Source organism: Phaseolus vulgaris, chromosome 11, assembly GCF_051622355.1.
Source record: "Phaseolus vulgaris cultivar YP4 chromosome 11, ASM5162235v1, whole genome shotgun sequence".
Taxonomy (NCBI): Eukaryota; Viridiplantae; Streptophyta; class Magnoliopsida; order Fabales; family Fabaceae; genus Phaseolus; species Phaseolus vulgaris.
In genome coordinates this window covers 38,223,997-38,296,085 of record NC_143508.1, presented here as the reverse complement: position 1 = coordinate 38,296,085, position 72,089 = coordinate 38,223,997, and the positions used below count along the sequence as shown (strand labels likewise).

Below are 72,089 nucleotides of genomic sequence, written 5' to 3'. Positions count from 1 at the left end.
AGTCGTGTGCGAAAGGAAAGATAAAGCCCAAGATCGCGCTGAACCTAAGCTAGCTAACAGTTAGTCGCGCGCATAAAGATAAGTGAAGCTCAAAGAAAATACAAGGGAAGAAACTTATGCAAGAGAAGAAGCATTGAGAGTTTGTATTTACAGTCAAGTCTTATACAAATTTTTGGGTAATAAGAAAAATTGTGCAGAAGTTAAATTTACAGAGAAGAGAAAAGACTAAGGGGCAGGAGGGATAAGCTTTCCATCCACCACTTCATGATAGATGCTGAACTGCGAGAGGTCCAGGTCCGGGAGAACGCATCTGATTTGCTCGAGTGCTAGCTCGAATCCATCAGTAAGGGCATCAGCACCCACATTCATCAAATCAGCATTCTCCACCTCCAGTTTTTGCTTTGAGGCCTCCGCAACATCTCTCTCAGTGGTAACGGCAGCAAGGGAGGAGGCAGCTTCAGACAGTTTGCCCACCATCTCCTCAAGTCTTTTCTCCCCAGCAGCAGCTGCTTCTTTGGTGGACTCGAGCTCCCCCACTAATTGATAATTCAGTTGGTGTAGGGAGGAGGTCTCGGCCCGCAGCTCCACCACCGTGCAGTCCAAAGAGCTAACAGCTTGCCCCATCAAGATCTCCGTCTTGATGGTCTCTTGGACCTGCGCTAGGTACTCTCTCCTAGCTTTCTCCACCATGCCTCGCATCAACTCTACAGATTCTTGGGCAGCTTCGAAGTCACTTCGCAGTGACTCCTTGTCGTGCTCAAGATCCTTCACCCTCTTCTCCAGGGCTAGTTGCTTGCGATGCTGGGTGGAAAATTCCAGAGAGAGCACTACCTGCTTGGCCAGGTGCATGTCCACCTCATCACCATTCCATTCGACGAGCTCCCGGTTGCTTATAAGCTGTCGAACCAGGGTGATGACCCTGCTGAAGTTCTCGTGGCTGGCCCCAGAGGCGCTTGGGCGCGAGCTGGACCCACCACATTCAGCAGTGGCGGTAGAGATTGGCAGCAGTGGTGGTGGTGCACCCCCAGTTTGGGCAGAAACACCCCCAGCAGGAGGAGCAGATGGACTAGGTGTTTGGCCTACTGGGGGGGAAGATGGCAGTTGAGAGGCTGGAGGCAACTGCTAGCCTGGAGAAGGAAGACTGGTGGGCTCTGAGGCAGGTTGAGCACAGGAAGGTGGGGGAGACCCTTCCTCTACTTCCACCACCTCGATCTCCCCAGGCTGGAGAGACGAAGCCCCCTCAGCTGCTGGTTTTTTCCTCTAACGGTGTACAAGAGGAGAGCCAGAGCTCTCCTCTTCAGTTGAGGCAGCAGTGGCAGCAGCAACAAGCGAAGTGGAAGCCTTCACCAGCCTTTTCCTTTTCTTTCCTTGCTCGGGGCCTTCAGCTGGCGCGACCGAGAGTGGAGGGGCGGCAATGGGCTCATTTGTAGAAGAGGAGGAGCCAGTGCCTTTGGTTCCCCTACGCTTGGCAAGCTCTAGCAAAGCCAGCCTCCTGTCCTTTCCTGACATTGAGTCTACATAGACGAGAAAAGGAAGGGTCAGTTGGCCAAGTTATGCAAGTAAGCAAGAAAACACATAAAAACATGCATGAGAATAGACAAGTATCATAAGAGGTGCAAGAAGAGCTACCTATATATTTTTTCAGAGCCACCACATCAAATTCATCCTTGATGAGGCGAGCGGAGTTGTACTTGGCCCCCAGGAGCAGCCCGCACAGCTCGCGCTCGTAGGGGGCCATAGCTTCGAGGTCCCTGGATTTCTTGAATTCAACTCCAGGAACCCAGTAGAGGGGGTACCCCTCGAGCAGATTTGGACTTTGAGGGGTAGCAGATATCGTGTATAATCTGCCCTTCCAGTCTTTGAAGGATTGCTGGTACAGGCCCAGGAGCACCCGTCCAGCAACCCCATTCAGGCTAACCCAGGACCTGTCCCCAGGGTTCTTCGCTTCGAAGAAGTAGAGGAACACGTCCACGGAGGCGTTATGCCCGAAATAACTGCAGAGGATCTGAAATGCCCAGATGAAGGCCCAGGCATTTGGATGGAGTTGGCAAGGCGCGACGTTTAACTCCATCATCAGCTCCTTTTCGAAGAAGGTGAAAGGGAGGCGCAGCTTCAACCTCTTGAAGATCGCGGAGTAGATGAAGACGAAGGGCACCCCATTGGTGGCCCTGTCATCCGCGCAGATAGGCATTCCTCGAGGAGGAATGCGGATTTGGATATTGAAGTCATTCTCCCTGTCGATGGAGCAGGAAGGCTCGTCGGGATTGTGGCTTAGCAGGGACGTGAGATGACCCTTGGGCAGCAGGGTGGAGGTTTCAGCGAGCAATGCCAGGGGAGCCCATTCGTAGACCCTGGCGTTGTTATGGAAGGAGGTAGCAACAGGCGGTGGTGGAGCTGGCGCACTCGCAGAAGGCTGTGCACCAGAGGAGGGGGCAATAAGGCGCGCAGTTTGTTTCAAGCGAGCCATCGCGAGATAGCTGCAAATGGAAGAAAAACGGAAAAGTCAGAATGAATGGAAGAAAAGGGAAAGGAGAAGGAGATGCCCAGGTGAAAAGAGGAAGAAGAAGAAGCAGAAACCAGAGTGAGAGCGTAAAAAAAAAAAAAAAAACCCTAGCGCGGGTTCGAGAGAGGGAAATAGAGAAGATGAATGCATGATAACCAGAATGATAAACGCAATCAGTAAAGATGACCAAAAAGGGGCCAGGGAGAAGAAAAACCATACCTTTGGATGATCGCAAGAGATTTGGCAGCAGAGAATTTGAGGAAAGAAAGGTGCGCAGAGGAAAATTTCGCAGAGAGTCTGGGAGTCGAATGAAGAAGATGGAGGAATAGTGAAAGAGCGCGCCAATTTGAATAAGAGAAGCGCTAGCGATGCACAACGCTAGCCGTCGATGGGGCCACGTGTCGCGAGATTAAGAGAGGAAGTCCAAACGTTAAAGAAGCAGCACATGAGGTGGCACGTGAGGCGGCCCCACTTGCCACGTGGACTGAGGGCACGACCACTTAGTCTCTTCGCTGAGAACGAGTTCTCGACTCGAGACTGGGGGCTTGTGATCCGATCGGTCATCGGTAGTCGATGACGTCAGCAGCAGAGAACCACGTGGACCACTCGCAGGGTGACACGTGGACCAGATGGCAGAGAGGTCAGGGAGACGATCGCCAAGAGCGGTGATCGGTGGTCAGTAACCAAGTGACCACCGACAGATCAGGCGGCAGAGAGGTCGGGGGATAGATCATCCATAATGGTGATCGGTGGTCAGTAGCCAAGTGGCCACCAACAAACCAGTTCTCAGACTAACGCCTGAAGGCAGAACGCGAGAAGCAAATAAACACTGATCAGTCATCAGGTGTATTGTCATCGGGGTCTCGTGTTACACGCAGTTAAACTGGGACTGAGGTTCCCAGTGAGAGCGTTACGCATGGATCTCGCTTGAGCATACCTCAGGGAATCCTGCACGAGAGTGGCCTGAGGGAACTAGTAAACCAGTCAGTGATTGGTGATTCCCTCAACCCATTACGTGTGTGGCATCGTGAAGGGTAAGTCGCCTACGCAGAGAGCAACGTTTGGTGAGTGTGCCTAGACCAGCCACACCCGACGTTCACCTAAGAGTATGCGATTTGCCCAGATAAGAGAAACATCATAAGTTACTCCGCAAGGGCGTAACTTAGGCACACAAAGAGAAGCGCTAGAGCCCTTCCAGTAAATGACACGTGTGTGGTTAGATGTGAGTTGCAGGCCTTCACGCGTCACCATCTGAGAAGGGTGCGGTCCAGAAAAAAGTGCACTCCGTACCGCTAAAGGTACAGACAGAGAGCAAGAGTTTTTCACACACACTACTAGTTTTCTGATCTTTGGTGGTTCTGTGGACTAACTTGATCGTCGGAGTGCAAACGGCCGCTAGAGGCGCCGTCTGTGTGTTTTGCAGGTCACATTTGGAAAAGCAAGAGGAGGTTCTGAGGGTGATTCTGCAGAAGACGCAGTCGCGTAAACGGGGCAGAGAGTGCTACGAAGCGATTCCTCCATGTTCGAGTTGCCGGCAGGATCACTAACATTTCTGTAATCTATCGACGGAACTCAATGTTCCACCTCTAGTTGCCACCAACCTCTTAATCATTTTGAAGACTTCGTTAAAACTCCCCTGAGTTTCAACACATCAATCACTGACCCGTTCTCTATTCCTACTGGCTCCAACTTACAGGAACTGGCGAATCCTAGAATAGCTTGAAAACAAACATACTCCGTACTCAACAAGAAATTTTCTGGAGATGTTTCAACAACTAGAATACTGGTTCCCCTAACCCACTGTCGTCTAGGAACCTCAGCTGAAGCACGGCCCGTGCTCCCACTGCCATAAGTACCTCTGACCGGTCTACCTGAACCTTTCCATGCTCTTTCATCCTGAATCTGACCTGTGGCTTTGGGTTTCTCTCTTGTAAAGACAACCCTCTTCTGCCTATGAGATTCTGTGAACCGGACTTTGTTTATCTTCTGAACTGGGATGGTCACTCTCTCAGACGGTAATCCGACCATATACAACGAACATCTCTTTCTTCCGCAGGCCATGACAAGATTTCCCTTGATGACCTTCCACTGCTGATTTCCGAACTTCAATTCATGTCCCTGTTCGTCCAACTACCTAACAGAAATCAAACTTTTCGTCAAACTTGGAACAACTCTGACATCCTTCAAAGTCCAAAAACCAACTGATGTCTTCAACACTATGTCACCCATTCTCGTAACATCAAGAGTTTGTTGTTTGCTAGTCTTGCCTTTCTAGTCTCCAATAACTAAATTCTGCAATGCTTCACTATTGTGGGTAACATGAAATGAAGCACCAGAATCCATGACTAGGAATGCACACAACTATCCATGCAACAGACTAAAAGGTCCTCATTCGCGAAGTCTTTTGCAATGTTGACTTGTTTATCATTTAGGCATTGATTCCTGAAATGCCCCACCTCCTTGCAGTTCCAACATGTTACACTTGAGCAATTCCGAGTCTTTGACTGACTCCTTCTTTTGTTCTTGCTCCCACTATCTCTGATATTTTTCTTACCTCTGATGACATATAACAATTCACTAGATAATTCCCCATAACTCCTTCTTCAGACATCTTCGCCAAGAATGAGATCACGAAACTTCTCAAAAGTGAATCCATCGGATCCCGCTAAACTGGTTATTGTTGTAACCGTTTCGGACCAATTGTTAGGCAAAGACAATAGCAATAGTAAAGCTTGAACTTCATCATCGAACTTAATGCCCACTGACGTAAATTGTGTGTTTGACTTTATTGAAAACTGAAAAGTTTGGTACAATGTTTAAATGATATTACATGTTTCTTTGTTTGATAAATTTATTATAATTATTATTATTACTTATATTATTTATTATTCTAAATTATATAATAGTAAATTTTCATATATAATATGCATGTTATTTCTAATTATTTTAAATCCTTATATTTTTATCAAACTAAATTTATATAATAAATATATTATATTTTAAAATGAATTCCGATCGTTGCACGGGTAATCCTAACTCCATATCAATGTGAAGCAAGTCATTTGATGATATTTTTTTCGCTCTTTTTATAAAAATAAAATAAAATTATATGCAATCTAACTTATATTAATATTATCTTAAATGATTTGTATCTTCTGTTTACGGCTTATATATACAATTGGAAGTTTAAATTTGTTAACCTTCATAGTCACCTCTATGTTCAAAAGTGAAAAATATTGATACGAAATAGGACAAATAAATCAACAAATATTGGATCGAAATGGAAGAACTTTTGTATGATAAACATGTTCAAAGAGTGCAACAAAATTGTCTTTGAAGAACAGCTCAATGAACCGAATAACGATATTCGAGTTATTGTCCTTTCTTGAAAAATGATTTTTTTTATAAGTGTTATTTCTGTCACACTTTGTTGAGAACTAGATAATTTCAACCTCTTATACATTTATTATTTATTCATGATTGATGTTATTTTTTTTTTATATTCACACTTGCTTTATATTTATATACTTATATGCATTTTGTTTTACTTTTTTTTGCAATGCATACTATTCTTGTTAATTAAATTTAAAAAACAAATTTATCTGTTGTAAATAAATTTAAGTTCAATTTAACTAATTATCTTTATTTATAGAAATTAATAGTTAATACATTTGTAGCAAATATTTCAAATGGTTAATTTTAAAAAAAAATATTCTTAAACTTAATAAATAAGTATTAACGTGAGCTTCAAATTTTCCGAACGAGTTAAAACAATAAATAAATATATATATATATAAAGAAAATTTGTAACTATTAATCCAATTCAGCTTCACATAGGTCATTTTGTATATTTGAATTTACAGTTATTTGGAATCCCAAATTTAATAAATTGTTTAAAGGTAACAGCCATAGCTTTAAACCATTGATTTAATTAATTCTTGAACCATTGTTTAAAGGTCTCAGTGAGGGAGGTGTACTTAAGATCTCACATCAATTAGATATAAGAACAATTCATAGTATATAAGTGGCTACAAACATTACTTCATAAACGAGTTTTATAAGATTGACTTAGACTTAAAGTTCACTTCTTAATAAAATTTTTGCCTAAATTATATTCATTTTCTCTCTTGTATCTCTTGTATGAGCTTTCTCTTTGCTAGATTGAAGTGAACCTAGGCTAAGAGAACCATGAAGTAGTTCTTTATCTCTCCAAGTTTCTATGTGAGACTACTAGCACCGATTCACTTCTTTACTTCTTCCATTAATTTACATAATTTGCTGCCTCCAAACCAAGCAACCTTAGGTTCAATTTGCTTGGAATTGTATGGATGCAACTCGCCTTCCATCAAGATATATACTATTTCCAAAAGTTATTAATTGAAAGAAGTCTTCTTTTTGACAAATATTTATTCTTAGACCAACTTGTCGAACAATTTGAAAGTGATATTCAATCAACATGTAATTAATAAAAGACCAAAGTTGATCAACAATAATTGATAAAAGACCAAAGCTTATAGCTTATAGGGAAATCTTTTTAACTAATAAAGATTCAATATGATCTTTCATTATCCCTCCTGCATTTGTATAGTTATCTTCATCTTTGTAAAGCACGTCGATCACACGTGCAAAGTTGACTGCACGCATAAGAAAATTCATTGGTACTTGAGTAGGAGCAAAGCATGCATCATTTATGTCCTTCCAAGCATTCTCTACTAACTTTTGTAGTTCTTCAATGGCACATTTCCTTGACACTTTATGTTGCTTCATATAGCAATAAATGCTTGAAACAACATGTTCTCTCTGTTGTTCAAACTTCATAAACAAAAATAGCAAAAATAAAAATGAATCCAAACAAAATCAATATTTGACGGAACTTATTGATGGTCTACCTCTTTCAACTTTTTAAAAGTTTTTTCAATTGCTAACTCTTTATATAAGATAAATAAGATGTTTATTGTTAAAACTAAATTATAATTCTAATATTACTTGACATATTTTGTAAAATTAGGTGCATTTATCAGTAGTTCCATAGAAAACTGTCACAATCTCTTTTTAGTTAAATTGATAGAAATTAATTAATGTCTAACATACCTCATCTCCAACAATGTCATCCATGATTCTAGCTATAGTTGTAGAAGCTACAATAATTGTTGGTCCATTTGTTGCCCACATAAGGACCTCTTCTGTTGTATCTTCCATGCCTAGGAAAGATAAGGTCATCAAGAAAGGGTAAGCAATTGAGATTCCTCTTACTTCCATGTATTCCTCCATTGTTGGAATGTGGTTGGTATGACACCATCTTGCCTCAGCCATGAGAGCCTGGACTAGTCTTTTCATCTAGCATTAAAAAGTACAAATATATAATCTTGAGAAACTATTCCACAATCTGATACAACCCAATTAGATAAGGAGATAACCAAGGACACAACAAACACTTCACAATTAAGTCAGTCATCTCAGCATCCAAGACAAGGTCGCACCAAACTTCAGAAGGACCTCAACAAAAGAAGAACTGGACATAAGCCAGAGCATCAGATGTTTTTTTCTTTTGTTCTTTTTAAAAGACAAGTTTATGGGCTCACTTTGGGGGTCCAAATAGAAGAATAAGCTAGAGTAGGGTTCACTTATCCAATTTATGCTAATTACACCCCCAATTTATGCTAAGTGAACCCTACTCTAGCTTACTATTCTATTTGGACCCTTAAAGTGAACCCAATTTATTTACATAAACTTGTCTTTTAAAAAGACCAAAAGAAAAAACATCTGATGCTCTGGCCTATGTCCTGTTCTTCTTCTACAAAGGTCCTTCTGAAGTTTCGTGGGGCCTTGTCTTGGATGCTTAGATGACTAACTTAATTGTGAAGTGTTTATTGTGTCGTTGGTTATCTCCTTGTCTAATTGGGTTGTATCACAATCACTAGTGCAAAAAGAGAGTTTTACGACGTGTACAAACAGTGATTTAAACAAAAGCGTCATCTACAAAAATGTGGTGAAAATTTTGAAAACAAGATCAACATATAGACTACGGTTCTAATTATAACTAACGTCTATTTAAAACAACGCATATAGACAACGGTTTGGTGGCCAACCGTTGCCTACAATGGCCACTATAAACTAGGGTTATTTAGGCAACTGTCACCTATATTTGTGCTTGTCATATAGACTAGGATTATTAGGTCATAAATGTCGTCTATATGTTTTTTTATTTCCCACTTCAAGCTTTTTTGTCTTCGTGCTTTCTTCTCCCCTACTTCCACTATTGTCTTCTCTATGACCTCTCTTTGTTGTCATTGCTCTTATTCCTTGTAATGTGCCTTCTTTATTGTTTTTATGTTGTTTTTCCTACTTTTGTGCTTTCTTGATGAGTTTTTCTCTATTTTCAATGTTGAACGAGTGGGTTCGCAAGTTTGAAATTGTTGCTCGTGTTCTCCTTGTCGTCGTTATTGTGTGTCTCCATTGAAACTCTTTAGCTCCTCCATAATCTCCTTTCCTTTACCAACCTTTGTCCACCATCTAGAGTTTCCATAACCCGAAGTTGTTCTCTCTAAAAATTCTCGACATCAAACTTGGGCAAAAAAGTAAGAACAAAATTGAACAATTGTAGGTTTAAATACACTATAGGTGACAGTTCTGTACATAAACATCACCTATAATGGTCTAATAAACTACGATTGTGTGGTCGTCGATTATAGACGACATGTGCATAGACTATGATTCTAAAACTGTCGTATCATGTGTATATTTTCGCAACTGCACATAGTAGTAATAAATCCAAATTTCTTGTTAGATCATTAAATAGGATTGGTGATGATTTTAGATGAAAAATTAGTTTTTCGACCTCTAATATTGTAAATAAAATAATATTTATTTTTTATACTCCATACAATTTAAATTAGCTGAAAAAAAAGATATCCAGTTTATATTCTTTTATGCAAATATAGATATAAAATAAAAATAGGAAAGGAAATTTGATTTAACTTAGTATAAGTTGAATAAAGAATAAGAAAAAATTAATAAAACTATATTACCTCTTTCTTGGCATACTTCATTAAATATACTTTTTCTTGCTTTTTCATCTCTAAATCAATTTCTTCATAAACATCCAAAACTGCCTTATAACATATTTGCATGTATTTTGGGAGATCAACCAAGCAACCAATATTCCACCTGCTAATCTTGAGAAAGTTATCTTTTATATATGGGAAGAATTATGCTAAATATTATACTACTATCACTACAAGAAAATCATTAAATAGAAACAAATTTTAGAGACGGATTAGTTACTGTTTAACTAAATTAGAGATCAATTTATAAACTAAAAAAGTTATCTAAAGTAATTTCTATTATTAATAAAAAGTTATAAAATATTTTCTAAATTGGTATCTAACCATTAACTACTAAGGTTTTAGCTACTAACTACGTTATATTCTAAATTAGTCTCTATTAGTGTTATAGTAAATAATTTAGAATATAAAATATTAGTAGCTAAAACCTAGGTAGTTAATTTAGATACCAATTTAGAAATTATTTTATAATTTTTTATTAAAAATAGAAACCCTTTTAGATCCCAGTAATTTTTTATTCTTTAAAATAATATCTAATTTAGTCAATACAGTGACTAATTATTTTTTATCATTAAACTTAATTGCTATTTAATAATTTTCTTGTAATATATATGTAATTTTGATGTGCCTAACCTCTCAATTGCACTGGTGAAAAGCTCAAGTTCTTCAATGGTTCCATAAGCATCATAAAGGTCATCAATGATGGAAGCTAGAGCTGTTACTTTTGTTAGTATCCATCTAGAATATTGTGGCTCAAAGTAGACCCCCAAAATCCAAAAACAACATTCTACGATCCTATCTCATGTAAAAGGTAAATTGGTTGAGACATTTAAATCCTTAATCCACCATCTGCATCACACAAAAAAACACCAAGATTCCAAAGACAAGAGAAAATATCTTAAATATTCATTGATTTATGCGACGAAAGGTAAATATGTGTGAGGAAGATATTACTTGGTTAGACTGCTGACTTCTTTCAAATGTAGCTCCTGCAGCATATTAAAATCTAATTTTGCAAATGTTAACAATTTTTCATCATGAGATGGATCTTCTTCGTAGTAAGACATATAATATGTTGCCTCCAACCTAGGCAAACCTCTGCGGAGTGATTGTTTTAAGCTATGTTGTACTCGTGCCGCATGAGAACAACTTATTTGGGTGGTTATAAACTCTGTTAACTGCTCGAAACTAAACTTATGTGCTTCTTCAAGCATATATTCTCCATGACATCTTAGTTCTGTTGCTTCATACAAGCTTAACATTCCTTGAATATCATCAGGTAAACTTTTCTTAAACTTTCCAGTTTGGTCTTGGAATTTGCAAAATATACCTGTTTAATTTATAAACATGTGTTAATTTCAAGGTATATATTCAATTATATAACTATTATAAGGGATACTACCACACAATTGACTTACACAAATTAAAATCAAACTATTTGCATAAGTTGGTTTGAGTCACCCTATAAACCCAACCTTGAAAGTGAAAATTGTTTTGACAAATAATAAGTGCTGTATAATTTAAAAGAAGTTAAAGCTTATTTAGGTCAAATTATAGTTATTAGAGGTTAGAAAATTTTGATAACTGAAAAATCTGCACAAGCCGATGTATTTTTGTATTTTGCTTTTTTCTTAAAAAAAATCTATACCAAACAAAAATTGTAATCATAATAATAATAATAAAAATATATTTATTGATATTAATAGTATTAACAAAAAGTGATGAAATGTAAAACATACCATACTCCGTGATCCATAATATTCATAAGTCATATTTATAAAAATGTATTTTCATTTCTATAGTTGAGAAGATACCACATTTTTATTGGTTTAGACAACGGTTATTCTAATGTAGTTTATTAATTTTTAAAGACAACACCTTAAATAGTAACTTAAATATAAATAGTTTATAAGTTGTGGTCTTTGATAGTGCATATGTACACACTTACAAAAGGTGTTGTCTATGTTTAGAAAACACTTATATATATACTGGTGGACAAGTTTAGTATTGCCAAAAAAAAATGTTACAATTTAAAAAATGTGGATTAAAATAACCACGTTTTAAAAATAATTTCCTATATTAAAACAAGTTTAATTAAAACAAATTAAATGTTATATTTTTATAATATTAGGTCCCACATGACAAGAAAATCTGGAATTACATACCAATTATTACATACGGATAAAAATTATGTAAAGTGAACGTTACATACGAATATTTACATACAGATTCTAATCCGTATGTAAGATATTTAAAAGTTTAATTAAAAAACCAGAAATTGTTACATACAGATATAAACCGTATGTAAGATATTTAAAAATTTAATTACAAAAAACTATTACATGCAGATGTAATTAGTATGTAATTTATTTTAAATTTAATTAAAAAATAATAAAAAATGATACATACGGATTATATTTATATGTAAAATGTATTAAAAATTTAATTAAAAAAACTGTTAAATTCGTATGTAACTTATTTAAAATTTAAATAAAAAATAATAAGTACTAATATTAATAATATTTTGTATTTTTATGAACATTACATACAGATTAATCCATATATAATTACATACGGATCTATAATTCTAACATTTACTTACCACAGTTTTACTTCCAGATTTTTTTATAATGATATTTTTTTAAACGTAGTTTATTTTTATTTTTAAAAGTTACATCACAAAAATGTAACGTAAACATGATCATATATATATATATATTAAGATTATTATATTTTTCGCTTTTAAATCACATTTATACAAGGTGACCAATTGCAGACTAAAGTAATAATAAATGATTTATACAAGGTCACCAAGTGCTGACTAAAGTAATAATAAATGACATAGTAAGTCTATTTTTGTCTTTATGTGACATATTTAACTTCATTCTTATTTTAGGTAAGAAACTCATTATTTTATTTCACTAGTTTATCTTCTCTAAACCACGATTTTTCAATAGTTATATTTGTAGCCAAAATTATTATAGTTTACAAGTTTTTCTATTTTTGTTTTTCTTTATTTAAAGAACTGCAGACATGCATCCTACCTCATGATCTATTTTAAACTAACTTGAACTTGATTAACTCATTTTTTATTCATCTACGCAAGAAAAGCTCAAGATTTGACTCGAACAAAGTATTTAAATTTGTTTAGACTTGTTTGTATATAGTTGACACGACTACACTTTTGGGAAGAAACAAAGACATCCCTGATGTGATGATGCAATAGAATAGCCCAAAGAGCAAACTCAAACAATAATTTTAATAGCATCACAAAAGTTATTGTTTTTGAAAAAGAAATTGGTTAAAATAGATGAACACATACTTGAAGAAATGCGGTATCCATGTTGTCTGAGCAACCTAAAGAGTAGAGCCGTTTGGTAAAGATGATCACTATGAGCTATGATATTATTGTCCTTTGTTGAAATGTCATAAATTTGACTTAGAACGCTGTCAATTTCGTGCTCAAAATGGTAAGAGACACCCAAACGTTGGACTGAATCAATGAAGTTCAATTTAAAAGAGAAATTATTATGATCAATAGGTGAAACAAGGGTCTTCCTCACGTCCTCTTTTAATAGTTTAGCTTGTTGAATGTGGCTATCACTTTCCTGCATGAAGTAGAAATGTTAAATACATGCAAATGTAACATCTTAGCTAAAGAGATTGAAAAAGTAAAAATGCAGAATGACATACAGCAGAAGTAGGAACGTAGGAAAGGAAGCGATCGCCCCAAACAGAAGGAGGAAAATTTGCAGTGGGTCGAGTGAAGGGAGGTTTTGCACCATTGGTAGAAGTTGGAAGTGATAAGCTTCCGTTAGACATGGTTTGTTGCATATAACGTAAGTGACTTTTTGGTGAAAAGGAGGTGTAGCTTTTAGCTTTCAAATGTTGAACAACAAACAACCCAACCTATTACATTTATAAGAAACCAAGGTTATTTGGCAAAGGTAGTGATGTAAAAGTAGACTCAGTCTATGGAATAGGTCCAAAACTGTGGCACAGGAAATTATTTTATTTTTTTTAATAACTCTCAGAAATACTTAATTTGTTCTATAATACTCGTGGTGTGAAGTTTATTACTTATCATAACTTATTGATAGTTCTACTAAATGAATACGAAAATTCAAATAAACAACTTCATCATTAACTATGGAAACCAACACATTGTTTTGGCTTACGTATAATTTTAAATAGCTATTAGAGGGTTGTCAGTCTCAATATTAAAGGGTTGGGGGTATAATCATATTAGATAAAGTATTGTCAAGGAGGGTGCAAATTTGTTATGCTTACAAGAAGTTAAAGTTTCTGTTCTTTTGGAAGCCAGATGTTTCTCTCTATGGGGAACAATAATGTTGTGTGGATTCATAATGAATGTGCATGTGGTGCGGGGAGTACTTTAACTATGTGGCATAAATATGTTTTCTACTACGATAGTCATTTGGTAGGAAGGGGGTTCATAGCAGTATTCGGCCAACATATTTTTGTCTAAGATCAACTGTGTTGTGATCAATGTTTATGCAACCTGCAACTTAAATGACAAGGTTGCTTTATGGGAGGATCTGTCAATCATAAAAAGTGCACGTCAAAACCTGGATTGGTGTTTTTGTGGTGACTTTAATGCTGTTAGAAATGAAGATGAGAGGAAAGGGACTAGTACGAGGGGTCAAAGGAAGGAAATCTTAGGTTCCAACAACTTCATTGTTAGAAATTTTTTGGTGGAGATACCTATTGTCGGCAAGAAGTACACTTCGTTCAAAACAAATGGCTCAGCAAAGAGCAGACTAGATCGAGTGCTTGTTTCAGAGGAGTGGCTCCAAAAGTGACCCTTGTGTAAGCAGTATGTCCAACCAAGAGTGGTGTCGGACCACTGTGCCATAGTGGTGAAGTCTTTGGTTAAAGATTGGGGTCCAAAGCCTTTCAGAACTATTGATGCTTGGTTGAAGGAGCCTGGGTTCAAAGAGTTGGTCCAGGAGAAATGGAGTTCATATGTTGTTCAAGGAAACAATGTCTCCAGACTCAAAGACAAACTAAAACTCCTGAAGGAAGACCTTAAAGTGTGGAATCGTGATGTGTTTGGATGCATGGACATAAACAAGAATAGGATTGTGAAGGAAATTGAGGCACTAGAGATACAAGATGAGAACAACTCTACTGATGAAGACACTAAGTTGAAAAGAAATGGACTTCATTAGCCAATTGAGATGAATTGATAACAAGCTTGAGTCTCTGTGTAGATAAAAAGCTAGAGCAAAGTGGTTAAAGCATGGGGATACAAATTCAAGATATTACCACTCTTTACTTAGATGGAGAAGACTCAAAAATGAGGTTTAAGGAGTAGTGGTAGGAAATCAATGGAGTGAGGAACCTGATGTTGTTCGTAGGGAAGCCAAAAAGTTGTTTGAAGGTAGATTCCAGGTGACGCATGATTTCGGGGTCAAACTTGGAGTTGTAGAGTTTAAGGCTCTATCCTCGGAGGCTATTTCAAGTATGATTACGAAGTTCATAGAGGAATAAATTAAAGAAGCGATATGGCAATGTGAAGCTACGAAAAGCCCTAGTTCGGATGGGTTCAATTTCAACTTCATCAAGGATAATTGGTCTACTCTTAAACAAGACATAGTGGATGTCGTGCAATCTTTTCAGGTTACGGGGCGCATTCCGAAGGGCTGTAATGCATCATTTATAGCACTTGTACCCAAAGTGAGAGATCCCACACATCTTGACCAGTACAGGCCTATCTCCCTTGTGGGTGCTATTTATAAAATCATATCCAAGGTGTTGTCATGTCGTATTAAGTGTGTTCTATCGACGGTCATTTATGATAGTCAATCGCCTTTCCTGAAGGACAAAGGTATGTTAGATAGTGTCCTTGTGGCTAATGAGGTTGTTGAGGAGTTGAGGCATGGGAGGAGTGGGTTGTGCTTGAAGGTGGACTACGAGAAGACGTATGACTCGGTTAGGTGGGATTTTCTTTTTCATGTATTATCTAGGCTGGGTTTCCATAGCAATTGGATCCTCTAGGTCAAAGGATGTTTGGAGTCCGGGTCGGTGTCTGTTATGGTTAATGGTAGTACTACGAAGAAATTTAGACCAATTAGAGGGTTAAGGCAGGGAGATCCCTTAGTCCCATTTTTGTTCCTCATTATTGTTGAAGGCTTGGTCGGGCTGGTTAGACAGGCTCTTAGGATGAACCTCCTCATAGGTGTGAAGGTAGGGAGGAATGAGGTTGAAATCTTTGTGTTGTAATTCACTGACGACGTCTTGTTTCTTTGTGAAGACTCCTATAAAAGCGTTATCTCTTTAAAAGCAATCTTAAGGTGTTTTGAGATTTCTTCTGGGCTTAAAATCAACTTTCATAAATCAAAGTTGGCTGGTATTAATGTTGAAAGGAACGACCTTGATCTCTACTCAAAATCTTTGAATTGCTCTCTGATGAGGGTACCTTTTAAATACCTGGGAGTCATAGTAGGAGGAAACCCAAGAAAGAAGCAATTTTGGGAGCCTATTCTGAGTAAGTTATGTGACAAGTTGAGTGCTTGGAAAGGGAGATTCCTGTCGCTAGCGGGAAGGATTTGCTTAATCAAATTGATGTTAACCGCCTTACCCCTCTTTTACTTGTCCTTCTTTAAAGCACCGACATCGGTGTATAACAGAATTATTAGTATCCAAAGAAGTTTTCTTTAGGCGTGGAGAAGAGATAAAAGATTTATATCCTAGGTAAGATGGGAGAATGTTTGCAAACGGACGGATGAAGGTGGGTTGGGGATTAAAGATATCATAATATGCAAATGTACCTAGCAGGGACATAGAGGATATGCAAATGTGGGGAGGGGATACCACATGAGAGTTCTCTGTGAGGTCAGCTTATGAGTACCTAGCTAATCATGGCTTGGGTCATCCTTGTGGTATCTTCAATTAGTTGTGGCAAGTTAAAGGATTTCCCAATGCTCTAACAACTGCTTGGAGGATTCTAATGGACAAAATGCCAACTCGATGCAACCTAATCAGGAGAAGGGTGATTGCTAGCTCTTCTTCTAGTGAGATGTGCATAGCGTTAGAGGAGACTTCTCATCATCCGTTCTTAGAATGTGGCTTTGCGCAAAGAGTGTGGTCTCAATGCTTTAGATGGATTGGTATCTTGGGTGCTGAACATAAGGATCTAAAAGTCCACTTTGAGAACTTTCACTTGATTCATATGAGCTGTAAGCAAAACCTAGTATGGAAAGGTATGTGGGTGGTAATAGTAAGGGTATATGGAAATAGAGGAATGAGGTTATGTTTAAGCAAGGGATAACTGATGCAGAAGAAGTATTCCATATGACTCAACTAAGATCGTGGTTATGGATGAAACACAGAGTTCGAATCTTCAGTTTCTCGTTCTCGGAATGGCACTTGAATCCTGTCCTTTGCATTAAAAGCTATAGGTAAGTGGATTGGGTAACCCCTACTTGAGCATGGCTGTGGGGTGGAAAGGCAGTTGCAAATCTCTATAATTGGGGGTGGTGCAGAACTCGGGTGGAGTTCTCTGCAAATATGAGTAGCAGAATTGTGAGGAGGTCTCTTGGATGCTTATATTGGCTTTTGAGGAAGCCACTATGGACGTAGAATGAGGCGGTGGTGAGTTACAGTTGTTGTCTTAACATCAGTTTAGTGGAGCAGAGTTTTCAGGGGTTTTTGAAGGATGCAGAACTGTTTTGTGGCCAAGGAATGTAGGACCGTGGCGTTGGAGTATGGGTGGTGACGCAGAATTGGGTGGAGTTCTATGCATTTTTGAGTTTTGAGGACACCGTTATGGAAGTTGTATATGGCAGTGGTGAGAATTGGAGATGTTATACCTGCAGCTTAGTGGAGCTGAATTCTCAGAGGTAGGGGCTGGAGCTGAAAAGGTCTAGTGAAGAATTGGAATGGTGCAGAATTGGTTTTGGCCAAGGCATAAAATGGTATAAAAAGGTTCTTTTTTTCTGGTGTATTTTGATAAGATGTTTTGTAGAGGAAGTAGTGCCGGGGAGGGGAGGGGATCACGTTTTCTAGAAGTTTTGGAGGTAGGGGAGTGAGTGTGTAGATTTAACCAGATTAAGGCAGTTTTGGGGGCTATTGAAATGGAATGAGGTTCTATGCATGTTGGAGGCCGGTTGCTTATTAGTGTGAAAGAGGTTGGTGGATGAGTCAATACCAACATTCTAATTGGGCAGTATTATGTCTTTTGTGCTGAATTCAATCATACAAATTCCATAAGCTTTAGTATAGATTACAAAAATGATTTTTTCACATTCATACTCAACTCTACATACTAATAAATATTAATATTTTAATTATTTATAACTTTAATCATCTATAAATTAAATGCATGAAGTCTGCAGCCAGGTACCATGTGATGTCAACGGCTTTCTGCGACATAATTATGCAGAAAATTATGCATGAAATTATGCAGAAATTTGGCAACCTAAACACTTCTGAATTTACTTATATTAGTTCAAACACTCTTAAATATTCTTTTTTTAATTTAATTTTATTTATTATCAGAAAAGAAAAAGAAAAAAACTCAATAAACAAAACGTCATATTTCAGTCAGTGTTAGACAAATGTTAAATCCATGCAAATATAGAGATTGAAAATGCAAAATGACATACAGTGGAAGTAGGAATGTAGGAAAGGAAGCAATCGCCCCGATCGGAAGGATGAAAATTTGCAGTGAGTCGAGTGAAGGAAGGTTTTACACCATTAACGGAAGTTGGAAGTGATAAGCTTCTGTTAGACATGGTTTGTTGCATATAATGTAAGTGACTTTTTGGTGAAAAGGAGGTGTATCTCTTAGCTTTCAAATATTGAACAACAAAAAACCCAACCTCTTACATTTATAAGAAACCAAAGTTATTTGGCAAAGGTAGTGGACGTAAAGAATCGTGCCACAGAATATTATGCAAATTGTGACCACCAATTATTTAATCATTTATTCAGAATGTGCCACAGATGCAAACTGTAACCACAAATTATTTAATCACTTATCTAATATATATATATATATATATATATATATATATATATATATATATACCTCTTACATTTATAGGAAAACAAAGTTACTTAGCAAAGGTAGTGACCTAAAAATTTAGAATTGTGAAAAAAAGTATGCAACTTGTGACCGCCACTTATTTAATCATTTATCTAATTAATATATATATATATATATATATATTTTTTTTTGAAACCAAAGTTATTTAGAAAAGATAGTGACGTAAAGGTTTAGAATTGTGGAAGAAAAGTATCCAAAGAAGTTTAAGAATTTTACAACAACTTTTTAAATTATTAAATGCTAATTGCTCACATTTTCAATAAAAATCTTTGTAAAATTTTAAAAGGGAATTTATAGCAGCTTTTAAATAATTAAGTTATTAAATTTTCATTTAGCTATATAATTTCAAAAGAAAAATTTCTAATATTTCTTTAAAGTATAAAATTCAAAAGAATTTACAATTTTTAAATAAATTAGCAAATTTGAAATTAATAATTCATTTAAACTAATAAATATTAATAAACCTTTAATAAATTTAAAATTTCAATAAAATATTTATAACAATTTGAAATTATTAAAATTAGTAATTTCGAATTTAAATATTTATCTCAACTTTCATAATTTAAATAAAGTACTTAAACACTTTTTAAAAGTTCAAACTTTTTAAAATCAAGCTATAATAAATTTAAACAACTATCAAATTCTCACAGTTTCCATATTTCTATGACATTAACTATAAAAGTATATTTATTTTGAGGAAGAAAACTTTTATATTTACACCTCTTATTGGTTTCGACTATTTTCACCGTTCTAAATATTATTTTGTATTTTTTTACTTAATTTTATATTTTATATCTTTTTCAATCCTACGAACCATTAGTCATGAAAAATATTAAAAAATTATTTCAGGTTATGATGAAAATGATGTTATGACAATTAACGAATAAATTAGTATTTAAGAATTTTATTTATGAATATCTTTAAATTTAATGTAATATTGTAATATATCTAAACTTTTTATTGATCTCCACTAGTTCACTGTAAATATTTTTTCCCATTTTTCATTAATTTTAATTCTATATTTATGTTTATTTTAATTTTACCAAGTGAACCATGAGTCATTAAACTTAATAAAAATTAATGTAATATAAAAAAAATTATCAAAAAAATTAATTAAATTAAAGGGACCACTTCATGTTCATGATTGACCAACTCGTATACAAAACCGAAAATAAAAACAACATAGCACACTACGTATCAAACCACAAATCCCCAAACGTGATATAAGTTATAATCTATTCATTGAAAATTCTTATCATCCTTAATTTGAAAATAAGGTTGATACGAAACTGTTGATAATTAAAGAAAGAAATTAGAAATTAAGAATTTTATCTTAAAAATTTTATAAATTTAATGTAATATACCACACCTTTTGATGGTCTCCACTATTTTCTTAGAAAACACATGTTTTTTTTTTGCATGGTTTATAGTGTATGTTGAAAAGTAAATTTGAAATGCAGACAAAATATATACATCAATGATTTGGACTCCTTTATTTGTCTAATGTACCTTATACTCATAGCAATATCATTCACGAGCCCACAAATAATTGAAGTGTGGGTCACTTGTTCATACTACAATTTGGAAAATTTGTTGGCAGAGAATGATACTCTGACAATCTAATATTTTTACATTTTCATTTGATATTAAGATTCCAAATGAGTAACATGTGCATGCCATTAAGATAACATGTGCATGCCATTAAGATTCTCATTATGTTTGATGGACACTCTTTATGGAGTCTTCTAAAGACTCAACCACGCCAATATATGTCAGAGATTGTAGTTAAGACATCTAGAATGTGCTAGGTGACCGTCCTAAGTTGCCAATTGTCCCCAAGAAATCAGAATAAGGACTAGAATCAATTCATTGATTGCTCAATTTGATTGTAGAACATGGAAGATTTGATGATCCAAATCTGTGATGAAGACTTGATGCTCTGCTGCTTTGATGGAAGCTTAGTTCTAGCGGGTTTAGAATTCTTGTAAAGATCATTCTTAATCCTATGCACAAGCTGAACCAATTTGTTTTCAAAGCGAAAATTGTTTTTCTAAGCAAAGAGAAAAAGAACCGGTTGAATTGACGATATAATCAGTTGTTTTACACTTAGCTTGTTTGAAAGTTTTCAAAACTTTTTTTGACTTGGTTGACTAACTGTCAAACCAATTCATCCGGTTAAAATGACATTTGAACCAATTGATTGTCACATTTCTTAACAACTTTTCAAAAAATTGGTAAGTTTGTTTTCAGTTGAATTAAAACTGTTTTGGCTCATGGTTAAGTGCCTAAAACGGCTAGTTTTAAGAGCTATAAATACGATATATCTTTATTAAAAAAATAAGAAGAAGAATAAGTGAGATTGAATACTTTTTTGGGAAGAGATCTAATTCAAAAGTTTTGCAAGATTGCTTAAAGGTTGTGCATTGGTTCAAGAACTAATCTTAGGAGCTCTATGATTCCTGAAATACCAGGTGTAATTTGTTCCTTATTGATTCTTGTAATTTCTTTTCTTTTCTTTACTTTGTAAAGTGTATAAGTTCAGAGGGTGTTCTGATTGTGGCTGAGTGAAATGCAAAGAGGGTGAGTGTTCTTGTGTGGTCAAGATCACTTCTTTGTGGTGTTGTGTGTTTGTAATCTGTGATTGATTACTAGTGAAATACCCAATGGTTGTTCTGACTGGATGTAGCTCAGAGTTTGAGTGAACTAGTATAAATTGATTGTGTAATCTCTCTCTCTCTCTCTTACTCATTATAAAATGTTTTATTTTATTTTAGTTTTTGCTGCTCTAAACAACTGGTTAAAACGAAATTATAACCGATTGTGTTTCTGCAAACATATTTAATTGCTTTGATTGTTTGGCTTCCTTGATTGCTCCTTCTGTGATTGTTGATAAAACTTCATTCTTAGCCAATCTTTGCGAAAATCTTTTGTCAAACAATTCACCTCCCCTCTTGTCTAAGAAGCTGAATGACTTTAGTCCTAACAAATATACTTGTTATGGCTGTGGTGAACAGAGACACATCAAAGATGAATGTCCTAACAATGAGAGCAAGGAGAAAGCTGATTTCAAAGGAGAAAGGAAAGGAAAAACCAAGAAAGCATACATAGCTTGGGATGAAAATGAGGTATCCTCCTCTAGCTCTTCAGATGATGCAGAAGCAAACCTATACTTAAAGGCATCAACATCAAGTAGTATGAGCTCATCTTCTTCAGTCAAAGGTAACAATTATTACCAACTACTTGAAGCATTTAATGAAACACATGAGGAAGCTAATAGATTGGCTCTCTCAAATAACCGGTTGAAAGGGATGAAGAACTGGCTTGAAAACAGAGTCAAAAAACTGGAAGAAGAGTTGGAAAAGTCTAAAGTTGATTTTGAAAATTTGGATTTGATTTACAAAAATTCAGCTTGCATGTGTGACTCAAATTTTTGTGAAAACTGTGAAAATCTTGAAAAGAAGATTCACTACCTTTTGAAAACTGTGGATAGGCTTACAACTGGAAAAACCAATTTTGAGAATGTTCTTGCATATCAAAATTGTGTCTTTGGAAAAGCAGGATTAGGATTTTATCCACGGAGCAAAAAGAATGGGATTTCAAAGCCTTTTTCATTAATACCAGAAAATCAACTGATTAAAAGAACGAAACAACCGGTTGCTACATGCTTTTACTGTATGAAGAGAGGTCATTCTGTTAGATTTTGCAGGATTCATAAATCTCTTGTTCCTAAAGGTATCTTTAAATGGATTCCAAGAAATTTTGATCGTCCTAAAAATAAATCTACCATAAAAGGTCCCAAGTTCTTTAAGGGATCAAATCTTGTGATTTGACAAGCTTTCTTTTGTGGAATTTTGCCTCCACATAAAGTATCTGTAGGATCAGGATCTCATGGATGCAAATAATCAAGACAATGCCTTGTTCTGAAATTGTATACTGCTTCATATGTGTATTACAAGTCTTGAAGAATAACTCTTTGTTATTCCTGTACTTGAACATTCATTTTTAAATTCAATTCTATATTTCTCTTAAGGTTCTGGATTATTTTGTGGTGTATTCTTTTTGTTACTATACAAAACTATATGCCTTAAACCTGAATCCTTGTATGTTCAATGTCTGTTTAAAAAATTTAGCCTTTTCAACCATTACAGAAATTGAACCGATTGTTTCAACTTTGTTAGCATTGGTCAAATCAGTTTTAATTCAATGTGCCTTGATTTGATTTTCTGTTCAAACCCAGTGACGTTTGTGGTCAACAATGCTTTAATTACTGCTTAATTATTTTTCTCTCTGCAATAACTACTCTTCACGATATAATCGGTTGTTTTACACTTAGCTTGTTTGAAAGTTTTCAAAACTGTTTTTTGACTTGGTTGACTAACTGTCACACCAATTCAACCGGGTAAAACGACATTTCAACCGGTTGATTGTCACATTTCTTAACAACTTTTCAAAAACTGTTATGTCTGTTTTCAGTTGAATTAAAACTGTTTTACCTCATGGTTAACTGACTCAAACGGCTAGTTTTAAGAGCTATAAATATGATTTCTTTTTATTAAAAAATAAGAAGAAGAATAAGTGAGATTAAATACAGTTTTTAGAAGATATCTAATTCAAAAGTTTTACAAGATTGCTTAAAGGTTGTGCATTGGTTCAAGAACTGATCTTAAGAGCTCTGTGATTCCTGGAATAACAGGTGTAATCTGTTCCTTATTGATTCTTGTAATTGTTTCTTTTCTTTACTTTGTAAAGTGTGTAAACTTGTAAGGTCAGAGGGTGTTCTGATTGTGGCTGTGTGAAAGGCAAAGAGGGTGAGTGTTCTTGTGTGGTCAATATCAACTCTTTGTGGTGTTGTGTGTTTGTAATCTGTGATTGATTACTAGTGGAATACCCAATGGTTGTTCAAGGGATTGGATGTAGCTCAGAGGTTGAGTGAACCAGTATAAATTGATTGTGTAATTTCTCTCTCTCTCTCTCACTCTCTCTCTCTCCCTCTTACTCATTATAAACTGTTTGATTTGATTTTAGTTTCAGCTGCTATAAACAACCAATTAAAACGAAATTATAATCGATTGTTTTTCTGCAAACAGTTTTAATTGTTTTGATTGTTTAGCTTTCTTGTTTGCTCCTTCTATTATTGTTGATAAAACTTCATTCTTAGCCAATCTTTGCGAAAATCTTTTGTCAAACAATTCACCTATCCTCTTGTTTAGGCCATTAATTCTAACAAAGATTATGTAGTTAATTCTTTGGTACAAGTGTTTTGAGATATTTCTTTTTTTTGAAGCTAATATTTGGTTTTTTAACCTTTGTGTTTTAAGATTGTTAAAACATTGAAGAGTTAAAGCAATCTGTAGAAGAGAAGGCATCAAATATGAAAAATACAGCTGACGAGCTTACAAAGAGTCTAGAGGAGCATGAAAAATAATACTAGGTAAACATGTTTAAAGTTGTCTGACTCTATGATGTCTATAAGTGGGATTTCTCTTACTGTTTATTTTATCCTATTGCTCAAATTTTGACAGGGTGTTTTAGCTGGCAAGAGCAGTGGTAATGAGGAGAAGTGCGTAGAGGATCAACTAAGGATGCATAGGTAGCAGTTGGGAGTGCTGAGACAAAATTGAAACAACTGAAAGCCAAGATTAGCCACTGTTAAAAGGAACTGAAGGAAAAATCAAATCAATTAAGCTCAAAACATGAAGAAGCTAATGCTTTCACAAGAGAGCTCAACTCCAGAAAAAAAGACGTGGAGAAGAGTTGGAGTCTCTTTCATATAAAGAGGGTGAGATGGAAGATTTGCAAAAGGTTATATTGGTTTATCTTCTGCTAGTTTTTTCCCAATCTAAAAATGTTTATATAAGTTTTGTTTAAATAAACTCTTTTGTTAAATAACTTATAGGAGCAATTGTTTAAGGATTTATGGACTCAAAGTTTGGTCACAAACAAGAGAATAAGCTAAGGAAAATGGTTAAAATCAGGTTGGTCATATAAAATAAACAGTATGATATAATATGAATTGTTGTGAATAATAGGATTGCATGTATTGCATATTAAAAGCTATTCAAGTCAGAATACCCTCTTTTGTTTTTCAACTTTTTCTTCCCTTCCCTTCTCAATTGAACAATTCAATTTCCCTCACTGCCTCCTCATCCAAATCCATCGTTTCAAGTTTTAACCATCCAAATTCCCACTTCACTATATGTATAGGAAACTATTATTGTAGGTTGAACCTAACTAGTACACTATACTTGCTCTGACAAAATACCAAATTAATGTGAATTGTACCTTAAATGGGAGAAAGGTAACTACAACAATTATTACTTTAGGAAATAGCATAAAACCGTTGTCTAAAGCATTAAAACCGTGGCCTAAAGTTTTGGCAACGGTTTTTTTGTCGTGGTCTAAATGAGCGTGGCCGTTTGTAATAGTCCACCGTTTTTATAAAGACAACAATTTTAAAACAGTTGCCTAAAATTTTGATAACAGTCACAATTTTAAAAGCGTTGCTTAAAGTATTAACAAAAACAAAAATAATTTTCTTTAATTTTAGAAGAATTACTCATACAAAAGTTAATGATAGAAAGAATAAATATTGAAGGATAATCTGTATTGAAATAGAAGTGACTCAATAAGAAATCTAACATATTTCAATATATGTGTTCCAACTACATAATCAAAAAATTTGTCTTAAATTATAATGGTAACGATCACGTCTTCAAAGTTAAAACTACAAACTTAGTTAAAAAACATAATGTATTGTTTTTTTACTACATATCAATAAGTCCATTCTTCTTCAAGATTGTCTTCGTAGTCTTCATTACCTTCAAGCTTCAAAAAATACATAAATATATACTAATTAAATCTAATTCAAACAAAATAAATATAATAACTACCAAAATATAATTGTATAAATAATCAATAACATGTCTTAATCAATAACCAATTCATTAATGATGTAACACTAAACAATTGCATGTATCTGTTTACAACACAAAATCAAGAGTACCACATATTCCAATCCATATCACTAAACTTATTAACATGATTGAAATTCCAATATGATTATGTATGTGTTTATATCTCCATGATCCAAGCAAACAAAAAAAATGAAACTTAAGGATAAAACAGCAACTTCTAAATGTACTCCTCCAACATTACAAATCAAAGCAATTTCATGTGTAACTAGAAAACATTTCTCAAAGTCCACTAAACAATTGTCAATTATATATACCAGCTCATAATGAGGATCATGGGTGGATGCAGATGAATGTAGCCCCACTCCACTACTTTCTTTAGTTAAAACACGTGTCATCATTATTTATGTCTTCCTCTTCTAAATTTGGATTTTGTTGCTTTACCACAAATTTTACTATTTCCTCTAGAACTTCAATTTTCTTCACCATGCCACTCACTTCATTTGCATGTTCATTTCTTATAGCAACAATTTTTTTCATTTGTTTTAAATGTTGATGGTGTCATAGTCTTTCCATAAAACCGTACCCTCCCAGGTTTCTCTTTTCCAAATATTGATCGAAATACTTGTTCCACATATTCACTTGAGTTTTCAATAGAACCTTAAAGCTTAGTCCAATAAAAGAGAATGAATTTTAATTATTAAAAAGAATATATTTATATGTACTTCATAAATATTTGTAAACTTACAATGATATTATATGTTTCTTCATCCATTTCTTTTTCGATTCGGCCTACTCGACATTGACGAGTTGTAATAAACATTTCACTTTGGGTAACTTTTTCTCTTACCTTTTTCTTGGCACGCTACAACAATTACGTATTAAAAAACAATAACAAAAAATTAACAGGATGTTTCTGTATTGGATTTAAAATATTGAAACATAATTACAAGTATCTAACTAATTCAAGATGAATTCTAACAAAATTGGTTGGTTCCATGCGATGAATGTACTTTTGTTGTGCCTTATTTGCTACATTTTTCTCACCAATGCTCTACATTGTAAAAAGATAAAAGTAACAATGAATGTAGATAATAATGCAATTTTAAAGTAACAAGACATTAAATTATCTAACCTTGATTGTGCTAGTGTTCCAATATTTCAACAATTGTTTGAAATGATCTTCAAAAATGAATAATGAACGATGTTTGAGGCGATCCTTCAATGTGGAGTACTTTAAAAAGTGTATTTTCTTGATAAAACTCTTGTAGTGTCTCCATGCATCATTTATGCAAGTAAATATCGCTTTCTCTCCTTTATCACTAATGATGAACTTTTCCTATAAAAAGAACATTAGAATGATTGTATTTTCATAAATATTTGATTATTAAATTAATATAAATTTATTTTTCATACCATAACACATGTCCATATACGAGCCTTGTTATCCTTATCATTGAGCAAAACTTTGAAATTTTTGTAAATCAATGGACAAAAGGTAGAATTCCTAGCTATCGTGCCAAGGAAATAACTTAAGTCAGTTACAATCTTGTCAGTGAGACCAATTGGTTATCCATCAATGTCTAAGATAACTTCTGGACGCTCTTGAGTAGATCTTCCATGTATTGCTAAACATTGAGTTGGTCCTCGCGTTTTTTTTCTTACTTGTTCCTATTTTAACATTGAACTTATTAAATAAAATATTAAAAAGAAGACATAAATATGAAAAACAAAATGTTGTCAATTTTTAATAATAAAACATTTACCTTCTATCATATTCACTTCAACATCTTCATCTTGGTATGCATTTTCTTCTCTAACATATTGTTCTTCATCTTCACTTCCATTTTGCATTTTCTTCCTCATCTTCATTGTTTCCATTTTCTTTAAGAAATTGATCTATTGACATTGATGGACAAAATTTTGTTTGTCTTACTAGGAGCATCTTGTTGTTTTGTCATTGATTCAACATCTTCAATCACTACTCCTTCCTTTGATTTTGAGTTGTCATCCATCATTCTTGTTCTCTTTCCTAAGTTGACCTTTTACCTTTGAACTATCAACTTCAGCTTGTACTGATTTCATAGGGAATTGTCTTTTCTTAGAATTCTCCTCTTGTGAGACTCCCTTTTGTTGCTTGAGTTGTTCATCGGCATTAAAATTACTAAGTTGAGTCAACGCTCTTTCAAGTGCTTGTAGCCTGTCCTTTGACTTATCACTTGCAATTGCTGCCTTTTTCATGAATTTCCTATTTGATTCTTGGAGTTGTCTATGTTCGATGCTCTTAGATGTCAATTCTTCCAATCGGAGTTTGTTTTGACTTTGAATTTTATGTTGAACAGTACTTGCAACTACAACATTTTGTTTTGTTGAATTAAGCCTCGTGTCAAAATTTGTTTTGTGACTTGCCTTGAGATTAAGCAAGTTCACTTGTCTTTGGGCAACAATATTAGGTGCAATGGTACATTCTTTGCTTGTCATTTTTTCATGTTTGATTTGCATTTTCCTAAGCAATTCTTTGCTTGATTTTACTTGAGGAAGTTCGAAATTTGTAGCACTCATTTGAATCTTGTCTTGACCTTTCATCTAACGTTTTAAGTTTGCTTCCATATTCATTAAAAAAAATAATAATTTGATATGCCACCATAGAAGTTAAAAAAGACACATAATTAGTCATCTTATTAATATATAAGGACAATCAAATATCAAGGATGTAAGTATGTTTATCACATAACTGACCACTTTTAGTAGTTAATAAAGCTCCACTTTACACTATCTTCACCTTCATAAGGAAGCAATACATTACTTGGATATACTTTACAATATACCTATAAATCAATCAGACGTACACAGATCGAGAAAAAATATAGTTGAACATGTGGAAATATGATTTCTAAGCAGAAAAAGTATCCTACAATTACAGCTCCAAACAGAACATTGATTGAAGCAAGTGCAGAGCAGAAAACTTGTTTTAACTGTGGCTATTGCAACTGCAGTAGTTGTTGAAGCTGCAGTTGTTGCTACAGATGCTACTAGAGAAGACATTGAAGCTATATGGTGTAGAAAACAAGAGGCTATGGTCAAACGAAGGGTTGGTAAAACTTGTTTTCCACCTCACATAAATATGCTTGAATAAGGTGAAAAGTGATATAATTCGGCCTAACAAAATAAATAAATAAAGTTAACTTTTTCTTACAATGTACACTTTCCTTTTTCTTCTATTCACATTTTTATAGCCATCAAACTTAAATTACAGTTTTTATTATTTCTTGTTAAATTAAAAAATAATAAGTTATTTTTTATCCAAATTTTGGTCTTATTGTTAATTCAATTTACTGTTCATTTTAAAGAGAACTTGAATAGTATTTATTGAATTTATAAATTAAATATATTAACTAGTATTTTATTATTATTATTATTATTATTATTTTTGAATTTGAGTTTTGATGTGAACTTGAATACATATATATACTTTGTAGTACAGATATCGATATAATGAGACTTCACTAATAATTAGCAGAAAAGTGTATTGATTAATCTACTCTTAATTGGGATGCATTGAACCTAATATGCGTGTTTAGTATGAGAGGAGAAACTATCATAATGCATGACTTGAATCAATAAAAGTATTTTTAAAAACTATTATCAATAAAAAAGAAAGTATGAACTTGTGATATGGTGTACATGGTGAATGTTGGCAAAGATGTTATCACAGGGGTTTGAGCGGTGCGGTGCCGCTGAGAAAAGAACGAGAGAAAGAAACAGAGGAAAAAATAAAAGGCAGAAAAACTACCTAATGCTATTAATTACTGGGTGTGCTTTATATACATGATGGAAAAGGGAAACACATGGTGAAAAGGGAAACAAAAAAAAAAACAGAAAAAGGCAAACTGTTTATATTACAATTATTCTATTTAATAATTTAATAGTCCCCACAAGCTTTGTGATATATATCCATCAAATCGAGCTTGGAGACTGCTGTTGTAAACATTCCATGTTCAAGAGCTTTGGTAAAAACATCTACCACTTGTTGATTGCTAGAAATGGGATTGTAATTTTTCCCGAATAACGTGACAGTCTATTTTTATGTGCTTAGTTCTCTCATGAAAGCTTGGGTTGTAGGCAATGTACCTTGCAAACTGGTTGTCACAATAAATAACTGCAGGTGTCTCAGTTTTTATTTTGAACACACTGCTCAGGTAAGTTAGCCACTGTATCTCGCAAGTAAGAATAACAAGAGTGCGATATTCAGCCTCAAAAGATGATCGTGAAACAGTGGATTGTTTCTTGGATTTCCAACTGATTAAAGATGAACCAAGCAACACACAAAACCCAGTTGTTGATCTTCTAGTTTGAGGGCAGGTTGCCCAATCCGAATCACAAAAGCCCTTCAGTTGTAAGTTGGAGTGGCTGGGAAAGAACAGACCTTGTCTAGGTGTTCCCTTAATATATCTCAGTACATGGTGAGAAGCAGTGTGATTTTCCAATGTGGGTGCATGCATGAATTGACTTAAGAACTGTACAACATAACTAATGTCTGGTCTTGTATTGGTAAGGTATATTAATCTTCCAACAAGTCTTTGGTAGGAAGTGATATCTTCTAGAGGACTACCTTCATTGAACATATTCTTCATATTTTTAACCATTGGTGTGGAACATGGTTTTCCTGCAAGAAGACCAGCATCAGATATAATGTCAAAAGCATATTTACATTGTGAAACATGTATGCCGTCCTTGGTTCTAGCAACTTCCAACCCGAGAAAAAAATTCAAATCTCCTAGATCTTTCACTTTGAAAGTTTTATCCAGCAGCTCGGTTACTTCTGTTATTTCAGAGATGGAGTTTCTTGCAAGAATTATATCATCCACATATACTAATAATGTAGTAAAATTATTTTCAGTTCTCTTTATGAATAATGAGTGATAAAAAATAGATTGCAAAAAACCAATGCTTTTAAGAAAGGAAGAAAGTTTGGCAAACCATTGTCTACTTGCTTGTTTGAGACTGTATAAAGATTTTGTAAGTTTGCAAACCTGTCTAGCTTTAACTTTGCTCCTTGGTGGTGGTAGCATATAAACTTCCTCGCTGATTTTTCCATGAAGGAAAGCTTTATTAACATCCAATTGCTTCAAATGCCAGTTTTGTGTGGCTGCAATAGCTAAGAACATTCTTACAGTAGTTAGTTTAGCAACAGGAGAAAAAGTATCTAAATAATCAACTCCCTCTAACTGAGAATAACCCTTGGCAACAAGTCTTGCCTTATAGCATTCTATGTCTCCTTTGGCATTGTACTTTATTTTGTACACCCACTTACATCCAATGGGTTTCTTTCCATGGGGAATTTCAGTTACCTTCCATATTTTGTTATGTTCCAAGGCTTCTATTTCTTTCCTCATGGCATCACACTATTCTGACTTCATGATGGCTTCATTGAAACTTTGAGGCTCTTGATTAGATGATATAGCCATGGTATACTTATGTTGTTTAGTTGTCAGATTTTTGTAATCAAGATATTCAGATATAGGATAGACCTTTTTATTTGTGTTCTTAAAATTTTCAATATTAGTATGGTTAGACAATTGATAGTGATAATCCTGTAAGTAACTAGGAGCTTTCCTATGCCTAACTGATCGTCTAACATTTTCAATGTTCTGTTCAACATGATTATGTTGATTACAAACTTCTCCAGTGTAAGAATTATCATTAACATGTTCAAAAGAATAGTCAAAAACATCAGACTGCTAGTTGTTATCAATATCAAGATTATGCTTGTAATTACTAAAATAAGGAAAAATATTCTCCTAAAATTTCACATTTCTTGATATAAAAATTTCTCTTATATGTATGTCTAGCATCACAAAACCTTTAATTCCAGCCTTATAACCAAGAAACACACACTTCCTAGCTCTTGGATCAAGTTTAGACCTATGTCTTTACATACTAGAAGCAAAGCATAAGGAACCAAAAACTCTTAAGTTTTGTAAGTCTGGTTGTTCCCTGTAGACTAACTGATACGGGGTATTTCAATTTATAATTTCTGAAGGGATCTTGTTTATCAAGTATGTGGCATGAATCACAGCATAAGACCAAAAAACAGTGGGAATTTTAGACTGAAAAAGTAAGCTACGTGCCACATTTAAAATATGTTGATGTTTCCTTTCAACAACAAAATTTTGTTGAGAAGTTTCAATGCAACTTGTTTGATGTATGATGCCTAGACTATTGTATAGATTAGTACATAAGAATTCACTTCCATTATCACTTCGTATGGTATTAATAGTAACATTAAACTGATTATGAATCAAGGTAATGAATCTATATAAAGCTTCTCTTGTTCAGATTTAGTTTTCATAAAAAAAACCCATGTAAACCTACTGTGATCATCAATAATTGTTAAGAAAAATCTATGTCCATTCACAGAAGCAATATGGAAAGGTCCCCAAATATCCACATGAATCAAGTCAAAAATATTCTTTGCACAAGTATTACTATGGGAGAAAGACAGTTTATGCTGCTTAGCATAATGACAAGCATCACAAGGTTTATGGTCATTGAATTGAACGTAAGGAAAAATATTACTAATATGCTGCAAAACTTTATTGGATGGATGCCCGAGTCTGAGATGCCAAACATTTTTCGGTTTTCTTTCATCAATTGATGTTCCTATCATGTTCAACTTCACTTCTTGTTTTGGAATTTCCATGAGATACAACCCTTCGCTTAGTCTAGCATATCCAATCATCTTTGATCCGGTCGGTCATCGGTAGTCGATGACGTCAGCAGCAGATAACCACGTGGACCACTCACAGGGTGACACGTGGATCAGGTGGCAGAGAAATCAGGGAGGAGATCACCCAGAACGGTGATCGGTGGTCAGTAACCGAGTGGCCACCGACAGATCAGTTCCAAGATAAACACCTGGGGGGAGAACGCGAGAAGCAATAGAGCACCGATCAGTCATCGGGTGCATGGTCATCGGGGTTTCGTGTTACACGCAGTGAAACTGTGACTGAGATTCCCAGCGAGAGCGTTATGCATGGACCTCGCATGATCATATCTCAGAGAAAGAGGAGTTGCTCGCCGGTAGAATCGTGCACGAGAGTGGCCTGAGGGAGTTAGTAAACCGGTCAGTGATTGGTGACTCTCTTAACCCATTACGTGCATGACATCGTGAAGGGGAAATCGTTTATGCAGAGAGCAATGCTTGGTGAGTGTGCCTAGTCCAGCCACACCTGGCGTTCTCCTGGGAGTGTGCGATTCACCCAGATGGAAGAAACGCGCTAAGTTACTCTGCAAGGGAATAACTTAGGCGCACAAAGAGATGCGCTAGAGCCCTTCAGGTAGTGGCACGTGTACGGTTAGATGTGAGTTGCATGCCTCCACATGTCACCATCTGAGAGAGGCGCGACCAAGATAACCAGTCCCTCCGCTTTGCCTTCAAGGCTAGCAACAATCAGGCGGAGTATGAAGCCCTGATCGCAGGAATGTTGCTAGCAAGAGAAATGAGAGCAAGAAGTCTGGTTGCTAAGAGTGACTCTTTGCTAGTCACCGGGCAAGTTACAGGGGAGTTCCAGGCGAAAGATCCCCAGATGGCAGCTTACCTGGAATACGTACAGCTCCTGAAGACGTCCTTCACCGAGTTTGAACTTGTTCATGTGCCGAGAGAGCAAAATGCCAGAGCAGACCTGCTTGCCAAGCTGGCCAGCTCAGGAAAGGGGGGAAAACAGAGGACCGTCATTCAGGAGACTTTGAAGGTACCGCGAGCGTTCGTGTCAGACAACCAGGTACTTCAAGTGTACAAATCGATGGAGCGTCTGACGATCGATCATCGTTCATTGACTCAAGAGACGTTGAAAGCGCCGAGGGTTAGAACGCGACCGGCAAAGACCGATGAGGCGATGGAAGTCTGCGCTGTTAGGGAGCCCGACACGTGGATAACACCGTACCAGTTGTACTTAGAAGATGGTGTACTCCCACTTGACCCGACAGAGGCAAAAAGAATAAAGAGGAGCTCGAGTAAGTTTACTTTGATTGATGGGAACCTGTTTAGATTTGGGTTTTCTCATTCTGTGCAGATCTGCGTGTATGGCGAGCAATGCACTAGACTTATGTCAGAGCTACACGAGGGGGTATGCGGAAGTCATGTAGGTGGTCGCGCTTTGGCAAGTAGGATCCTCCGCGCGGGGTACTACTGGCCAACGCTGAAGGAAGACTGTGTGAGGTATGCTCAGCGTTGCAAACAGTGTCAACTTCACGCAGACTGGCATAAGGCACCTCCCGAGGAGTTGAAGTCCATCCATAGCCCGTGGCCATTTCACACATGGGGAATCAACATCCTAGGACCTTTTCCCCTGGCGATAAGGCAAATGAAGTTCCTCATCGTGGCCATCGAGTATTTCACCAAGTGGGTGGAGGCAGAACCAGTCGCGCACATCACCGCACAGAAAGTCGAGCACTTTGTCTGGAAGAACATTGTCTGTCGTTTCGGAGTACCCAAGAGGTTGGTCTCCGACAATGGCACCCAGTTCACAAGTCATCAGCTAAGGAAGATGTGCGAGGAGTTAAAGATACAACAGGTTTTCGCCTCGGTGGAACACCCACAAACCAATGGGCAGGTGGAGTCAGCCAACCGAGTACTGCTCAGGGGGCTGAAGCGAAGACTAGAGAAAGCTAAAGGAAACTGGGCAGAGGAGGTCCCCAGAATCGTATGGTCCTACCATACCACTCCACAGTCCAGCACCCATGAGACACCCTTTAGCCTTGTCTACGGGACAGATGCCATGATTCCCGTGGAGATACAGGAGAGCTCCCCCAGGTTTTTGAATTTCATTGCCGAAGAATCCAACGAAGAACGAAAGGTAAATCTCGACCTACTGGACGAAGTGCGAGAAGAAGCCAGAGTTAGTGCTGAAGCCGTCAAGAGAAGAGTAGAACGGAGGCACAACTCCAAGGTGAGGCTCAGGCGTTTCCAGGAAGGTGATCTGGTGATGAGAAAGGCGCATCAGAATGAGATGGAAAACAAGTTGTCTCCAAAGTGGACAGGTCCATACAGAGTGGTTGAGGCATCGGAGAATGGAGCTTATCGGTTGGAAACTCTGGATGGAGGAGCAATCTCCAGAACGTGGAACGCCACCCACTTGAAATTTTATTTCAGTTAAGTTGTAAAGTAGTTGCGTTCTCGCGCTAAAGACACACTCAGTGTATATACTGAAAACAGTTGAACAGATAAGGGGGCACTCTTTTCCCTAAGGAGGGTTTTTAACGAGGCCACCCAATGAAAAGATTATCAGCATATAAAGTGTGCGAGAGTTTTCAAGTTAAAATCCTCCTCGCCCCAGGTGCGAGTGCAGGCGACTAGGGTTTGAAAAGCCAGGGGTGCTAGTAAGACCAAGAGAGGGAAAGGAAGGATTTCGACAAACGTCGTTACCCACTTGGCATATACCAATGTTGGCCTAGTAAAGCTCTTAGTTTAAACCCTTCTCACCCCAGGAGTGAGGCAGGGAAAGAACGACCCGATCCGCCCAAGGTTGATGACCTTGGGGAAGGTAAGAGGGGCTATCAAGAAACACTCTTCTTCCCCCAAAACAAGGCATCACCTCTGACGATTGATGTCAAAGTCCTCTATGCACTTAGCGCTAGAGCGGCAGAGAAGCAAGGTGAAGACCGAAGAACGATGACTGATGAGTTGTTGGTGGATATGCTAGTGGGTAGTGCCTTGTCGGAGGAAGCTTTTCCAAACAAGTTCTTACACAACAAGCCGAAGCAGACAGACTATGCCTAGTCAGTCACCTAGTACGAAGCTGTGCATAAGAACTGTTAAAGACAAAGCTAAGGGAGTTGTTAGTCGTGATCAAGGTAGAGGCCAAGATCAAAGAGTACAGATCGCGCTAAACCTAAGCTAGTTAACAGTTAGTTGTGTGCAAAAAGAAAGATGAAGCTTAAGAAGATACGAGAGAAGAAACATATAGCTGAAGCAAGTATATATTCACACCAAGGTCTATACAAGTTTCAAGTACAAGAAATTGTGCAGAAATATGAAATTACAAGAAGAAAACTCAAGAAGGAGGAATGAGCTTGCCATCTACCACTTTGTGGTAGATGCTAAACTGCGTAAGGTCCAAATCTGGAAGAACGCAACGAATTTGCTCGAATGCCAGCTCGAACCCATCAGCAAGGGCGTCAGCACCCACGTTCATAAATTCGGCGTTCTCAGCTTCGAGCTCTTGCTTTGAAGTCTCCAAGGCCTTCTACTCAGTGGTGAGGGAAGCAATGGAAGAGGCAGCTTCTTCCAATTTGCCCTTCGCTTCGGCAAGCTCGACCCTCACTGCAGAAAGCTCGTTCACTGCCTTCTCAAGTTTCTTCCCCCCATCAGTGGCCTCCTCCTTGGTAGACTTGAGATCCCCCGTTAGTTGTGAGTTCAGTTGGCGTAGGGAGGAAGTCTCAGCCTCCAGGTTGATTATCTTGCTCCTCAGCTCCACCACTTCGCTGTCCAGAGTATTGACAGCTTACCCCATCAAGATCTCAGTCTTGGTGGTCTCCTGGACCTGCGATAGGTACTCTTTCCTGGATTTTTCCACCGTATCCTTCATCAGGGCTATGGACCCTTGGGCAGCCTCAAAGTCACTCTGCACTGACTCCTTGTCGTGCTCAAGCTCCTTGACCCTCTTCTCCAGGACCAGGTGCTTGCGGTGCTGGGTGGAAAACTCTAGGGAAAGCACTATCTGCTTGGCCAAGTGCATGTCCACCTCTTGCCCACTCCATTCGAGAAGCTCCAGGCTGCGTATGAAATGTCGAACCAAGGCAATGACTCGACTGAAGTTTTCATTGCTAGCACCAGAGCTGCTTGGCTGCGAGCTGGCCTCACCACCTTCAGCAGTAGCAGCAGAGGTTGGCGGTGGTGGTGATGCAGGAAGTCTTGGGAAACCCCTCGAGTGGGCAGAACCACTCCCAGCAGGTGGAGTGGGTTGACCAATAGCTTGGCCCGTTGGGGGTGGGGGTGGAAGTGATGCTGGAGACGGAAGTTGGGGTGTTGGAGATGGTAGGCGCTGAGGGGAGGGGGAGGAAGTTGGTGCTGGGGCAGGTTGAGTAGGAGGAAGTGGGGGTGAACCCTCATCGATCTGCACCACTTCGATTTCCCCAGGCCTAAGGGATGAAGCCCCCCCAACCTCTTGGTGTTTCCTCTGGCGATGTATAAGAGGAGAGCCAGAACTCTCCTCTTCGGTTGAGGGGGTAGGAGCAGCAGCGGCCGCAAAAGTTGCGGGAAAGGCCTTTGCTAGCCTTCTTCTCTTCTTCTCTGGCTCGGGGCCTTCAGCTGGCGCGACCGAGAGAGGTGGAGCCGCGATGGGCTCGGTGGTAGAGGAGGAAGAACCAGTCTCCTTGGCACCCCTGGTCCGGGCAAGCTCCAGTAGTGCCCTCCTCCTATCTTTCCCTGAAGTCATGTCTACATCAAGGGTAAAAAGAAAAGTTAGATGGCATAATTATGCAAGTGGATAAAATGTTATGCAAGTATGCATGAGAGTGTGCAAGTATTCTAAAAGGTGCAAGAAGAAGAGCCTACCTATGTACTTTTTCAGAGGAACCACATCAAACTCGTGTTTGATGAGAAGGGCCGAGTTATATTTTGCCCCTAGGAGCAACCTACACAGCTCGCGCTCGTAGGGAGCCATGGCTTCAAGGCCACAGGCTTCTTAAACTCGACTCCAGGAACCCAATAAAGGGGAATCTTTAAACGATTGCTGGTACAGGCCCAAGATCACTCGTCCAGCAACTCCATTCAGGCTGACCCAGGACCTATCCCCAGGGTTCTTCGCCTCGAAGAAATGTAGGAAGACGTCTACAGAGGCGTTATGCCCAAAGTAGTTGCAGAGGATCTCGAATGCCCGTATGAAAGCCCATGCATTCGGATGGAGTTGGCAAGGGGCGACGTTCAACTCCGTCATCAGCTCCTTCTCAAAGAAGGTGAAGGGCAAGCGCAGCTTCAACCTTTTGAAGATGGTGGAGTATATGAAGGTGAAGAGCACCCCATTGGTAGCCCTATCGTCCACGCAGATTGGCATCCCTCGAGGAGGAATGCGTATACGAACGTTGAAATCATTCTCCCTGTCGATGGCGCAGGAGGGCTCATCAGGGTCGTTGCTCAGAAGGGTTTTGAGGTGACCTTTCGGTAGTTGATTGGAAGTTTCGGCCAACAATGCCAGGGGAGCCCAGTCATGGACCCTGGCGTTGTCCTGATAGGAAGTTGCATCAGGTGGAGGTGACACTGGTGCACTTGCTGAAGGCTGTGCACCAGAGGATGAGGCGACGATGCGAGCAGTTTGCTTCAAGCGAGCCATTGCGAGATAACTGCAATGGAGGAAAGCAAAAAGTCAGATGAACGGAAGAAGAGGGAATGATGAATGGTTCGGTGAAAAACAGAGGAAGGGAAGAAGAAAGAAAGGTCCAGGCGAAGAAGAGGAAGAGGGAGAAGTAGAGAGCAAAGTGAGAAACGTAAAAAACCCTAGCGCTGGTTGAGAAGAAGAAAATCAGAGAAGATGAATGCATGGTAGTGAAAAGGGTGAATGCAATCGGTGAAAAGAACCTAAATGGATCAAGGAAGAAGAAAAGTCATACCTTTAGATGATCGCGGAAGGTCTTGAGGTAGAAAGCTTGAAGAAAGTTGGGCGCGCAGAGAGGAGATTATAAGTGAGTGTGAGAGTTGGAGTATTGAAGAAGATAATGAAACATTGAAGGCGCGCGCCTATTTGAATGAGGGAAGCGTTAGCGACACTCCACGCTGGCCGTTGATGCGTCCACGTGTCGCGAGATTAAGGGAGAAAATCATAACGTTAAAAGGCAACACGTGAGGTGGCACTGATGTGGCCCCACGTGCCACGTGGACCGAGGGCGCGACCACTTAGTCTCTTCGCTGAGAACGAGTTCACAGCTCGAGACTGGGGGGCTTGTGATCCGGTCGGTCATCGGTAGTCGATGACGTCAGCAGCAGATAACCACGTGGACCACTCACAGGGTGACACGTGGATCAGGTGGCAGAGAAATCAGGGAGGAGATCACCCAGAACGGTGATCGGTGGTCAGTAACCGAGTGGCCACCGACAGATCAGTTCCAAGATAAACACCTGGGGGGAGAACGCGAGAAGCAATAGAGCACCGATCAGTCATCGGGTGCATGGTCATCGGGGTTTCGTGTTACACGCAGTGAAACTGTGACTGAGATTCCCAGCAAGAGCGTTACGCATGGACCTCGCATGATCATATCTCAGAGAAAGAGGAGTTGCTCGCCGGTAGAATCGTGCACGAGAGTGGCCTGAGGGAGTTAGTAAACCGGTCAGTGATTGGTGACTCTCTTAACCCATTACGTGCATGACATCGTGAAGGGGAAATCGTTTATGCAAAGAGCAATGCTTGGTGAGTGTGCCTAGTCCAGCCACACCTGGCGTTCTCCTGGGAGTGTGCGATTCACCCAGATGGAAGAAACGCGCTAAGTTACTCCGCAAGGGAATAACTTAGGCGCACAAAGAGATGCGCTAGAGCCCTTCAGGTAGTGGCACGTGTACGGTTAGATGTGAGTTGCATGCCTCCACGTGTCACCATCTGAGAGAGGCGCGACCAAGATAAAAGTGCACTCCGCGTCGTGAAAGGTACACACCCACGTTTTTACTCATTTTGGTACGTTTTCGCACAATAGCGTAACAGAATTCTGACACACGCAGAGGATAGCGTAACAGAATTCTGTTAGGCACAGACACAGAGAGAGAGAAAAAAGGAGAATCAGAGAGAGATTCAGTGACATTTTTGTTGGTGGTTCTGTGACCTAACTTGAGCGTCGGAGTGCAAACGGCTGCTAGAGGCGCCGTCTGTGTGTTTTGCAGGTTGCGTTTGAAGTTCCCAAAGAAGGTTCTAAGAGCATTCTTGCGGATAGCACAGTTGCATAGGCGGGGTAAGGAAGCGACAAAGCAATTCCTCTACGCTTGAGTTGACGACAGGATCAATCTTCAATGAATCCACATCCTGGATTACACAAACCTCAGAAGAAAAAGTCAATTTACAATTGTAGGATTTAATAATGCTTTGTGCTAAGACCAGATTAAACTGAGAATCACGTATGCATAAAACATTGTATATAAGAAGATTTTCAGATAATTTCACAGTTCCATCATGATAAGCTATAACAAATGATCCATTTGGTAGTTTAATGCGTATAAGATTTATCTTTCAAAAACTAATGAAATTATTTTTTGAAAAGGTTACATGATCTGTTGCTTCTGTATCTAAAATCCAAGAATGTTCGTTCTTTTTACCTTTTGTAGCATCACCATCAGTAGATTCACCAACAAAATTGTTCACCTTATGCTGTGCAGAGTCACTTTTTACTTCTTGAATGATTTTCATAATCTGATGTACTTGTTTTTGAGGAAAATGGCTTCCTTCGTTGACAGGGATTGGTTTATCAACTTCTTCAATTTGACCACTCTGCTCCATGACACTCTTGTTAACAACCTTCTCTATTCTTTCATCTTTCCTTTTGTACCATGGAGGGAATCCATGTTTGGACTCCATGTTTGGACTAACACTCATCAACTGTATGATACAATTTATGACAGAAAGTACATTGCTTACCATTATTTTGGTATCGATTTCTTCCTCTACCTTGCGATTTCCATCCTCCATTATGATGTGTTTTCCAGTTTCCTTCACTACTCAAAGTATTTAATAAAAATTTTCTATTTACCATTGCATTCCTAGTCAATTGACGTTCCTATTGAATAACGAGGGAAAATACGCGGTTGACATTTGGTAGTGGCTCCATGAGTAAGATTTGTGTCTTAACAGTAACATAACTATCATTCAAACCCTTCAAAAAACACAAGACGTATTCTGATTCTCTATGCTTCACAACACTTTTGATCAACGCACAACTGTATTTAATCTTGCAGATGCAATCCGGGGTTGGTCTTAAGGATTCTAGCTCCTCCCATAAGGTTTTTAATTATGTAAAGAATTCAGTAACATTGCATTCTCCTTGCCTCATGGAGTGGATCTCCTGCAAAAGATCTGAAATTCGAAAATGGTCACCTTTTGAGAACCTTTCCCATAGATCTTCTCACAATTCCCTTGCATTTTCAATGTACACAATACTCTTGGCTATTTGAGTATTCACCGTCTTCGTTATGCAAGATATCACCATCATATTGCATCTTTCCCAGACTTCATGTAAAAACAAACCAGATTGAGGTACGTGAATGCTTCCGTCAACAAACTTGTGCTTATTCTTCGAAAGAAGCGCTCTTTTCATTCCCCTGCTCCAAGTGTGGTAATTTCCAGCATCAAGTTGAACATTGATTAGCACCATTCTTGGGTTTTCTCCAAGATGCAAATAGTAGGGACTTGATGGGTTTTGGGAATCATCTGAACTCGTTTTGCTATTTGATTTGGTATTGGTTTCTGCAACCATGATAGACCAAAAAGAAAAAGAAAAAGAAAAGACAGAAACAAGAACTAGCAAGAATGCAAGATGAAAAGAAGAGAACATCGAAAGTAGAGCGAGATTAACCTGCTCTGATACCATATTGTGATCTGGTGTACATGGTGAATGTTGGCAAAGATGTTATCACAGGGTTTGAGCGGTGCGGTGCCACTGAGAAAAGAACGAGAGAGAGAAACAGAGGAAAAGGTAAAAGACAGAAAAACTGACTAATTTTATTAACTATTGGGTGTGCTTTATATACATGATAGAAAAGGGAAACACATGGTGGAAAAGGGACAAAAAAAACAAAATAGGCAAACTGTTTATATTACAACTATTCTATTTAATAATTTAATAAGAACAAATAATTAACGCTTAAAGAGAAGATGGGAACAAATAAGTCAATCTGAAACCATAATTAACGCTTATAAAAGAAAAAGAAGGAAACACATTAAACCTAAAGTCAAACCCAAATGATGCTAGTTATAGCTAAACTTTATTTTCCTTAAAAATTAAATCTAAAGTATGAATAATTAAAAATACAAAATAATAATATGAATATTATAATTATTCCACAATCGAAGCTCTTCCTTTTTGGATAAGCAAGAAATGTTTGGTCCAACACAGTGGATCTTTCTGGAATTGTCAGGGGTGCTTCCTGTAAACATCCCTAATCATTCAAATATTCAATGACATTTAATTGTATAAATTATCAAAATAACACCTCTAATTCTAATGTAAAAGTAACAGCAATGCTGATTAGTTTTCTTAAGCATTTAAAACAGAAAAAAAAAATCAAGAAGAAGTAATGAAATCAGGTTTTTTATAAATTAAAATTAATTTATATATAATTGTTTCCAATATCTACATTCATTGCAAGAATAGTCACATCCGTATAACAAATTATTTCAGGATGAATCCAAATAACTTACTCAGCAGTATAATACTCACTCCCTCCCGAGCAACTTGAAAGTCATAAGGAAAAATGTGTAGTAGTATTAGAATTGTTGGTCACAACCATGACCAGAAAGCCTATTGAATTATGAAATCCAATATTTGAGTTTTGTGAGGTGAATAAGTTGGGGCATAGGAAATCCTAGTAAGCATCCGTTGAAGGCAATCTCTTAAGCTGATGACAGGATTTGTCATCTAGTAGTACATAATGCTTGTGTAGAGAAGAACCAAAGTCCCTACGTATCAAATGAAGGAAATCTTCATGAATGAGAGCATGAGATGTCATGCTCATGTTCCACATCATTTATGTCCCCACCATCATAGTCAATAGCACTATTTTGTTCTGTGAAATGTTCCTTTTCTATTTCAGATTTATTAACAATAGATGCATAGAATGGATCATCAAAGGTGCTATCTGGCACATGTGCTCTACTTTTCTTATTAAGCTTACTACTACGGACTTCAGTAGTTTCAGCTGCAACCAACACATCTTGTGAATGGCTTTTTCGTGGTTAAGCCCATATACCTACAAAGTGTAACCTGTTATCATCAAGGTTCATGATACAACTTAAGAACATAATTGGCACTAGTGCAGTCTGTACAACCATGGTCTTTTTACCCCATCATTGCCAGGATCAATAATAAACATCTTCCCACCATTGTTCCTCCTGAAAAACTGCTCAACCAGATTATTGAAAACATGTCTTTGTTAGAATATGTAACCTTAAACAAGAGGGGGGTGAATTGTTTATAAAAGATTTTCGAAAACTTTTGAAGGTTTAATGAAACTCAGTGAAGAAATCCAGAAGAGGAATCAAGTTAGCCAAGAACACAATCTGTTACAGAAAAACAACCGGTTGTTTATTCGATTCGATCGGTTGTTTATACCAGTAAAATTATAAACAACTTAAAAACAAAATTTAAAAGAGATCAGAGAAAGAGAAATGCACACAAGCAGTTTATACTGGTTCGCTCTTACAACAAGAGCTACATCCAGTTCCCAGAAACCATTGGGTAATCCACTAAGCAATCAAACCACATACAAAAGTAGTGACCTTGAACCCCTCAAGAAACACACTACCTTTGGCAAACCACACCAAGAGTATTGATCTTGAACACCTCAAGAACACACAACACTCCTTGGCAAAACAACAACAAAAATACAAGAGATTGAGAAAAGGATTACGCCTTATCAAAGTACAACTGAAAAGAATACAATTGCAATCCTATTCCACTCTCACTTGAAAATCCAAAGCTTGATGTGAATCTTGAAAACTTAAGATCAAATATGTCAAACTGAATTTCTCAAAACTATTTCTTACACTTCATAAACATATAACAAACTATTTATATTTTCCAAAGATTGGTTAAAACAATTAATGAAGGAGCGTATTAAGTTAGAAATCATTTAAGACAGATTCACCATTCAAAACTGAATTTTGATAGGATTTTCAAAGAAACAATCGGATCAAAACACGAAACAACCGATTGATTTGGTTTGACAGTTAAGTCAACCAAGTCAAACAACTTTCAACCTTTTTCAAAACCTCTAAGAGCAAAACAACTAGTTGATTCGACAAAACAATAGGTTGTTTTTCACTTAGTTTGAAAAACATTTAATTTCAAAAAGGTTTCAATTCACATCAGTTTTAGATTCAACAAAAGATTTGATCACACTCTAATCTAGCCAGATCCCACCCACACACAACAGCAACACCAACCTTTCATCAAACATCTTGGATTTGGACTCTTCAAAGCTCTTGATCACTCTTGATCAACAGTCTTTACCTTCACGCACCTTTTCAACCTCTACCCACATAAAACCTCTACCTACAATAGAGGCTAAAACTAAGTATACAAATGAGTAAATAGGTAGAGGAAAATATCAGGTAAAAAGATAAAATGATTGATGAAAATTTGGAGAATTTGAAGTGCGTGTTAATGAATAAGAGAAACCAACCAAAAACATCATAAAGCAAAATATATACCCTAAAACAAAAAGCAAGTCAAAGAAATCACTAACCTTTAGGGTTTCACCACAAACGACGAACCCTCTACCTCCTCACCACGAAGAACATCGTTTGCCTACAGTGGTCCCCGATTTCACCGTCCAACTCGCACCAAATTGCAATGGTCACCTGCCTAGTAGTGTGTTTATCAAAAGTTCACCGATTCAAACATACACGGAGAACATGCGATACTTACAAGAAAGGGTTTCCAACTCACACCACCCAAGTTCGAAATTTGGGTTGGGAAGAAGAAAGCACGTGAGAAGATTTACGCAGAAGAAGGCCAGAGGATTTGGGGGAGAAGATGGCGCGATGGGATTTGGGGAGAAGAGGCGAAGAACGGAGACAATGTATTGTGTTTCACGAGAGGGAAGAAGAAAACCTTTTCTCGCATATTATGTTTCATTTAAGTTTTTTCTTAAACCTAAAAGGCCACACAATATTACAATTTTTTAACCGTGGCTTTAATGTCAACAGATTAAAAACCGTGGCTTAAAGTGTCAACAGGTTAAAAACCGTGGCTTCTTATAATTTCTAAGCCACATTTATAAAAGTGTGGTCTTTTCTATGTTTAGGCAATAATTTTATACATGTGGTCTATTTTGGCATTGCTTAAACTAAAACATGTTGTAGTGTTTGTTTCTTGTTTTACAATGAATATTTCTGTGGTTTGAGTTATTTTGTGCCTTCTGTGTGCTCTTGTTTTTCTGTTTTTGAGTCTCTTACCTTGTTATTAGATCAATAACAAGTTCACTAGAGTTAGGTTTCTATTGTGTCTTGAGTTTCAATTCATTTTTATTCAAATCCCTTAGGTTTCTTCTTTTCCAATTTTTGTGAAATTTTGTGTCTGTGTTAAGAAATTATTGTGGGTTTTTATTTTGGTTAAAAAAATCTGAAAAATTAACATATCTATATTCAGATTTTGTTGGTATCCAGTTAAAAAAGAATGTCCAAAAACAAAAGAGAAAAAAAGTTATAAACAGTAAAAGTCATGACGTTTTCAGTCCAAAAAAAACAATTTTAGTGTGGTGTTGCTCTCAGTATAAAATTTACTACACCTTATTATTGGGATTTTTAACCTCAAATTTTTACCACACCTTACTTGATGTGTTATGGAGTTGGAATAAAATTTTGAGATTCAAATTCGTTATAATATTTCCCCAATAATGTTTTGAATCATCTCTGCTAGTGCTGAAAAACAATTTCAAATTTTGAATACTGGTGCTGCGGTGTTTGATTTATTTATGTCAGAATACATATTCATTTGACCTAAAATTTGTTTAGTTTATTCAAATAGTGTGTTTAGATGCTCACATAAATATTTCATACACAAAATGTTTCTGGATAAAAAATATTTCAGTGTCTGTTTCATTCTATAATTCTTTTTTGTTTTGAAATCTATTCTAGTGCTATTCTTAGGTTTCCTATTTGAGTGCTTTCTATTTTTGTTAGCTTTAATTACTGATTTGTATCTTAAAATACTCATTGCAGTTGTCATAATAATTCCATTTGAGTTTAACAAAAAAAATTTAATTGAGCTTTTCTTGATTTCTAATTGTTGTCCTCCTAAGGTGAATTTCATCTTCTTTGGATGTTTTAGAAGTTGTGAAAGTTAATTCCTATTTTATGATTCATTGTTAAAGACTTGAAATCAGTGCATAAAATTGGAGAGGGCAGCAATTGAAGACTAAGAATCAAGACCATACAAAGTGAAGGAAGAGTTGACAACTTGAAGAAAATAAAGAAAATCATTAAAAAATTGTAGTAATAGTAGCATTGTATCATGAAACCTTTGTGTTCAAGTTTATTTTCTTTGCTTAGTTTTCTTACATTAGTTGGTTGGGAAAATGCTTCCAAAGCAATCCCATTAAAAACAAATTGTAATAATGAAATTGTGTCAAGGGACTCAAAGTGTCACTTGCACTTTCACATAGGACACGTCTAGTTTACTTCCCCCTTCCTTGTTTTTCTTTAATTCCTTCTTGTTTAGTTTCATACTTTGTTTTATTTTTAAGTTTCCATGGTACATAGGATATTCCCGTCCATTGTAGTTGATCTTCTTTTGATCATTAGGAAGCCTTGCACACACACCACAATTAGGAAAAATTGTTTTGAAGACTCTTTGAGGGAAATTGGTTAAGACTATCTAAGATAAGCTCTAGCTAAGGAAAGATTTGGTACTTAAGCGGTCCTAGTGACTCACCTCTCTTTTCTGGGAGTGAACTTGGAGAAATCTTGACTTATGGATTTTCTTTGAAACTTTCCCCAAAAAAAATAAAATAATTCAAAGCCTATTTGTGAAAATCTTTGTCAATCATTTTTTGAATCAAACTCTTTGTGAAAACCTTTTTCTTTTAATTTTAAAATGAGTGATCATCATCATTCATCTAGTATCCAAGGTAGCAATAAGAAGTCCGAGGAGACTTATGAGTGGAAAGCAAAACTTAGGTTTTTTAAAGAAAATTTAGAAAATCATATAGAGAAGACAGATAGAAAATTTGATGATTTTAGAAACGAAATTAAAACAGATATGAAGGCCTTGTTGACCCAAATGGTTGTCAACCAAAAGAAGGGCAAGGGGAAGGAAGAAGAAAAACCTAGGCATAGAAGAAATGTTGACTTTGATGAGCACTCTGAGAGGTAGTTTTTGTATCAGCTCCACAGACTTCAACAAAGTTATAGACTTGTAGAAGAATATAGATATAAAATGGAGTTACTTATGTTGAGGGAGGGAATAAAGGAAGAGCCTAGGAAAACCATTGACAGATTCCATAGTGGGCTAAACCTAGAAATCTGGGACAGGGTTAAATTTTTACCTTTTGATGATTTGAATGATTTGATTCATTTCAATGTTAGGATAGAGCAACAACTCAAGAGAAGGTCTGCTTTTAAGGAAGATTATCCTAACACATTCTGTTCCAGTAGAGAGTTTAAGAGGGAGGGTTACCCCTCCAAATCGAGGAATGAAAGGTCACGAGAGGAAGAAAGAGAAAGAAAAATAGAAAAGGAAAAAAGGAAAAGATAGAAAAGTCTTTGTTTGGAGATGAACCAGATATTGATAACATTTTACCTTTTATAAACAAACCTTGTGAGGAAGTGCTTAAATAAATATTTATGTTTGGAGTTGAACAAGATATAGATATAAATTGTTCCTCCATAGAAAAGACAAATGAAGGTTTGATTGAAAAAGAAGAAGAAGAGGAAACCAAAAAGGAAGAAAAGTCTCTTACGACACCCCCTGCAAACATAGCCAAGAAAGAATCCTTAAAGGGGATTTCAATACTTTGAACTCTTCTTTTCAATTATATAATGCTAATTCTTCTTCACAAAAATCTCATAAACAATACTTTATGATGTTGTTGCCTAGTTTAGGCAAAGAACAACATAAAGTGAATTTTTTTTAATAGATTATTTTCTCTAACTGCTGCCTTGATTAAGTGTTTTTGCAAATCATGTTTGGTGCATCAAGTATTTTGACTAAGTCTTCATTCCATCAAAACGACATTGTTTCACTTGTTAAAAAAGTTTATGTTATCGTTTTGAAAATGAATCTGTTTTTCTGTAAAAGAATAGATTCTTTTTAGTCTGGTGCCTTGGTTCTCTTAAAAGGCTTTTCACGTTTTATCCTTGCACCAGGGAGTTTGACTAAGTTTTCTACATATAACTAATTCTCTAACAGCCTTTGAAAATAAATTAGTTCATTTTATTTTCAATCTTTTCTTTTTGCAACAACTTTAACTGTTTTTTGAAAGTTTGTTATAAAATGTTTTCCTATAAAAAGAGAGTTTGTTCTGACTTTTAAAATGTTGATCATACAATTGAGAAAACAAGTTTTACAAACAGAGAAATAAGAATTTTCAGAGGATTAGCATGTGTTCTTGAAAGATTTTCCAAATCACAAAGTGTGCTGGAATAGTGTTTTTCAGCAAAGTGTGTCATGTTCTTGTAGGGTTCAAGAACAGTGGTTTTTGTAATTGTTTTGAATTATGGTTTCGTGAATTTCACCTTGGATTATGTGAAGACTGGATGTAGCTCATTGGAGTGAACCAGTATAATTGCTATGTGTTCATTCTCTCTTAATCCCTGCACTTAATAACTGTTGAATAAACTAAACTGTCAAGAAATAAATCTGTACCGCCCTGGTAGTCGGAAGTGATGACGTGGCATTAAGCTACAGTATAGGCGTGTTGACGAGACGCCAGGTTGGCAGAAGGGAAGGAAGTCGGGGGACTCGTGTAGTCGCCAGTTATTAAGTTGGCGTGCTCCGATCTCCAGCATACCAGAACCGGCGATCACCGGGTTAAAGATGAAGTCGCCAGATGTAAACTCAGGCAACCAAGTGATTGGAGATCGCCGGAGCAAGCACATCGCCGAAGATGAAGGTGGTGCAGATTATGAAGGCGGCCGGCGAGACCACAGGGAAGGTGTACGAAGGCACCCTAACTCGCCAGTTATAGTAGAGATCGCGCTCCCAAGTTAGCTATGCACTAGGCAGCACCATGCATAAGTAACTTAGCCAAAGGAGAGTCAGAAGCAGCGCCCAAGTCAAGGAGGCTCCAGATGATGGCACGTGTACGACTGGATGCGAGCCACGTGTCCAGGTGCGTAACTGCCAGGAGAGAGAAAGTGACCAGGTATAAAAGGGTTTCCCAACGAACTTCTGAGGTACGCACGTTCAGATTGTACTCTTTACGCTTGCGAGTTCTTGAGCATACTGTGAGAGAGAACATTGCACGGTTCCTTGAGAGTTCTTGAGTGTTTGCTCTTGAAGTATTTGGTGGTTCAGTCACTGACTTGGGCGTTGGAGTGCGATCGGCCGCAGCGGTGCCGCTCTGTTCTTTTGCAGGTTCTTGAGGTGGATCGTGACAAAGGACGGAGGTTGAAGCGGTGCACACGTCGATCCATTGATGAGGCAAGTTCCAACGTTCTGGTCAACAGGCAGGATCATCAGGCGCCCACCGTGGGGCCGTGTAAAACCTGTTCCCATCCACAGCGTGAGTTCTTGGAGGTTTTTCGTAGTTTTCTGCGTGGTTGTGTGCTGGTGCAACCATTGTTCGCTGTTCGTTTGAGATTTGTTCGGTGATTTCGCGTTTTCCACCGTTCGTTTGGGTTGTTTTTCGGTGAAGTGAAGTTTTCTGCTGTTTACGCGAGATTTGTTCGGTGAGATTTGAGTTCTTTGGCTCGTTTGGATTGTCGTGGGAGAAGCGGTGGTTTCTGGTGGAGTTGCAGGTTTCTGTGGAGGTTCGCTGTGTTCTTGAGTTTTCTTGCGGAGTTTCGCGCAGTTTTGACCGATTGATCGCTGAGTCGATCGTCGCTGAAGGAAGTGTTGTTCGTTACTCCCTGTGATTTGCTGAGTTTTCATGAGAAAGATGAGAAGCAACCGTTCATGTCCAGTTGCGCCCGTTGCTGCTGAAGGCGCCGCCGCCATGACCATGGCGCAGATGGTAGAGATTATGCGCTCGTTGCAGGAAACTGTGAAAGCCTCGCGCATAGAATAGGCGAGGATGCATGAGGACCTGGCCGCCTCTCGAGCCAGGAATGATGAGCTCAACAAAGTGACTGAGGAGCTGCGTCAAGCTCTTCAGCAGTAGCAAGGGCGTCCTATTGCTGAAGAGGTCGCGCCGTCAAAGCCGCCTCGTGTTTTCCCCATGCCTTTCGCTCAGGCGATTACTGACACGCCTATTCCTGCGAGTGTGGTTCCTGTTAACGCTGTTACTGACACGCCTATACGCAGATGATGCTGTCAGGAGGGTCAGATGCCGTATACTGCAAGATGTTCGTGAGCACACTTCAGGGAACGGCGTTGGAATGGTTTGTGAGCCTGCCTAACGGTCACATAACCAACTTCCAACAGTTTTCAAAGATTTTCGTCGAGCAGTACATCGTGAATAAGGCACCGCCCAGGGTGTCTTATGATTTGTTTGATATAAGGCAGTATCAGGGAGAATCCCTCAGGGACTACCTGAATCGCTTTGGGGCGCAGATAGTCAGATCGCCGGCCAAAGATGAGGAAATGCTGGTCTATGCATTTAAGAAGGGCGTGCTGCCAGGACCATTCTGTGAGGCATTGATCAGGGCTCACCCCGCAACGTTTGCTGAGGTTAGGCGACTTGCGGTGGCCCACATCGCCAATGAGAGCGAAGTCGCCGAGAAGAGAGGAAGCGTGGCTCCCGCCAGGCCACGCGCCCAGACTAGAATCCAGCCACAGAGGGTGCTGGAGACAGCGGCGGCCAGAAGGGATCAAAGGACTCGCCATCCTTATGATCCAAGGAAGAACAAGGGCAGGGGCCAAGGGCGCCAGCAACCTGCACGCCGGGAATATAATCGCCCGCCTAAGTACAAGTTTGTCATGGGATTGGCGGACCTGATCGCCATTCCCAACATATCTGCTAGGTTGAAAGCGCCAGAGAAGGTGGGCGACAAGGTGCTGGGACCAAAGCCAGACGCCTGGTGTGAATTTCACCTGGGCTTTGGCCATACAGTGGATTCGTGCTTGGCTTTAGGATACCAGCTCGACGATCTGGTTAAGAGCGGGTTCCTAAATGACTATTTGCTGGATAGAAGGACGGGGGGCGCGTCGAGCTCCCAACCAGCAGGTGGAGAAGCTCAGCAGCACGAGATGGCTACGCACGGGGAAATCCACACCATTGCGGGAGGTTTCTCAGGTGGTGGATGCACCGCATCACAGAGGAAGAGGTACGCGAGGTCTGTGATGATGGTAGATATGTTTGAAGACCACTCGCCGGAAGTGGACATTACATTCACCATGCAAGATCTTCGGGACGTTGTGCCTCATGACAACGATCCCATAGTAATCTCATTGATCACAGCGGGAAGAAAGGTCCACAGGGTGCTGGTGGACCAAGGAAGCTCGGCAGACGTGATGTTCTGGCCGACTTTCACGCAGTTGGAGCTACCCCTTGACCAGCTGAGGCCCTTTGGAGGGTGTTTGTATGGTTTCGCTGGTGACCAGGTGGAGGTCAGGGGGTACATAGAGTTGAGGACTACGTTTACAGATGAGGCGGGTTCGAGAACAGAGAAAATCAAATACCTCGTTGTGAACGCTCCTTCAGCATACAACATCCTATTGGGAAGGCCAACGCTCAACAGGATAGGCGCTATACCGTCGACCCGACACATGAAGGTGAAGTTGTCGTCTATGGAGGGGGTTGTGATCACCATCAAATCCGATCAGAAAGAAGCGAAGAAGTGCTATGAGAATAGCCTGAAAAACAAAAGATCGGTGAGTTACGTAACAACCACCCCGCCACCCGGTGTGAAGCCTAGGTCGACGGTGATAGAGGAGACCGCCGGAAGAGACGTGGAGATGGTGGATGCTGATCTGGGGGAGGGGAACGCCGGTCAGGAGGAAGAAGAGGCAAGGAATCGCCCTGAGGAAGCGAGAGAACTGGGAATCGCCAGGGCAGTGATCGCCAGAGAAACCAGACCAAAACCCGTCGAGCAGTGGCTCGAGAGAGAGATCGGGGGAAAGATCTTCAAGCTGGGAAGATCTCTGGAGGTCGAGCTCCAGGACTAGATTGCTAAGGTGATAGAACGGCATCTGGATGCCTTTGCATGGTCCGCTTCGGACATGCTCGGGATTGACCCCGACTTCTTGTGCCATCATCTGGCTATGGACAACTTGGTGAGACCAGTGCGACAAAGAAGAAGAAAGTTCAACGAAGAGAGGAGGCAGGCGATTAGGGACAAAACACAGAAACTCCTCGCTGCAGGCCACATCAGGGAAGTTCAGTACCCTGAATGGCTGGCGAATGTCGTGCTGGTGAAGAAGAGTAATGGGAAATGGCGCATGTGCGTCGATTTCACTGATCTGAACAAGGCTTGCCCAAAGGATTCATATCCTTTACCAAGCATAGACGCCCTGGTTGATAGTGCTGCAGGGTGTAAGTTGTTGAGCTTCCTGGATGCCTTCTCGGGGTATAATCAGATCAAGATGCATCCCATGGATGAAGAGAAGACTGCCTTCGTGACCGAGAGATCGTGCTACTGCTACAAGGTGATGCCGTTTGGGCTGAAGAACGCGGGGGCCACGTACCAGAGGTTGATGGATCGAGTACTTGCACCGATGCTGGGAAGGAATGTGCAAGCGTACGTCGATGACATGGTCGTGACCTCGCTAGAGAAAAGCAAGCACGTTGCTGACTTGGAGGAATTGTTCACGACGATCGCCAAGTTCAAGCTGAAGCTGAATCCAGAGAAATGCATCTTTGGCGTGGAGGCTAGAAAATTCCTGGGATTCCTCTTAACTGAAAGAGGAATAGAGGCCAACCCGGACAACTGTGCCGCCATCTTGGCGATGAGGAGCCCGGCCACGGTGAAAGAGGTACAACAGTTAACAGGTCGGATATCGCTTCGTGTCAGCTAGCGGAGAGAAGGGCCATCCCTATTTCCAGTGCCTAAGACGCAATAATAAGTTTGCCTGGACGAATGAGTGTGAGGAAGCCATCGTCAAGCTCAAAGAGTATTTGGCGAGCCCGCCGGTTTGTGCAAACCGCTGGTGGGAACCCCTCTCAGGTTGTATTTTGCTGTAATTGAGAGGGTGGTAAGTGCGGTGCTCGCCCAGGACCAAGATCAGGCTCAGAAGCCTGTTTATTTTGTTAGTAAGGTGTTGCAGGGCCCAGAAACGAGATATCAGGCCCTGGAGAAGGCTGCGCTGGCTGTGGTGTTTTCGGCGAGGAGGTTGCGCCACTATTTCCATAGCTTCACAATTCTGGTGATGACTGACCTGCCCATCCAGAAGGTCTTGAAGAAGCCCGACGTTGCGGGAAGGATGGTGAAGTGGGCAGTAGAGCTGTCAGAGTTTGATATTAAGTATGAGCCCCAAGGCCCGATCAAGGGGCAAATTTTCGCAGATTTTGTGGTCGAGTTCTCATCTGAGGCGACACGAGTTGAAGGGGACGATTTCCGTTGGGTACTCTCGGTGGATGGATCGTCGAACCAGCAGGGCAGCGGTGCTGAAGTCATCTTGGAAGGACCCAACGACGTGCTGATCGAACAATCTTTGAGGTTTGCCTTCAAAGCCAGCAACAATCAAGCAGAATATGAGGCGCTGATCGCCGGGATCTTGCTGGCAAAAGAGATGGGAGCGAGGGTGTTGATGGCTAAGAGTGACTCGCTGCTAGTCACGGGGCAAGTAACAAGCGAGTTCCAGGCCAAAGATCCACAAATGGCGGCTTACCTGGAGTATGTGCAGGAATTGAAGAGTTCCTTTGCATCCTTTGAAGTGGTGCATGTGCCCAGAGAGTAGAATGCCCGAGCTAACTTGCTAGCTAAGCTCGCCAGTTCAGGCAAGGGGGGTAGACAGAGGACAGTGATTCAAGAAACTCTGAATACGCCGAGAGCATTTGTGGCAGATCACCTGGTTCTTCAGATAAGCAGGTCGACGGAAAAAGCGGCAAGAAGTCACAGGTCTTTAACGCAAGAAACGTTGAGATCGCCGAGAATTAGAGCGTGTCGGGGAGAGAGGGTGAACATGACGCAGGTCTGCGCTACCCATGAGCCAGACACCTGGATAACACAGTACAAGCGGTGCCTGGCAGATGGCCTTCTCCCGCTGGACCCGACAGAGGCTAGGAAGGTAAAGAAAAATTCTAGCAAGTACACATTGATTGATGGCGATCTGTATAGGTTTGGGTTCACTCACCCACTCCTGGAATGTGTGCATGGCGAGAAATGCACGAGAATTATGGCAGAGCTCCACGGGGGGCTTGTGTACCGCCCTGGTAGTCGGAAGTGATGACGTGGCATCAAGCTACAGTATAGGCGTGTTGACGAGACGCCAGGTTGGCAGAAGGGAAGGAAGTCGGGGGACTCGTGTAGTCGCCAGTTATTAAGTTGGCGTGCTCCGATCTCCAGCATACCAGAACCGGCGATCACCGGGTTAAAGATGAAGTCGCCAGATGTAAACTCAGGCGACCAAGTGATTGGAGATCGCCGGAGCAAGCACATCGCCGAAGATGAAGGTGGTGCAGATTATGAAGGCGGCCGGCGAGACCACAGGGAAGGTGTACGAAGGCACCCTAACTCGCCAGTTCTAGTAGAGATCGCGCTCCCAAGTTAGCTATGCACTGGGCAGCACCATGCATAAGTAACTTAGCCAAAGGAGAGTCAGAAGCAGCGCCCAAGTCAAGGAGGCTCCAGATGATGGCACGTGTACGACTGGATGCGAGCCACGTGTCCAGGTGCGTAACTGCCAGGAGAGAGAAAGTGACCAGGTATAAAAGGGTTTCCCAACGAACTTCTGAGGTACGCACGTTCAGATTGTACTCTTTACGCTTGCGAGTTCTTGAGCATACTGTGAGAGAGAACATTGCACGGTTCCTTGAGAGTTCTTGAGTGTTTGCTCTTGAAGTATTTGGTGGTTCAGTCATTGACTTGGGCGTTGGAGTGCGATCGGCCGCAGCGGCGCCGCTCTGTTCTTTTGCAGGTTCTTGAGGTGGATCATGACGAAGGACGGAGGTTGAAGCGGTGCACACGTCGATCCATTGACGAGGCAAGTTCCAACGTTCTGGTCAACAGGCAGGAACAAAATCTATTCAATTGTAATTGAATCTGTTCTTTCTGGGCACATGTATACTGTTCTTGACTTTCTGGAAAACTCCTTGAAGAACTTCTGCATAAGTCTCTATGTGTTGAAACATCAGTGAAATTCATGTTCTGTGAAAGTTAATACAATCTGTTAAGTGTTTTTAAAAACAAGCATTAACATTGCATTCAAAGGTTGTGATCAACTGCTGTAGCTCTCTGTGTTAGTTCTGTGAAAATTAATTTGATCTTTGCTTGCATATCATCTAACTCAATTCTAATATCAAAAGTCATTCAACTTAGATAAACGCCTTAAAGTACATAAACAGTATAAAAATAAATATGTTCATTGCTAAATAAATCGATTTATGTTCTATGTACTGTGATAAAATCTGAATCTGCGCGAAAGTTTTAAAAGCTCAATTCACCCCCCCTCTTGAACTTTGACACTATTGAACCTAACAACACCCTAATCTACTGAAATGAAAAATAAAGAAACTAGCTGGTGCTCAGCTTCCATCATATTGGCTCTACTCCTAGTGATCCTCTGAGGAATGTTAGGCTTTGAGGCACTGGCTATGGAGTGATCCTGACCTAGGCCTAGGTCTCGTGTCATGCTCTTGGTCATCCTTCTGGAAGGTTGGGCTAGCTCAGTGGGCGCTCTATCTCTCAGGGCTTTCTTTATCAGTAGAATAACAACTTAAGAGAATGACAACCTCTAAGAGAGATTATCATAACACATCCTATTCCATGAGAGATCATAAGAGTGAGGGTTACCCCTCCAAATATGGGTATGATGATTCCAGAGGAAAAGACAAGGAAAGGGACAAAGAAAAAGAAAGAGAAAGAGAAAAATAAAGAAAAGACTCCTCTAAGGAAATTCAACCTTGTGAAGGAAACTTATTCAAGGTAAGGAGGTTACTTGCTAGATAACTTGTGGAGTTAGAACAATCTCAACGAAAAACCTATTCCATACTCGCTCTAATGTTTTTGAAAATATTTGTTCAATGATTGTGGATAATGGTTCTTGTTGTAATTGTTGCAGCTCTAGATTGGTTGACAAGTTAGCTTTAACTATTGTTCCACATCTAAAACCATATAAATTACAGTGGATCAAAGAGGATGGTGAAATAGTAGTTAAGGACCAAGTAAGTATTCCAATTTCCATTGGCAACTATAATGAAAATATTTTGTATAATGTTATGTCAATGGAAGCTAGATATATATTACTTGGTAGACCATGGGAATTTGATAAATATGATATTCATGATGGCCTCACTAATAAGATTAGCTTCAATCACAAGGGTAAAAAAATAACTTTTTGTCCTCTTCACCTCACCAAGTGAGAGAGGACCAAATAAATTTCAAAAAATAAAATAAAATTGATGAGGATAGGGGAGAGGAAAAAAATGTTAAAAAAAATCTCTTTTGAAAATGAATTAAAAAGAAGAGAAGAAAAAAAGTTTGTAGCGTTGTGCTTCCTCCAAAAAAGTTGTTCCTAAAAATATTTGAAAAGAAAAAATCAAATCAAATATCTTCTAGTTGAACAACCTCTCTTTCTTCTCCATTGCAAGGAGGCACTTGTTGCCACAAGTTAGGATCTTGAGTCTCTACCGAAAGGGGTAAAAATATTTTAGAAGAATTTGATGATCTTTTTCCCAAGGAAGTTCCTCATGGACTTCCACCTTTAAGGAGAGTTGAACACCAAATTGATTTTCTTCTTGGAGCCAACCTACCTAATAGGCCAACTTACAAAAAAAAACACCCAAGAGACTAAAGGGATAGAGAAATAAGTTTCTAACTTGATGAAGAAGGGTTGGGTTCAAAAGAGTCTCATTCCTTGTGTTGTGCCCATGTTGTTGGTCCCCAAGAAAGATGGGTCTTAGAGAATGTGCACTGATTGCAGGGACATCAACAATATCACTGTAAAATATAGGCATCGATCCTGAGGCTAGATGATATGCTTGATGAATGGAAAATTACTTTTAAGACCAAATTTGGATTATATGAATGGTTAGTCATGCCTTTTGGTTTGACCAACACCCCAAGAACTTTTGTGAGATTAATGAATCATGTACTACGGGATTGCATAGGCCATTTTGTTGTTGTCTACGTTAATGACATCTTAATTTACAATAGAAGTCTAGATTAGCACATAGGCCATCTTAGACAAGTCTTAATTATTCTCAGGAAACATCGTCTCTTTACCAACCTTGGAAAATGTACTTTTTGTAAAGAAAATGTCATTTTCCTTGGATTCTTGGTTGGCAAAGGTGATGTCCATTTTCATCCTAAGAAAAAAAAGGATATCCAAGAATGGCACACCCCTAAACCAGTAGGTGAAGTTTGCAGCTTCCATGGTTTAACTGGTTTCTATAGACGTTTTGTTTATGACTTCTTTACCATAACAACACCTCTTAACGATCTGGTTAAGAAGTGTTTAACCAAGTGGTGTTCAAGCTTTGAAGAATCCAAACCCTTTGAAGGATGTTGAAGCCTCCGCTGTGCTTGTTGTTGCTGTGCTGGTTTAGTATAGTTCTTGGGTAGTTTGAGTTTTGTAATCCACCCCTTGATCGAATCTAAAGCATAAAGCATCTCAATCTTTGTAAAGATAAAATGTTTTCAAACTAAGTTAAAACAACCGATTGTTTTGTCGAAACAACCGATTGTTTACTTAGATGTTTTAAGAAAAGATTGAAAACTGTTTTTCAAATGGTTGAACTGTTAAGAACCAAAACAACTGATTGATTCGAGGAAACAACCGATTGTTTGTTTTGGGACCAAAACAGAAAAACTGTTTTATCTTTGACTGAGCTTTAAATGATTTAACTGCTTACGCTCCAGTCATTAAATGCTTTAACCAATCTTTTAATGCATTTTAAGAGTTTGTTAATATTTGATAACAAACTACATCTTTGAATAAATTCAGAAAAACAGATTTGAGAATTAATCTTTGACAAGTTTTTGCTAAGAGTTTTTGAGTTTTTCAAAGAGCTAAGATTGCTGAAAGTTTGTGATTGATCAAAGTTTGTGGAATAGGATTCTGCTTGTATTGATTTCAGATTATCTTCTGTAACAAATGTAAGCCTTGTACTCTGTGAAACCAAGTTTCGTTTCTGTGTTTGCTGAGATTGGCTGTGTGTTCTTGACGGGATCAAGATCAGCAATCTTGGTGTTTTTGTGTTGGCCAAGGAGAGTGTGTTTCTTGAGGTGTTTAAGGTCATTCTCTTGGTTGTTGTGTAAGTGAGCTAGTTGTGATTGCTTAGTGGATTTCCTCAGGGCTTCTGAGAAGACTGGATGTAGCTCTGGTATTGGAGTGAACCAGTATAAACATCTGTGTGCAATCTCTCTTTCCCTATCTCTTTAAATTCAGTTTTGATATTTGCTAACTGGTATAAACAACCGATTGTTTTGGTAAAACAACCGATTATTTTTACTAGTATTGTGTCTTTTGCTTTGTGTTTTGCAAAACTGATTTCTTAATCAAGGTTTTCTTGAAGCATTTTCATTCAAGGCTTAAAAGTTTCTAAAAACCCTCTTTAAACAATTTACCCCCCTCTAGTTTAAAGCCATATATTCTAACAATTGGCATCAAGAGCTTGGTTCTTGAAAGATATTCAAGTTGATCATTTTTTTTTCTATGGCTGGAAAACTATCTTTTGAGGAAGGTGCTTCAATCTACAAACCACCTTTATTCTGTGGATTGAATTACAATTTTTGGGAAGCAAGAATGAAAATCTTTATGAAATCTATTGATGAAGGAATTTGGGATTCAATTGAGAATGGTCCTTACATTCCAAAGTTTAAAAAGGATAATTCTTTCATTGCAAAACCTTTGTCTCAATGGACTAATGATGAATGTAAGATGGCCCAGCTTGATCGGTCTGCTCAAAACATTATAGCTTCTGCACTAGATACTAATGAATTTTTCAGGATATCAAAATGCAAAACAGCTAAGGATATGTGGGACACACTCAAGGCTGCTCATGAACCAAAGGAAGCAATGACAAAGAGACAAGCAAGAAGGAAAAGAAGGCAAAATAAGAAAAGCCTCAACCTGTGCTTCATGGCCAGAAGGGAGGATGACTCAAGTAGTGTAAGTTCATCAAACTCCTCAAATTCTGAAAACTATGGTCAATTGCTTCAAGCCTTTCAAGAAACACATGAAGAAGCCAACCGATTGGCTCTCTTGAACAATCAGTTGAAAGAAAAGAACAGCTGGCTTGAAAACAGAGTAAAGGCACTAAAAGAGGAATTAGAAAATTCAAAAACAGATTTTGAAAATCTGGAAATCATTTACAAAAACTCCTCGTGTAAGTGTGATACTCTAGTTTGTGAAAATTGCGAAAATCTTGAAAAGAAGCTCCACTATCTTGTTAAAATAGTGGATAAGCTTTCTAAAGGTCAATCCAACTTTGAGAGTGTTCTAGCATCTCAAAACTGTGTTTTTGGAAAAGTTGGATTGGGTTTTAATCCACAAAACAAACAAGATAGATTTTCAAAATCATTTTCGAAAATGTCAGAAAAACAATCGATTGGACCATCGAAACAACCGATTGTTACATGCTTCTATTGCATGAAAAGAGGCCATTATGTGAGGTTCTATAAAATCAGAAAACATGTTGTTCCTAAAGGTCTTATGAAGTGGATTCCTAAGGGAAATAAAGCTTTAATTGATGAATATAAACCAGATGGACCCACATTTATAAAGGGACCAAATCTTTGTGCTTGAAAATCTCTTTTGTAGGAAATCTTGGAGGAGAGCAAGCAACTATGGTACTTGGATAGTGGATGCTCCAAGCACATGACAGGGGAAAAATCAAAGTTCTTGAGTATCTCCTTTAAGCAAGAGGGTCATATCACCTATGGAGACAACAACAAAGGAAGGATTCTTGGGAGAGGATCCATAGGAGACAAGAACATCTTGGTAATCCATGATGTGCTTTTTGTAGAAGGACTAAAGCACAATCTGCTGAGAATTAGCCAACTATGTGACAAGGGATATCAAGTGATGTTCAAATCAAACACATGTGAAATCTGTCTACCCAACACCAAAGAGGTAATGTTGGTAGGTAAGAGAGTTAATAATGTGTATCTTCTAGATATCTCTTCATCATGTTCTATTAGATGTCTTCTATCCAAGCAAGATGAATCTTGGCTTTGGCATAGAAGAATTGCTCATATTCACATGAATCATTTGAACAAGCTAATTTCAAAGGATCTTGTGATTGGGCTGCCAAAACTCAAGTTTGAGAGGGATCACATTTGTGAAGCATGCCAAAAAGGGAAACAAGTGAAAAGTTCTTTCAAAATTAAAAATGTTGTTTCATCTTTGAGACCTCTTGAACTTCTTCACATGGATCTCTTTGGACCCTCAAGAACTATGAGTCTTGGTGGAAATTATTATGCTCTTGTTATTGTTGATGACTTTTCTAGGTACACTTGGACTCTTTTCTTGGAATCAAAGAGTGATGCCTTTTCTGCATTCAAAAAGCTAGCAAGAAGGCTACAAAACACAAAGAACAACAACATAGGTTCTATTAGAAGTGATCATGGAGGAGAATTTCAGAATGAGAAGTTTAGCAAATTCTGTGAGAAGTTGGGAATTCTGCACAATTTCTCTGCTCCAAGAACACCACAGCAGAATGGAGTGGTAGAGAGGAAGAACAGGTCTCTTGAAGAGCTTGCAAGGACAATGCTTAGTGAATCATCACTTCCTAAGTATTTTTGGGCAGATGCAGTGAGCACCTCCTGTTATGTGATGAATAGGGTGCTTATAAGGCCTATTTTGAAGAAAACTCCATATGAACTCTTCAATGGAAGGAAGCCTAACATCAGTCATCTCAAAGTCTTTGGCTGCAGCTGTTTCATCCTCAACAATGGAAAGGAAAGCTTGGGAAAGTTTGATGAGAAAGCGGACCTTGGTATCTTCATTGGTTATTCACTCACAAGTCATGCATATAGAGTCTACAACAAGAGGTTGATGACTGTAGAAGAATCAGTTCACATTGTCTTTGATGAGGTAGATCGTCGAATCAAGCCAATCCCAAAGACCAGTGCTGAGGAAGATGAACAGAGCAGCAGTTTGGAGAAGCTGGAAATCTGTGCAGAAAAACAACTGGTTGATTCACAGAAACAACCGATTGAAATTTTGCAACAAAGTGAGCTGCCCAAAGAGTGGAGGATTCCTAGAGATCTTTCAGTGGACAACATCATAGGGCAGATAAAGGAGGGTGTCTCCACACGTAGCTCCATCTCAAACTTCTGCAGGCACACAACTTTTGTCTCTCAAATTGAACCAAAGTCAATTGAGGAAGCTCTCAAGGATGAGAAGTGGGTTGAAGCTATGCATGAAGAGTTGAATCAGTTTGCAAGGAATGAGGTATGGTTTCTTGTCCCTAAAACTAATGAAATGAATATTATTGGTTCGAAATGGGTTTTCAGGAACAAGCTAGATGAGGATGGTGTGATCACAAGGAACAAAGCAAGGCTAGTTGCAAAGAAGCAAGCACTCCAATGCCATCAAGCTGCTACATGGATGCGGATGCTGCTGGAAAGAGTGTAGATCAAACAAAATACAGAGGATTGATTGGATCTTTGCTTTATCTAACAGCTAGTAGGTCGGACATCATGTTTGCGGTGTGTCTATGTGCAAGATATCAAGCAAATCCTAAAGAGTCACACTTCAAAGCTGCAAAAAGAATTCTGAAATATCTCAAAGGAACATCATCTGTAGGATTATGGTATCCTTCTCACTCTCCAATTCATTTAATTGGTTATTCAGATTCTGACTTTGCAGGTTGCAAGCTAGATAGAAAGAGCACAAGTGATACTTGCCATCTTCTTGGCTCAAGCCTAATCTCATGGCATTGCAAGAAGCAAGCATGTGTTGCTCTCTCTACTGCTGAGGCTAAGTATATTGCTGTTGGAAGTTGTTGTGCACAGATTCTATGGCTCAAACAGCAACTTGCAGATTTTGGTTTACAAATCAGCAAGGTTCCTTTTATGTGTGATAACACAAGTGCCATCAATCTTACCAAAAATCAGATTCAGCACTCAAGGACCAAAGATATTGAGATAAGGCATCATTTCATCAGGGATCATGTAAACAATGGGAACTGTGAAGTGAAGTTTGTGGAGACCAAACTGCAGTTAGCTTACATCTTCACAAAGCCTTTACCAAAAGAGAGGTTTTTGTTCTTAAGAAATGAGTTAGGTATCCTTGATCTTAATAATCTTTCCTAAATCTGTTTTTGATACATGCTAAAGTCTATTTGTGAAGACAAATAGGGGGAGAATTAATTGGTTCTTGTATATCTTTATCTGATGTTGTATAATCTGTTAAAAATCTCTGATATGAAAGTTTTTTTTGCTGCTGCTGATAAAAACAACCGATTGTTTTGTGTAAACAACCGATTGTTTATCATGTTTTATGCTTGGATTTTGTAAAAATCTAACCTGCTGCTGTAAAAAGCATTGGATAGTTTAAATGCTATTTTTGCAGGTACTGCTTCAGATTCAATCAGATCAAACACAAGTACCAGGGATTTGTGTTCATCAAATAGGGGGAGATTGTTGAACCAAGTGGTGTTCAAGCTTTGAAGAATCCAAACCCTTTGAAGGATGTTGAAGCCTTGGTTGTGCTTGTTGTTGCTGTGCTGGTTTAGTATAGTTCTGGGGTAGTTTGAGTTTTGTAATCCACCCCTTGATTGAATCTAAAGCATAAAGCATCTCAATCTTTGTAAAGATAAAATGTTTTCAAACTAAGTTAAAACAACCGATTGTTTATACTTAGATGTTTTAAGAAAAGATTGAAAACTGTTTTTCAAATGGTTGAACTGTTAAGAACCAAAATAACCGATTGATTCGAGGAAACAACCGATTGTTTGTTTTGGGACCATAACAGAAAAATTGTTTTATCTTTGACTGAGCTTTAAATGATTTAACTGCTTATGCTCCAGTCATTAAATGCTTTGACCAATCTTTTAATGCATGTTAAGAGTTTGTTAAGATTTGATAACAAACTACATCTTTGAATAAATTCAGAAAAACAGATTTGAGAATTAATCTGTGACAAGTTTTTGCTAAGAGTTTTTGAGTTTTTCAAAGAGCTGAGATTGCTGAAAGTTTGTGGTTGATCAAAGTTTGTGGAATAGGATTCTGCTTGTATTGATTTCAGATTATCTTCTGTAACAAGTGTAATCATTATACTCTGTGAAAACAAGTTTCGTTTCTGTGTTTGCTGAGATTGGCTGTGTGTTCTTGACGGGATCAAGATCAACAATCTGGGTGTTTGTGTGTTGGCCAAGGAGAGTGTGTTTCTTTAGGTGTTCAAGGTCATTCTCTTGGTTGTTGTGTAAGTGAGCAAGTTGTGATTGCTTAGTGAATTTCCTCAGGACTTCTGAGAAGACTGGATGTAGCTCTGGTATTGGAGTGAACCAGTATAAACATCTGTGTGCAATCTCTCTTTCCCTATCTCTTTAAATTCAGTTTTGATATTTGCTAACTGGTATAAACAACCGATTGTTTCGGTAAAACAACCGATTGTTTTTACTAGTATTGTGCCTTTTGCTTTGTGTTTTGAAAAACTGATTTCTTAATCAAGGTTTTCTGGAAGCATTTTCATTCAAGGCTTAAAGGTTTCTAAAAACCCTCTTTAAACAATTCACCCCCCTCTAGTTTAAAGCCATATATTCTAACAAAAAGGGCGTAGCTTTTCTTTTGGGTGAAAAATAAGAAAAATCTTTTAAAAATTTAAAAGATAAATTAACACATGCACCCATTCTAGCTCTACCTGATTTCTCTAAAACTTTTGAGCTAGAGTGTGATGCTTCTTATGTGGGTATAGGTGTTGTGTTAATTTATTGTGGTCATCCTATTGCATATTTTAGTGAAAAACATAAAAGACCCACTTTGAATTATCCCACCTATGATAAAGAGTTTTACGCTCTAATCCATGCCCTCCAAACAAGGGAACATTAATTGGTGACCAAAGAATTTGTGATGGAGAACCATCTTTCTCAACTAAGATCATATGGTCAACCTTCAAAAATACATAAGAAAATATCTGCCTTAGTTTTGTATAAATTTTTAAATAGTATTTTTTGGCTTTATATTTCTGAAACAATTTAGTATAGGAATGTTGAGCCTTAAGTCCATATTTAGAAACTATTAAAAAGAAACCCAATTCTCTCTAACAAGGCATCCAATGGGTGCCTCCTCCTTGCAAGAGTGACTCTTCAAGCTTATTTAAAGACTTGCTAGGCGCCTCATTCAAGAGCTCTCAAATCATTTGGTGCCATGTGTCAATTACTTAATGGAGAGTTTCTTGAACACAGGATTGTCCCATGGCATGTTATGAATAAAGAGGATTTCATAACATCAATAGTTATCTTAAAAGACTTTTAGCACTATAAATAAATGTGCTTGCCTTGTAAAACTTTAGACTTGAATAATATTGAATTTGTGTTTCTAAAATTTTGAGCACATTTCTCTCCAAGTCTTTCTTTTCTAAGATACTCTCTTGCATTCTAGAAACTCAAGAAAGTTGGTCTAACCTCTTCCTTGGCTCTTGCACCTAGAAAAACGCCCCTTCCACTACTCTTTGCCACACCTATTTTGGTGCTTGCTCCATCAAACTCTATGTCTTCTGATGCCTTCCATAAAATCCTCTAGAACTGAAGAACAAAATACATCAGATGGATCAGAGCAAGGCTACACGTCCATTTAAGCCTTCATCTCAACATTTTTGGGTTTTGTTCCTTGAGTTCTTGGTATGACCGAACCATGTTCTTGTATTTTCTTCATGATTTCTTCATTGTTTTGTAATCTTCCTCCATTTATTTTATATGTCCACTGTTTATTTTGAGTTTCCACCATTTATTTTCAGTTTTCACTTATTATTTTCATTTTCCATCATTTATTTTCATTGTTCTTCATGTTTCTTGGTGTTTAATAGGTAGTTCTTCATTTTCTTGATGTTTTCTAGCATTTAGTTTTCGTTCTTGTCACTTTAATTGGTTTAGTTTCATTAATTTTCATGTTTAGTTATTTCTTTTGTTTCCTTATTCAATCCAAAACATAATGGACCCAAGTTTTATGTTGTTTGCGGTTTTGTGTTGTTTTGAGCATTTTTCTTACGCAATCTTTGAGTTCTTGTGTACTATTTGTTCATTAGTGAATTCCATTACATATATTTTCCCTTGTGTCTTGTTTGTTCTTATTTGCATTGGCTTCCTAGAATTTCTTGTTTTCCATATTTGTGAATTAGGTTCAATTTTTGTACCCTAATGTTCTGGGGTTTAATTTGTTTTTCTCAAAATATACATCTGTTTGACCCAAATATTTTGCGTTTGATCACTTTTTGTGTGTAGGTTCTTGGAAAAAATTACATAAAAACATAGTTTATGGAAAATTTTACACAAATTTTGGACGTTTGAGTGCCATTTACTCTAGATTTTTATTTTCTAATCCATTCTAGACTCATTCTTAGGTTCATTTTGTGTTGTGCTAGTTTTTATTCTTTCCTTTAATTATTGTTTGCCAAATTTTTGGCTTTCCATTATTGTTTTCTATCATTAAATTCCTTTTGGTTTAGCTTTCCAAATTTATCTTTTCTTGCTTTTGTTCTTGGACTTTTTGTTTGGTGAAGGACTTTAAGGTTTCAACTAATTGGTGTGGAGAAAGAGGATTCATGGAATTCTTCTTTGAGGTGATATTTTTCTTACAAAGAATTTAAAAGGAAAAGGAGGAGACAAGATTTTTCAGTGCACATTTGATTTTCATCTTCCACAACAAGCCGCTTCAAGAAGTTTTCATCAAGATTGGTTCCAATTTTTTTGACCTTTTGTATCACATAACCTTTGTGTAATTTTGTTTTCGGGTAATTGGGAATTTGCTCCAAAGTCAATCCCAATAGACATTTTTAATATTTTTTCATGAGCATTACTAGTGTAAGTGTGTCAGTGGGTTCTTAGTATCAACTGCACTTGCACCTTAGGATTCAAGGTAGGTGATAACCCAGTAAACCTCAACTACCTTGGGCCAATGTACGATTTAATTAACTAATGGAAATATAACTGACAGCCTTATCAACATAATGCATTTGGAAAGTTTTATCACTTTTCTTACACATCTTCCCCCGAGATTAGGGGTGACCTGAGCATCTGACTCGAGGCCGATCTCTATACCAAGTCTGCCCTTAAATGGCATTTGGCAACTTAGAGTATCTGACTTGAGTGTTGACTTACACACTAAGTCTACTCTTAACACCTTTGTGGTGCAACTCTACCCCCACAAGGTTATCTTTGCTGGATTTAAGCAAAACAATCTTAGTCATGGCTAGCTACGATTCTGGGCACCCGAATTCAGAGTCTTACTGAGCCTGGGTCGTTCCATCTGAATCACCTTATTGAAATGTTCTTGCCGGTTGACTACAACGGCTGCTTTGGCCCTTCTATCCTTGCCTAAGAACCGCGCCTTCTCCGTCAAGAAACTTCACACCTGCAAAGACAAAGGGGCGCCCTAGCGGCCGTTTGCACTCTGAAGCTCAAGTCAGTATAGGGGTAAAGAACACTAAGTGCATAAAATAACTTTAGTCTCAAAAGCTGCGTACCTTCCTAGGGTTCTTAGTACCCTTTATATAAGTTGAATCTAGGGTTTACCTCTGTTCTGTTACCCCTGTCTAGGGTTCCTTGGAGAATGTCCCTGCGCCGCTATCGTGTAATCTTAGCGTATCTGGCACATGGACTTCCCCTAACTAGAGTGCAACGAATAACAAAGTGGCTGCCTAGGTACCAACTTGTGCACCTGATATCCAACGCTATATGTTTTGTGGGTGCCCTAAGTATCCACGTGCCATGCATGCAACTTCCCTGGAAACCCTAATTCTAATGGGTCCTTACGCCTCATAGGATTATCCATGATGTTGTGCCTTCATGCGTCATACACATCGCATGCATGAATCCCTCGTGCCTTAGGCTTCCCACACATCTCTTGTCTTTAACTGTTATCTTAACGAAATTCTAGGGCCCACCTTACGGGGCCTTCCACTTCATCCTGACGGCCGATGTTTGATCTTCTCCCTCTACTGGTGAGGTCCGATATCGATCTTCAACATCGGGCTTAGGATAGCAACTCAAAGACTGACCGACTCTCAGGTATGTGTCTTGGTTCCACTTCACGCAGCTCCCTTCCATTACCACATATCGGTGCGCGATGTCTGAAGTCAGCCTCTGAGTCGAAGACCGAGGATTGGTCGAGACACAAGCCCCCTAGTCTCAAGCTGTAACTTGTTCAGTAAAGAGACTAAGTGATCGCGCTGCGCGACCTATGTGGCACTGGGTAGCGAGTGTGAATAGTACACCAACGTGACGTTCCATCATTCTCCGCGTGATCTATGTACACGTGTCAAAATCGATGGCTGGGATTCGTTGGCGCTTGAACTTCCCCGTGTACTGTTCAAAACATCTTAACCCTTACGCTCCCACTACTGTTTCATCAGTTTCATTTGCACGAGCCTCCTTTTAGCTTTATGCGCAGAAAAACGCTCTCTTCTCTTTCCCCTTGTTCAAACCTCCGGATTCCAACACTCAAAAGATACGATTTTTTAACTCTCGATTGTTCGCGACATGATTACATCTGCCTGGGTCTGTTTATGATTTTTGCATTTCCTATGCTTTTATGTCTATTGTTCAAGCTTCGGGTTTCTAGTTTCTGGGTTTCTTCTGATGTTGTCGAGTCACGCCGCTTCCTTTCTAAAGTTTCTCCTTTCTTTTTCTTTTTAGCTTTCTCATCAAGATGACTAAGCGAACCAAGCGAGTTCCCGAACCGGCTTCTCCTTCAGACTTTGCTTCAACCTCATCATCATCTTCTGCTTCTCCATTTTCCTCAGTTCCCCCCCCCCCCCCTCCTGCCTCTTTTTATGAGTCTCTATACCGTTGGGCTCCAGTGGACCTTTTAAGGGAGACGTCTACCTACACTACCCTGAAAAGCATAGCAACTTATAGAAAGAGACAATCGTGCCACCCGTCACGCGTCTTTGGCAAAGACCACGATAAGTTCGTGCGGATGGTGGCTTGCCGCGTGGGGGAACCGGTGTGTGCCGAAGAGGATTCCGACCACGAGGGTCCTTTCTGCTTTGTATACTCGACCCTCTTCCGAAGGCTGGGGTTCCGGTTGCCCTTTACCTCCTTCGAGCTTACTTTGCTGACTGAGTTAAATGTGGCCCCCACCCAACTTCATCCTAACAGTTGGGCGTTTGTGCGGGCATTTGCAATTCTCTGTTGCAGTCTTGGTCTTACGCCGTCAGTGGACGCCTTCCTCTACTTCTTCGAGGCCAAAGACTCGGGAAAGAAGTTGTGGGTTAGCCTTAATGGCGTGGCTGGGAGAGTACTCTTGACACTCTTTAAGCAATCATATAATGGGTTTAAGAAGAACTTTTTTAAAGTTTGCTGCAACCGGAGCGACCCTTCTCTTTTAGATGGGTTCCCCTTGTACTAGACAGAGAGGCCGAACCTACGAAGGGTGCAGCGTCCCAAGGATCTTTCTACCCTGGAGAGAGGTGTATGTGAGCTTTTGTCCGAGTTCACCGCCCCTCTGAGTACTTTGGAACTGCTAAAGCGTGAGTATAACCCTGATGATATGATTCCAATAACATGATAGAGATATTGTAAGGACATTTTATGGATTCAACTTTGAGTTGGAATATGATTAGGCACTTTTCTAGAATTGGATCAATGTTCTTAACATTCAAGAACTCACCAAATCTCAAGCAACCAAGCCAAACTCTTATAAAAAACCCATTTTATGATAAAGGAACCAATTAAAACAAGTAAGAAAACAAATGAACTGATTAAAACAACCTAGGAATCAAATGAACCGAACAAAAACAAGATAAAATGCAATTGAACCGATTGAAACAAGATAGAAAGTATATGAACCGATTAAAAGCAAGCTAGAACATAAATGAACCGATTAAAATGACTAGAAATACCTAAGACATGTTTTAGAATTTGTTTGGAAATGGAAATGGACAAATAAGATGGAAAGAAAAAGGGAACTTATGTGGTTGGAGTCCTTGGAGAGGAGCACGCCACTTGAAGGATGCAAAGCTTCAAGATGAGTGAAGATGCCGCCACTTGAGGTTCCAAGAGTGCACTCAAGATAAGACTAGAAAAAGAGAAGACACAAGTCTCTCAATCACTCACCAATTTGGGAGAATTTCTGTACTCAAAATATCAAATTTGTATTAGAAAGACTCAAGCCCTCCTTTCATGAATGTACAAGAAGCTTACAAAGGAAGCTATCCAAAGTTACCTTGCAACTTTTCCAGTTCTAGCGCCTAAAGTGGAGAAAGAATGGATACCTTCTAAATTTTTCTAAAGCTAATATCTAAAGATGCTTTAGACAAGAGGTATCTTTAGGTTTCCCTCTTAGCACCTACCTAAACACTATCTTAAGCAATTTTAAATTTTATACAAAAGAAACTACAAAAAGAGAAAACATTTGAACACTATTTCCTAATTCTTTAAATTTGCTCCTTGTAATCCTTTTAGGTAGAAAGGATGATGAGCTAATATTCCTCTAAGCATCTTCAACTTCGACCTCTTTCTCTTCCTCTTCTTGATCTCCATCACTTGAGGATCTTGAAAGTTATATTGGTATTCCTTCGCTCCTGTGCTTCTTATTTTTTTCTGGTCTCGCATACCCTGGTCTTGTTTGCTTGTTTCATATTGACCTGTTTCTACGACATAGATATGCGTCTCAGCGAAGATAAGAAGAGGAAATTGGCGGATCTTCTGGCTAAACAAAGGGCGGCTGCTACTGGGACAAGCCTTTCAATACCCTTGCCCCTTCGACATCGGCTGTCCCAGCTCTCTACCCACTAATCCAGCCCCTACCGTCGGTGAACTCAGGGGGGTATTGGTAGTAGAGTCGGACGACGAAGACACTTGCACTGGCCTGGTCTTTAAGCGACCGAGGGTGGGCGCATCTGCGGTGCCTTCAACTTCTGTTTCAGCTGGCGCTCCGACCTTCATAGACCATCCTCTTAGCGCCTCCTCCCCCTTTCCAGTTGTTGCCCTGGAGGGTGGGGGAGAGAGTGCCACTAGAAGTCAAGAAACGGACTCCCCCATGCCCCTTCCTTTGCTGCTTAGACAGGCGCTTAGTCGTTTCCAAAGCTGTGAGGCGGAGGGCCTAGATGATAGTCTCCTTCAGGAGTGCGTGGCTGAAGTTTTGGGGGACCTCTTGTTTGCCTCCAATCGGGCACTTGCCAGGACACAAGTTTTCAGGGACCTCGAGGCCAAAATGGTGAAGCTTGAGGAGGATTTTGCTGCCAGGGCCAAAGTCTTTGCGAAACGTGAAACTGCTCTGTACCTAGAGTTGGCCAGCCTTCGTCAGACTGAAAAAGACGCCAAGAAGGCCCTTCAAGACAAGAGCCTGGAGGCGGTCGAGTTGGAGGAAAAGATCCTGCCTCTACGTACCCGCACAATTGAGCTAAATGACATTGTAGCCGAGCTGAAGGGGAAGGTGGCTGATCTAGAGAGTAGGGGCACACAGAGCAAGATCCTCCTAGGGCAGGTTGAGGGTAAATTGGCCGAGAAGACTGAGTCCTTCAGGAGGGCCGAAGAGGAGCTTATGAACGACGTTGTTGCGGCCTACGATGAGGGGTTTCAAGATGTTGTCGTTCAGTTCGCCTGTGCATACCCTGAAATAGATCCCTCCCTCTTTGATGAGTCCAAATGCATTGTGGACGGTCAGATCGTGCCACGATGATGACTCTCTCTCTAACTCTATTTTGTAGTCAACCAAACTTCTTTGTGTGTATACGTCATAAGCATTTATTTCTTTATAATTGTTGTTGCCTTGCGTGGTTGTTTGTCTGTGTGGAGTTTGATACGTGAGAGGTGGCGTACGCCTTCCTCTTCCTGATGTTGGTTATCCCACACGGGCGGCCACTTTCTTAATTTCACCCTTGCTGTATAAAGTCAAGGTATAGCTGGGGATCTGATACTTGCACCATACTTTCTTTTGTCTTGGCGTATTCACGCAAGAGGGGTTTACCTAGGGAGGCCAAACTACCTCTGTTTTCTGCACGATATCCCAAGGAAGGAGATTCCTTTAGTTTGTTTATCCGAACCATGTTCTTCTTCGTCTAGGTGAACTTGCACCAGGGGGTTATTGGGAAGACCAAACTGTTGAAGATGGATGAAGCCTCTTCTCTACCTAGTGTTGGTTTGTGTTTGATGTAGAAAATAGCTAGTTTGTTGTAAAGTTTGTAATAGGTTTAGATGATCTTGTATGTAGGCTTGTGTATGTGTGTAAGGTTGCCTTTTGCTACATGATCTATCCTAGATGCCTAACCAAGCCTAGATCAAGCACATGAAGTGGTTAAAAGTTTTTCTAAAAGCTTTTTAGAGTTTTCTCCTAAAATAAGGATACTGCACAAAAATGAATATGTTTCTCTGTAAAAGAATAGGTTTATTCTTTGGTCAGCTGAAAGGGTTTTCGAAAGTTAGTTAGGGCACCAAAGGTACAACTCAGACAGTTATTTCAGTTAGCTGAGTTGGCAGTTTTCACAAACTAAATCTGTTATGTTCAAAACTGAATTTGTTGTTTTCATAACAGCTTTTCAACTGTTTTTTGAAAAGAAGTTAGAAACTGTTTTCTATATAAAGAAAAGTCTCTCTCACATGAAAGGATGCTGAGCAATTACGTTTTTGACAGAGATCAAACACTTTCAATGTGAGAAGAAGGATTGAAAAGATTTTTGAAAGGTTTTCCAAAGGGATTTTCAAGTGTGCTTGTTCTAGGAAACCTTTGATCTTGGTGAAGGTGCTAGTGCAGTTCTGCAGCAAATTGAACTACTGGTTTTGAGTTCTTGCATCTTCTTTTTAGGTGTAATCTTTCCTTTATTCTGGTTTGTAAAGGTGTAAGTGTTAGTCACTCCTTGATAGGGTTTCTTGGAGTGCAAGGTGTGCTGAAATAGGGTTTTGCCTCTAATATACTGAAAATTGTGTGTTCTTGCGAAAATTTTGTAAGCTCAATTCACCCCTCCCCTCTTGAACTTAGACACTAATAGACCCAACAATTGGTATCAAGAGCTAGGGCTTGTATTTTGCTCAAGTGTATGCATGATGTTTGAGTTTAAAATGCCTTTTGCTAAAGGTGCGTCTGTTAATAGACCTCCTATGTTTGGTGGTGTTAACTATGCTTTCTGGAAAATCAGGATGAAGATCTTTATGGAGTCTATTGACATGGGAATCTGGGATGTAGTGGTCAGTGGACCTTTTATACCTATGCAGGTTGTCCAAGATGAAACAATAAAGAAGCCTTGGTCTGAATGGAGTGAAACCGAGAAGAAGAAGGCCCAATATGACTCCTTAGCCAAGAATATCATCACCTCTGCACTGAATATGGATGAGTTCTTTAGAGTCTCTCAATGTAACTCAGCAAAGGAGATGTGGGATGTACTAGAGGTAACTCATGAAGGGACTGATGATGTGAAACGAGCAAGGAAGCACTCACTAATTCAGGAGTACGAGCTGTTCAGAATGCAATCAGAAGAAA

General features: G+C 38.6%; 1 long non-coding RNA gene and 3 pseudogenes across 2 annotated transcripts; all 4 read right to left on the bottom strand.

Annotated features, from left to right (window-relative positions):
• Positions 1 to 6,944: 6,944 nt before the first annotated feature.
• Positions 6,945 to 18,411, bottom strand: LOC137829951 ((-)-germacrene D synthase-like; annotated as a pseudogene). The gene is made up of 8 exons (XR_016517689.1): positions 18,198 to 18,411; positions 13,261 to 13,476; positions 12,890 to 13,175; positions 10,522 to 10,897; positions 10,201 to 10,416; positions 9,532 to 9,670; positions 7,595 to 7,840; positions 6,945 to 7,315 (listed from the first exon to the last, which is right to left on the bottom strand). The product of XR_016517689.1 is annotated as a (-)-germacrene D synthase-like (transcript).
• A 7,651-nt stretch (positions 18,412 to 26,062) lies between these two features.
• On the bottom strand, positions 26,063 to 27,463 carry LOC150023240 (uncharacterized; annotated as a pseudogene).
• Positions 27,464 to 29,321: 1,858 nt separating this feature from the next.
• On the bottom strand, positions 29,322 to 32,275 carry LOC150023239 (uncharacterized). Its single transcript, XR_016517142.1, has 2 exons — positions 30,585 to 32,275; positions 29,322 to 30,217 (listed from the first exon to the last, which is right to left on the bottom strand). It is a non-coding gene; the product is annotated as an uncharacterized LOC150023239 (long non-coding RNA).
• Positions 32,276 to 39,761: 7,486 nt separating this feature from the next.
• On the bottom strand, positions 39,762 to 41,221 carry LOC150023238 (uncharacterized; annotated as a pseudogene).
• Positions 41,222 to 72,089: the final 30,868 nt, after the last annotated feature.